A 72,089-nucleotide genomic window follows, 5' to 3' on the forward strand; every position below is an offset into this window, starting at 1 on the left:
CGTGTGATAAAATAAAAATTTCTTTCCAATAATTTGACACGTAAATGCAACCTTAAAATCTGATGATCTTTGATGGAATAATGCCCGTTAAGTTGGTGGACAACAAGTTGAGAATCTAGATTCACAACCAATGCACGAATATCGAGGTTAACAGCCTCGGTCAATAATTCAATGACAACGCTATATTTAGCGACATTGTTTGTGGTGCAACCCAGACAAACACCTTGAAGGTCTACTAACTCACCGTGAGGATCGTAGATCACCCATGCCGCAGAGGAAAGGTTCCGGGTACTACGGCAGGCACCATCAGCGAAACCAATGTAAGGTGTACTAGACATCTACACAAGAAGTAAAAAGACACAATAAGTGGCAATTATGCCTACACACCAAGCCATACATGCAAACACACACTGAAAACACATGTATGTACATAGAAGATGCATAAAATTCATGCATAATATTTCTTAAGATAAAGCCCATTCCAGGGCTTATCTAGAGGACTCCCTTCATAATCAATCAGCTCATAGGTCCCTTTTTGCAAAACATGTTTCACAATGTAAGGCCCATGCCACATAGTCTAGAATTTCCCTGACCCTAGCTTATCATTTGCTTGATCATAGAGCAGGATTAGGTCTCCTTCAACGAAAGAACGAGGGTTGACAGCTTGGTCGAAGTGAGTTTTCACTCTCTTCTTTTGTGCTTCAATGACTAAAGAGGCTAGTCGACATGTCTCGTCTAACCGCTCTAGGTAAACAAGATGTTCTTCTATCGGAGTAGTGTTTGGGAGAAATTTGATGGCTAATTTAAGAGAATGGATCTCACATTCAATCGTAAGAGTAGCCTCCAGACCATAAACCAATTGAAACGGGGTGAATCCGGTGGCATCTTTCACTGAAGTTCGATAGGCCCATAAGGCAGAAAACAACATCAAATGTCAGTTAGACTTGTGCATGCTGATGGAGCGTTGAAGCATCATGACCAAAATTTTGTTGACAACTTCTACTTGACCATTATCCTGAGGATAATACGACGTTGAACTATCATGATGCAAGCCTAGCTGGGTTGTTAACTCAGTCATCATATCATTACGGAATGAGAACCGTGATCAGTGATAATAGCCTGAGGGACTCCGAATCGAGAAATTACATGATTGAATAAAAATTTTTGTCGCTATCTTACCGTCATTAGATAATGTATGCATCGCCTTGGCCCATTTCGTGAAATAATCGACAACAATGATGATATACCCATACCCCCCAGCCGAGTGAAGGTTACAGGTCATATAATCAATGCCCCATTTAGCAAAAGGGTCGACAATAATGATAGGGTTTAAAGGAGAGGGAGGCGCAGACATCTTCCATTGGTAGATTTGGCACGCATGACAAGAGCAGATGATGAGAATGAAATCCTTAAAAATAGATGGCCAAAAATAACTAGTGCGGAGGATCTTTTTGGCAGTAGCATACCCGGACATATGACCACCATAGGCGCCAGAGTGGCAGTCATTCTAAACTCATTCGACTTCCTCGAAAATCAGACAACGGTGGAGAACAGAGTCAACACCGAGATGGTATAGCATGTCCCCGATAATGCGATAACACTGAGAATGATGGTGAATATGTCGCCAAGCATCCTTGGACAAATCGGGACAAAAGGAGGACGTCTAAAGGTAGACAATAATATCCCCATACCAGGGATCGAGGGTGCTAATCAAGAACAGAGACTCGTCCAGAATATGGTCCTCTAATCGAGAGGGTGCGGTAGCAGATGGTAGGAAGCAGAGAAATTCGGCAAAAACGAGGGATTTTTTAGACTTGGCCATAGTAAACTCCAACTCAAACTCTTGAAGGATGACAATCCATTTCGAGTATTTGCCCCCCAACAACTGATGTGACAAGATGTATGTCATCGGGTTGCAGTTAGAAATCACCGTCGTTGTACGCAATAGTATATAATGGCAGAAACGTTGGACGGCATGAACGACTGCCAATGCAAACTTCTCAACATAGGCATATCAAGTTTCCGTGTCAAGTAGATTGTGACTGAGATAATAGACAACATGCTCGGTACCATCATCATCGTCTTGAACCAAAACCATGCCGATGGTGCTATCGGCGGTGGCCAGATAAAGAGTATAGTCGCGGTGATAATCAGGCAAACGTAACAACGGAGCGAAAACAAGGAGTGCCTTGAGTTTCTCGAATGACTCTTATGCAACGGCATCCCAGAGAAAGGCGGTATCCCACTTTAATAACCGCATATAGCCTTTGGCAACTTCAGCATAGTTTGGAATAAAATGGTGTAAAAAATTTGCTTTACCCTGCAAACTCTGCAATTGTTGCAAAGAAGCAGGAGGAGGAAGATTCAAAATGGCTTCAACCTTGAGGGGATCCAGGTGGATGCCCTCTTTGGAGACGACAAACCCAAGAAGTCTGCTGGATTCAACGCAGAAGACACATTTATGCGGATTAAGATGGATACGGTAGTGTCGACAGTGAAGAAAAAATTCGCGAAGGTGATTTGGATGGTCATGGCGCTTTGCTGAATGGGCCGGAAGGTCATCCAGATAAGGCTGCATAATGTGAGGAATATCATGAAACACTTAAGACATTGCACGTTGGAAGGTAGCACCAGCATTTTTAAGATGGAAAGGGAGCTTCTTATAGGCAAAGGTACCCCATGGGCAGATGAAGGCGATTTTGTGTTGATCCGCAGGTGATATATTGATCTGGTTATAACCAAAAATGCCATCCATAAATGAATAAATTTCACTTCCGGCACAATCATCAATGACCTGGTCAATGGAAGGTGTAGGGTAGTTATCTTTGGGACAGGCACGATTAATGTCACGATAATCAACACAAACCCTAATAGTGCCCTACTTCTTGGTCATAGGGACAATATTAAAAACCCAATCAGTGAGTGGGAAAGGGCAAATAAACCAAGCTTTAAGAAGTTTTTCAACTTCTGCTTTAATAGCTGCAGCCTTTCAGGGGTGCACGGGGCGTAAACGTTGTCGACCAGGTTTAGCACCTAGATATGTAGGTATTTCATGCACCATGATACTAGGATCAATGCCGGGCATCTCTTCATACGACCAAGCAAAAACGTCACAAAATTCTCTAAAATATCAGTATAAAGTTGAATCTCCTCGGGAGTACAGGTTACTTCGATGTGAATATTCTCGACAACTCCTGGTTTAACAGAGATGTCGATAGGTATGGTTTGCGTAATTTTCCCCGTATTTCCTTTAAAGAAAACTTGATGGATTTGAATAGGCGTCTGAAAGGGTTAGGAGGGGACACAGGAAGCAAACTGCTCAAGACAAGTAATCATAGCTCCATGGCTAGGGAGAAACAAGGAACGATGGCGATGATCAAACTAAGGAGGTTCCTCAAAAGACATAGTCTCAATAATTGCTTCATCAGAAGGAAAGATTTCCTGTAAGGGATCTGAAGAAGCACTATCTCCAAGCCAAGGGGATTGTATATACGTGTCGAGAGATCCGCTCAAAGGAGCAGGTTCAGAAGATGAAGCCGATGCAGAAACAATTTCGACATAGTTGAGCTGAGCAGGACTCAACGGCATGACGTCGCCCCAAGATTCTACCTGATCAATGGTAGGAAGGAACCAAGGATCAGAATGGACAGAGATCATATTGATGGGAGTGATGTTGGGAGATGGGAGTGAAAAAACACCCATGAGGGCAGGATCTTTAAAAATTCCAGCACCCACACTCTCATACAGAACATAGGTATGCTCCACAAAAAGCATGTTGCCATCGGAAGAGGAAGAAGCGAAGAAGGAGAACTGGTCTACTGTGAAAAATTTCCCTTGATGGGGAAAACGAAGGACACGAAATAGAGATGAAGCCACGGTTCGCATGGCATATGTCCAACTTCATCCTAAGAGGAGGTTGTAAGTTAAATTCACATCAACAACCTCAACCTCAACTTCAACTGTCTTCCTTTCCAAGGTAATAGGCAGACATGGGAGGATACCATAAGGACAGGAATCTCTCACATCGAAGGCTTCCAAGGTATTGGGAGACTGACTCGGGGTTGGAGAACCAATAGCCTTCCAACAAGCAACAGACATGATGCAAGTGGAAGCACCTTCATCAATAATAGTGTGGTGAATATTCTTAGAATTGATGATGACTTGAGTGAGGAAGGCAATATGGTGAGGCAGTTTCGATACATGATTATCTAGGTCAAAAGTGATCAAATCCAAGTCGTTCAGGTCAATGCCACCAATGGTTGATAGTAGAGACTTCCTCTGGGAGGGACAACTCTGGAGGACTTCTAATGCGAACATAGCTGAAGGAGCTTGGGCTAAGTCCTCAATGATGCTATAGTGCTATGCAGCACGAGCATTAGGGTCGTAGGAAGATTTTCAGAGCACTCCTTTGGGAGGAGGTCAAATCACTGACTCAGTACTAGGTCACTCGATATGGAGCGGACCAGTACTAGACGAAGGAATTCTGGAGGGGACCTTAGTTTCCTTCCCATTGGGTGAAGGATATTCTTTTGACTGCATACTAATATGGATGGGAATCATCCCAACCATGAAGACTTTAGAGACGAAGGTGGAAGAGGATTGAGTCTGATCAGCCATCATTTGAGTCTGTTCCGAGGGAAAAGGCTCTTTGAGCACAGCAAGAGTCCCAGGGGTGCCTTTTAGCAAACGACTAACCTTAGACCGCCTAGGGAAGTCTTTAGTATAGTGATCCTCATCGCAAATGAGACAAGGATACTTAGGCTTGCATTTGGCACCTTCTTCGGATGGAGGCTTAGCGGGATCCTGCTTTGGTTGATCGGCTTTATTATTTCCCTCTCCCTTCTTCTTATCTTTCGAAGTTTTGTCTGCCGCGGTGGACTGCATAGCGTTAACTTTGGAAGTTTTACCAGGATTGGGTGAAGCTTGAGATGCATTTTCATTTGGAGCAGTAGAATTTTGCTTCACAGGGTTTACAGAAGATTTTCTGGAGGACGTGTTAACAGAACCGATGACACCATCAACAGATGTTGTTGATGGAGCTTTGGAAGTTCCGGGTCATGGAGCATCACGCAAATAATCATATAGCATATCGGACTGGGAGTAAACCAAGTCAAGATATTGAGCACACATGATAGCTTTCTCTTCAGTTACACATGCCCCCATAGCAATGTCCCGAGCTATCAGACTGACGAACGAGGTTGTAAACTAGTTAGTTAGAAGCTAATCGGGGATCCAGAACTTAATTAAACAACGACGCCTCCTCCATTCATGGATATGATCAGAGATATGTGTGGCCGTGTCCTGTTTCAAGGATGTCAGGAGGTGTGTGCCCATTTCATATCGAATCGGCAACTGAAAATGAGTTAAAAATGCCATAGCAAGCGAGTTAAAGTCCTGAAAAGTTCCGCGAGCTAGCTCAATATACCATTTTGCGGCAGAGCCAGTGAGAGTCTGTTGGAATAGATGGAGCCAGATGGAATCGTCAAGCCATGAATTAGATGAACACCATAGGTGATAGGTCATGACATGAGCTTGGGGATCTTCTCCAGACTTACTGTCGAATTTGGGACAATCACCGGGAATCTTAGTTGGAACCGGTGGCCAATATGGATTATGAAGAATGGGATCATTTGTCAATTTGGACACATCGGACAGTTCCAACATCGCCAAGAAAGGTAATTGAGGATTGAAGGAAATTTGAGGTCACGGGTAAGAAACAGCGTTAGAGTTCCATCAAGTTCCCGATTGCCCCCATTAATTTTTCCCGGACGGATTTGGCCCATAAGGGTTTTGTCCGTAAGGGTTTGTCCATAGGGATTATAATTGTAATCGAATGGTTGACCATGGTTTTGAACACTAGCAATCCACTGATTACCAACCTGACCAACAAGAGCAACGTTTGGATACTGAAAATTCTAATAAGGGTTAACCTGTGGCTGTTGATAATTTTGGTACGGGGCAATTTGAGGTTGCCCTTGGGGCTGCTGGAAACCATATGGCAGTTGGGCTCCAAACTGTGCCTGGGGTCCAAGTTGCATTTGATAAGTAGGTTGGGTTTGGAAGCCAACTTGAGTTTGAAGACCAGATTGGGTCTGGAGGCCAGACTGGGTCTGAAAACCAGGTGGAGCTTGAGAAGCAACAAGCATTTGAGTGCCTGGTTGAGCGAGTCTAGACGTATGTCCTTGCCAAAACTGAGGCTGACCCATCTGGGTAGAAGTTTGGCCTGGTTGAGACTAAGGTTGACCCATTTTCCCAGAAGGTTGAGCTTGCTGGGTAATGGGTTGACCTTGCAGAACTGAAGGTTGACCTGACTGACGCGATGGTTGAGCAGGCTGAACAATTGGTTGGCCTTGCTAGATTTTAGGCTGACCAAATTGTCCAGAAGGTTGACCAGGTTGGACAGTTGGTTGGCCTTGCTAGACTTGAGGCTGACCTATTTGTCCAGGGGGGTGACCTTTCTGGGTACCATGTTGGCCTTGTTGGAATGTAAGGTTGTCCTGGGTTACCAGAAGGTTCCTCGAAGTAAGTAAAAGAGGAACCAATGAAGGCCGAAGGTTATCCCTATAAGGGTTGTCCTTGTGGGCCAACAGGTTGCCGTGGGTAAGGTTGCCTGTAATACGGCTGTCCGTGAGACGACTGCCCTTAAGACGGCTGAGCTTGATAGGGTGGACCTTGAAAATTTTAATGTTGTGCTTGCCACCATGATAACTAGTCAGGCCTCAAGCAATAGATAACGGAACCGAAACCTCAACCGCAGGTTAAGATGGGATGGGTCCAGGGTGATAAATATGGGCTCCTCGAGAATCATAATAATGAAACAGATTCTGTGGATCTGGATTCTGAAGAGCTTGCAAGTACTGGTCATATGCCCCCCCTACCGGAATGGAACCAGAAGAAGGTGGGGCACTATGGGTGGGATTAACAACTCCAGATGCCGATGCCGACAGACCACCATCAGTAGGACCAACTGAAGGTCCGGCAATAGTGGTCACGACTAAAGATGTAGTGACGGAACTAACAACAGGAGCCGAAGAAGCCACACAAATAGTCAGAATAGTTGGGACAGATGTGATAGTCACATTGTGAATTTGGGGTGTAAAAGGTTCTGAGGTCGGAGTGACGGTACGAGACCACATGGAACTCGTAAGGGGAGATCTAGAACTCATGATATCAGCCAAAGCATGGTAGCGTAAAGGAAATGTGATACCAAGAGGGGTGACACGGAAGGGTGAAGTTTCCATAGGTATAGGGATTTTACCACTTGCCATAAATGTCTCTTCACCAGAGATGGGGTTTGCTTCATCCATGTTGGAGGAAGACATCGAGACCAAAACACTAGAAGGAGTAACGGGAAAGTCTTCTACAGAAGGCTCCCAGATGGGGTTCCAATGGATATCGTAAAACTCGTCTTCCAAAGCGGAAGAGTTAAGCGGTTGGATACTCATAATAACAGGAAGAGTATCACTAACAACTGGTACCTCAGAAGTGACAGAAGATGGAGAGCCCTGGTCACTTGGGACGGGAGATGTGATCGGTGATTCCGCTAGGATGATTTAACTCAAAAGCCCTAGGGAAAAAATAAACGAGTAAGGAAAACAATCCTATGCAAGTTGAAAAGCAATCAAGATTTAATAAGGTAAATGTGAACATGGCCAAATAAATTTTATGAGACAAGAACAGAACTTGACCTTTTCATTTTTAAAGAGTTGAGAAAAGGACAAAAGATGAGTCTAGTCACCTTCGAATATTTAATGAGCTTGAAAGGACAAGTGCTCAGATGGACCTTTTCTTTTAAGGAGATGAAAAGGAACGAAAGTGACTACTCTGGAGAGCTAGGAAAAAGGTTTACCAAACAACCCATAAAATTGCATATACACCTTGGTGATAAAATGAAAAAAAAAATGACCAAGGACTTTCCGTTCAATAATCAATCTTCTTGAATTTTGTGTTCGGTGCATTATAGTTTGTAAGGCAGCAGACACAGCTTCCTATGGATGTAGGATGATAACCTAGTGGGGTCTCCCAATATATACTCGACGGTACTGGGAGCATAAGTCGTACTAGCAGCTATTGAGTCACAGAAGGAGGAATCACCCAACCTTAAGCGAAAGCAATAGTGACTATGTTTAATGACGCTGGAGCACGTCTCTAGCCTAGACCTCTAAATAATGTGCGTTAAGTTCCAATGCTTTGTTAAGTTCATTCAGTTCATTTTAGAGTTGATCTTGAATTAGGTTTCAATTTCTAGGCCTTACCGTATGTATATCAAAAACATTAGGATGCAACTAGAATGAGTAAAGCATCTTTCATTTCGATGAACACCTACTTACAAAAAGGTAGAGAGTTCATTCACAAGCCAAGACAAAACCAAGACAAGAAAATGTAAGCGCTAAGAAACACAATGCATTAACACACCAATCCTACAGTGCATCGATACTACTAATGATAGATTTAAAGTTTGCTTTCCAATTTCTCAAACATGAAAATTTGAAATGAAAATGTACTTTCACTTTCGTATACTATATGAATGAAATCTTTTGATTTCGATTGTTTTGAATTTAAAGAGACAAATAAGCAAGTGTGAACTGATTGATCCCAACAATTGTAATCTATGCTTGGTAGTGAAATATCGAATCAATATCAAAAATTGGTTCAATAACTGACTAAAAATCAACCAGCAAGAAACAAGCAATGAAAAAGCCTCAAGCAAATGAATAAGATGGTTGTGGATGAACCCTGGATAGACAAGAAACCCAGACAAATGATTCAAAAAATTGAAAGAGCTAGGTCACAAGGTCTAAAAACACAAGATTCACTCAATGAAACCAAAGAGACAGTACCTTTAACTAAAAGCAATTAAAACAAGCTGATGGGCAACAGGAAAACAACAAGGGATAAATACGACTGGTGAATCCAAGAGGTGAAGTTGTAAAAACAAATTACACATGAATTGTCGTAGGTATAAAACTAGCAACTAGTGACGATCAGCCAATAGTCACAGCAACAGAGCGACGTTGTCGCAGGAGTACACCTATCTTTTGCGACGTGCTGATTCCAGGAATCGTCACGACTGTACGACAGGATTCAACGACGCATAGGTTTACAAAACGAAGACAGGGCAATGTCATCGCGACTATTAAGATTTTTTCAGCGACGAGCTCGAAAACAAGTGAAAACTCCCAAACAAACACTAGACTATCCTTCTAGACAGTAAGGGGAATTCCCAGATTGACCCAGGCGACCCAAAAATTGATGGTTTAACCCCAAAATTCAAGAGACACTAAATCAAAACCAAACAAAAGCAAATAAGAGAAAAAACATACAAAGGACTCCCCAGTGGAGTCACCAACTTGTGAAGTAGGAAAGTGTTCCCTCTGCAGATAGAGGCAACCCCTCTAGCCCTAGAGGGGGTCTAGTCATAGCAAAAACAAAACAACAATTGCTTCCCTTAAATAGTCATCGTTGGAGGCCTACCTCTAACCAGTGGTTGATAAAGTTTCATTGTGCTACTCCAGCTTCCGTTTCTTTCTCCTCAATGAGCAATCAACCTGAAACACCACAAGAAAACAACAGAGCACGTAAGCGAGAAAAACAATGATCTATTTACTTATAAAGTCAAGAAATCATAAGCTATCAAGTAAATTGTACAAAAGATATAGGAAATCATCATTGATTGTATTAAAATGAATCAATAGCAAAGCTTACAACCAAGTCTTGACATCACAAGCCTTCTCGGAGGGTCCAGCCAGTATGTTTCTTCAAGCATTCACTCTCAAGAATGGGTCTCCAAAATAGAAAATATCTCTCTCTCACTCACAAGATTTAATACAAAGTTAAGGCACTCCACAACCTCTTACCAAACTATTAGCAATCCCACACTTGTCACACTCACACCAAAGCTATCTACTAAACTCAAAGGAACTAGCAGCATTGTCCAACTAAAAGAACTAGCAGATGATAGCAATGGTGAGTGATTTTATAGGAGAAGGAGTCTCCATGAAATGAGGGAGAGGGAGCTTATCCTCAAGGGAGGTTGCAAAAAAGACGGAACCACCATCCCAGAGGATGAAGGGCGACCCAAACTGACCCAACAACCAGTTGTAGAGACATCCAGAAGGTCGACTATTTGAACAAATTCACCCAATCTGAATCGTCACTATTCATGAACTAAGTCTCAGCGACAGCATCGCAAGGAGGTAATGCATGTAGGCCAATCGTCGCGACAAATAGCTGGGAGCCTCGTGCCAGGCCCTAAAATTTGACCGTTGCGGGAAACAGGTGTACACCTGCGATAGTGTCATGATGAGACTGTTTATGACCAGGGATCGTCGCGTATATTAATGGCTTACTCGTGACGAGGCAAAAACTTAGGGAATAAGGGTCAACTTGCAGCATTAGAGAGCATTTGCTTAATCTTCTTACATGAGTGGGAAGACATGAACATGTTTATTTGATACATGACATAACAGAGGGACTGAGATGAGGACAATGACAAATTACTATGTAACACCTCCCTACCAGACTCATACCTCCTCCTGAACAAATTTCCTAGATTACTGCAGAAATTCATCCGATGCCTTATGAAGCTAAGGGCCAGAGGATAAACATACCAACTTACAGGACTAGCTCTGCTTCCGTCCATAGGCTGCAATGTCATTCTTTGGCCACCTTTTCTCTCTCTGGTTCTCGTCTCCTTCCTCTGCATGCATTTTTCTATGGCTTGTTTTCCCTTATGATTTATTCCCCTCCCCTTTATGTCTTTTCCATTTGCTGCCACCTGTCTGTCATCATTCCCTGCACTAATCCCTACACCATCACCTTGGAATGGTGATCCTTTGATCCAGATTTAAACAGGAATGCAACAAATTATAGAGATAACCATAAACATAGAGATGTAGTGGAAATAATACTTCATTTCATTAATGTAAAATACTGAAATATTCTTACAAACAACAATGGAAATAAACCAGCTAGGGCGACGGTAGCTTATCTTTGAGAAGAGATGTGGCGGCTACATGCCTCTGAACTGTGTTACAATGAGGCTCGAAGGCCTATTTATTGTTGAGAAACAATGGAAAACCCTAAACATCCAAAAACATAACCTTAGAAGATGAAACACCAAACTGTGGGCCCCATTCGGGTAAATTGGTACATCAGCTTCCCGGGGTTGTAAATTTGGCATACGGTTTCCGTTTGACGCACACAATATCTTGTTAGAAAGATCTATCCAAAAGCTACAACTTTGGAAAGATCAACATCAATCCATGGACCCATGTTCCTCCTAGTTTTCCCAAAAGACGTCGTTTAGGGCCTCAAAATGGCTCCAGAAGTTCAGGACCCGGAAAGCTACTAAAAATAGTAACTATGCTACAATTAAGGAAACTGAAAAGCTGAAAGAAAAAATGGTGGGGGTCCAAGTGGACTTGGCAGGTGGCCACCAATATCCACCTGGATCACCCTCTATCCTAACTTCCACCTCCTCGCATTAGCCCTCACTTACTCCCGGCCGCTCTTGCCGTATGATTGCGTCCCTCGCCCTGCCAATTGTTAGCGTCCTTCTACCCGCCCTCTTGCCATCTGTGCTGTCCTCCTTATCCATCTCCACCCTTCTTCTCTCAGGGGCTATTCCTTCTCTGCCTTGCCCATCCACTTGCCTTCGCCCCTGTCCTCTCACTCCATTTTCCTCTCCTATTCTTTTGTGCACTTGGATGCTTTCTCCCCCTTCCTGGTCCCATCTCCCTGATCCCTCTTCCTCCCTTGTGTTACACCCTGATCAGGGGATCCCCTCCCCTTCCTTATCTTGTTCCAGGATTTTTACTAAGTTTTCCATCTCCTCCATCTGATGTAGCTCTTCCTCGTTTATGTCTACAGTTCTTCCTACATGGCCACTTCCCCAATTTGCCAGGTTGTCAGCTGCTCCATTGCCTTTACTTCATACATGTGTGGGGAGGATGTAGTCTATCTGTCTAATTAGTTTACTAATCTCCTCGAACCAATTCTCTGTAAGAATATTCTCTCTGATGTTTTGGATTATCTGGTTCCATTTTTCTGTTTTTGCTCTACCTTCATCCTTGAAGATCAGTTTGTTTTGTTCTTTCCATATATTCCATAGGAAAAATCCTAGCGAGCGTCTCTAGGCCCTGTTCAGGATCGTGTTCTGGTATGGTTTTTTCCTCTAGTTTTCTATTGGTGTTTGCATGTTGTTTGGATTCCTGGCACTAATTTCAAAAAGTTGTTGGTGTTGTTTCCACAGGTTATCGTTGAAATTGTAAGCATTGGTAAGGTGCTCCATTGTCTCTTCATGTTCTCGGTAGAGGACACATATCGATGGGCCTTACATTCCCTTTTCTTTGCAGTTGGTCCCATGTTAATGCTTGCCCATGGCTCAAGATCCAGACGAAGAAGGATATCTTCGGCCATGTTTTTACTTTCCATATGCTTTCCCATTTTTTTACTTTTGGGTGTCTGTTGTGTTATGCTTTTAATTGGTAGCCTTCTCCTATTGTAAACATTCCTTTGATTCTATGGCCCCGTCTTAGGATGTCTGATCCTTCTTTTATCATTATTTTCCTTGTTGCCATTTCCTTATCATAAAGCTCCCATTGGGGTATTTCTAGTGCTTCTGGCAAATCCTGTTGTTGTTTCCACTTTCTCCAGTATCCTTCTGGTTCCAAGCACAAGTAGTTTTGTACTGTGTTGCTCCCGTGGAGGTTGGTGAATTGGTGGATTTCTACTAGCTGCGGCTGGTTGTTGAGTTTTCCCCTCTATTGCCACACTTCTTCCCAGAAGATGGCTTTGTCCCCTCCTATGACTTCCCAAAAGCTATGTTTGCTGATCAGATCCCTATCGGCACTGGGTAGATTCCAAATTGCCAATCCTTTCTTATCATTTTAGCTTCTCAGCTTTCCTTCGAGGGACCTGGGCATATCATATTTTCTGTCCCATAGTTTTTTCCAAAGATCTACCCCTCCCTGTATCCATCTCCACCATAACTTTGTTCCCATTAGCTGATTCAGGATGTAGGGGTCTTAGAGTCCAAGGCCTCCTTCTTTTAGGGATCTACTGAGCCAGCTCCAAGAGAGGAGCGCCCATTTGTTTTCCATGTTGGGTCCTTTCCATAAGAATTTTTTTAACCTGTCTACCATTTTCTGGCAGACTATTTTAGGGGTCGCTTGGCTGGTTAGTTGGTATATTGGGATGGACTGTAGCACTGATTTTATCAGTATTATGTGACTTGGGATGTTCAACGTTCTGAATGTCCAATTTTGCGTTTTTCGTTAGATCTTTCCCAGCAAGGTTTTCCAATTGGCCACTCTATTTTTCTAGTCATTTAGCTGGATACCTAGATATTTTGTGGGGAAATTCCCTATTCTGAATCCCATGGATCTTGCTAGGGAAGCTTGGAAGGGTACTGGGGTGTTGAAGAAGTATATATCTGACTTGTCTTTGTTTATCTCTATCCCAGATGCACTTGTGAAGTCTGTGAGAATTTCAGTTAGGCTTCCTTGAGTGTTGCATGTCTGTATAACATTGCGTCATCTACAAATTGTTGGTGGGTTAGTGGAAGGTCATTCCCCCAGAGTCTTAGGCCCGTATATTATTCATTGTAGACTTTTGATTTGATGTATCTTCCTAGACCTTCTGCTGCAAGGATAAACAAGAAGGGCGATAACGGTCACCTTGCCTGAGCCCTCTGGTAGCATTGAAAGCTTCTGTAGGGGATCCGTTAAGCAGAATTGACAAAACTGGAGTGGTTACCATTGACATTACCCAACTTATCCATCTTTCATCGAAGCTGAATTCCTTTAGCATTTTTTGGATATACTCCCAGTTTATTCTATCATAGGCTTTTGCCAAATCTAATTTTACCAGCATCCCTTTGGTTTTTGTTTTTTTAAAGGAGTGGATTGCTACTTGTGCCACCACTATGCCGTCTGTTATTTGTCTGCCTTTGACAAACCTTGTCTGCTCTTGGGATATCAAGCCAGGTAGTATGGGTTTCAGTCGGTTAACCATTATTATAGCTAAGATTTTATATATGACATTGCAAAGAGCTATTGGTCAGAACCCTTGTGGTTCTTCCAAGTGCTTTGTCTTTGGGATCAAGGCTAGGAATGTTGAGTTCAGGGCCGGGTACATTCTTTTGGTGCATCTAGATTTCTCTACTAATTTCACTAAGTCTTCACTCATGGAGGTCCAAGTCGCTTGGAAGAAGTCTGCAGTGAATCCATGAGGCCCTGGTGCTTTGTTCTTTTCCATATTTTTAATTACCTCTTCCACCTCCACTCTAAATATTACTCTTAGTAGATCTAGGTTCTAATCTTTACTTACTAGATTAGGGATATGTTGACTAATTTTGTGAATGTTATCCTCCCTTCTAATATTTGGTTCTGTCAGAAGCCCTTTGAAATGATGAACTAGCAGATTCTCCATTCTTCCTTTTAAGTGAGCTGATTTCCTTGCTGGTCCATTAGGGAGAATATTCTGTTCTACTATCTATGTTGTACTATTGCTTTATGGAAGAACTTCATATTTCTTTCTCCTTCTTTTAACCATTCTATTCTTGATTTTTGTTTCCAAAGGATTTCTTCTGGTTCTTTTGGTTCAAATTATTTCTAGCTTAATAGGCCAATGATTTGACCCTAAACACGGAAGGATTGTTGCTTCATAGAATATATCTTTGCCAATGAAGTGTTCTGTTGCTAAGAATCTGTCTAGCCTAGAGGCTATCTGTCTACTTCCTCCCCTTCTATTGTTCCACGTATATTTTCCATTTATGGTTGGGATATCTACCAATTTTAGTTCTTCTTGAAGATCCCTGAACCTCTCCATCTCTGGCTCTTCTCTTTGCAGACCTCCTTTTTTCTCCTCTATTGATGTTGTCAAATTGAAGTCCCCTGCTATCAGCCAAAGTTTCTCCTCATGGAGTTTTCCTAGTTGTTGTATTTGAAGGAGGAAGTTTCCTTTTTCCACTGGAATATGAGGACCATATACTGCAGAGACTAGAAACCATTCTCTGTTTCTGATTAACCAGAATCGCCCCGTGAGGATTCTTTTCATGCCCACCTAGTAATCTAATGTAATCTCTATTGGGTTCCACGGTATTTGTATGCCTCCCACATTGCCTTTCGCGTCTATAGTCATGATTTTGTACTTTGGTTTTATTTTATTTAAGATTTCCTCCATTCTTCCTCCTATGATTTTTGTTTCTTGTATCAACATGAGTTGAGGTTTTTCTTTTCTTAGCCTATCTGCTAAGTGTCTCTATTTGCCTTTACTATTAAGGCCTCTTATATTCCAGGATGTGATTATCATTGGGTTACTTGGTTAATTTGGTGGAATACCGCCGATAGTGGTACTACCCTCCCTATATTTACTAGAATTTCTCCCATAATTTGTATAGATTCCTGTAGGTTTCTTTGGCCTCTTTTCTTTCCGCCTTTCATTTTTTTTAGGGTAGTCTTGGGCGCTGTCCCGTTGGAGCCCCAGTTGTCCTGCCATCTCGACCTTCCCCTGCACCTGTTTCTCTTGATACTATTGGAATGTTTCTCTGTATAGTCGTTTTTGGTCTTTTGGAATGAATCATTCATCTAGATGTCTCTATTCATTCAGTAGTTTCCTCATCACCTCTTCTTCCATGCTTAGTTCTTCTCCCCTACTTGTATCTATTTCCATTGTATTGTTATCCATCATCTTCCTGTCTTCCTTCTCCTTCTCTATTGGCTTGCTTTGGGTTTTCCTCTTAGTTTTTAGTTTACGTTGGCTCAAGCTGCTTTCCTTTCCTTTTTCCCCCTGATAGTCCATTGTTTGGGCCTCATTGTTTTCTTCTTCTTCTTCTTGTAGTACTTCAAAGCTGTTTGTTCGGCTGGGTTGTGCTTGCTTTTCTATTTCCCCCTCGCTAGTATTCTCTCTTGCTTACCTTCTTTTGCTTTTTACTTCTTGAAACTCGTCCTCGTCTTCTTGATTTTTCCTCTGTTGTTTATGCATGTGCTCTTCCTCTTCTATATTTAGTGGGCACTCCTTAAATAGGTGGCCATACTCATGACATCTTCTACATCTGAATGGAATATGTTCATAGTCTAGGGTTTGCTGCCAGACCTCTTCATGATATTCTAGTTCTACTGTGTCTGCGATGGGGTCAGCTATATTCATGTAGACACATATTCTAGCATATGAGGTGTATCTTCCTTTTTATTTCATTTCTGATATTTTGACAATTCTTCCTATTGTGTTTCCTATGCCTTCTAGAATCTTTGGGTCCCAAAAGTCCATTAGGAGGCCAAATAACCTAACCCACACAGGGGCTGCCATAAATGTTTCCTTTTCTGGGTCATAGCATTCTTCCCAGTATCTCATAAACAATCCAGCATTATAATGAAAGTAAGGACCATTTTCAAATAATTTTTATTTGTCTTGCAGCTTCAAGAATATTGAACAAGCCTCTTGCAACTAGCTTTAGCTTGATATGGCCTCGGGGTTTCCATTTTTGTTGAATCCACTTGGTGAGGTCCTTTTTCGTCGACCATAGTCCAATGAAATTTCATATAAGCGCATGGTCTTTCATATAACTTCTATCGCTCCAGTTTGTTCATTGGTATGATGAATCTTGGTTTCTCCATCGCACATGGTAAACATTTACCTCTACTGCCAGCCTGCCATCTCGCTCCAAGGACTGGTCTTGGCTTTCTTGTTTTTCCTGCTTGCTTTTGGTTACTGGTATTTTGGCATTACTTTGCTGTCGCATCTCGATAGGAGGGGATATCTCCCCCCCTCTCCTCCTTTGTCATTCTCCTTTGATTCCTAGTGTCTGGGTCTGCCACTTTTCAGCGGTTTGCAGTTTTTGGGGCAAAGTACCGCCTAGCTCATGGCCGCCTAACCATTAGCTTTGCAGAGCGTTTTCTCCCCCAAGTGCATTTTTATACCTTCGGTTTAAAGGAGTCTATTCCTATTAGTTAGGAGTTGTTTCCTAAATTGGTGTGTGGTTGAGATATTCTCTCAAGAAAGTGATTGTGTGTCCAAGATAGTTTCCCTATCATGAGACAACACTTCTTATATTTATTTGTAACATTATCTGATTAATATGAATATAGATTTCCTTATGGAAATTTAACATGGTATCAGAGCCCGTAAGGGCCTCGACCTCAGCCCCTCCTAGACTGAGGGAAATAAGAAAGAGTATATTTGTATTGTTTTAGTTTTTATTTGTCCATCAAATTATTAAAGTTGTTGAGAAATTGATTCGAGAGAAATCAAGTTGAGTAGGGTATGAGTGTGGCTTGGTACCTTGTTTGATGTATGCTATGGGGTGTCTAAAGGCTAAGCTAGGGATCAATTTTTCAAATTGGTGAAGCTGAGTAGTAAAGAGATGTGTGAGGTCGAGTTGTTGGAGGTTTCAGTGTTGGATCTGAGAGTTATAAAGTGGTTGAGTCTATCAACACTACTATGTGGCTTTAATATCTGTGGCTAACTATGTGGGATTGGTGTGTTGCTCAACCAACGTGGAACAAAGTGCCCATAGAATTGAAATCCTTATGTTGTGACAAGCGAGCATTGAGCATCAGGGAGTAGTCAGCATGGAGGTTGACCTACTATGAGCGTGGGGCAGAGGGAGTTTTGTTTCTCAGTGCCAATGTGCTCATTTGTTAGTCCAAAGGAATCGGGCAGGCATGTTATATCGGTGACAACGCATTTGAGCAGTGCTCATTGTACCTCGTGATTGAAGTGACAATGTGGTTACTTGTTTATTTTAAATTGGTGGCAGAGGCATTTCTATTGAGATTCATTTTAAATTGGTGGAGAGGTAATAACCCAAACGACTATGGTAGAATTTTTGACCACCTATAGGGTATCTACGTGTAGAACTCCATGCTCTAGCTGAGTAGAGGATTCATGGTGATACATTGGGGTTCTATTTTACCTGTTTAGGTTCAACGAAGCCTCCTTTCTTTCACGAGTCCAATACCACCGGTGTTTTTTTTCGGCTCGAGAAGAAAGCGAAAACGTGAGATTTGGGGCAATTTTTGTTCAATCTCAGCACTATTTGTGTGGACAATTCACGATCAAGCGATATTTTTTTTTCGAAGTAAAATTCATTTGTTGTGTGTTAATTTTCCCACTGAGCAACTTGATGTTTTTTTTCTATTGGTCTTGCATTTGTTGTTATTGCGGTTGAAATGAAGAATGTTGTACCTATTTCTACTGCTGAAATGGGAATCTTGCATCACATGCTAAGGAGAAAACAACCAAGTCGAGGGACAATGGTGTGTCGAAATTGATGGTGGATCGAGTTGTGCTGTATTGGCACCAAAGAAGCCTATGATCCGACTTCTTGTTGTTGAATAAAATTATTGTCTATCTGTTAAAACTGAGATGATGCTTTTTGCACAGATTGTGCTCTATTACTAGTTTGTAATTGAATGTGTTGTTTTCATTCATTTTGATGTGAGCCTATGGAGAGCTCGTGGTTGTTTTTTTGTGACCTGGGTTCTAGCAGAGAAGGGCTCGACTTTTGTGACCATGAGAAAAAGGTAGGGCGTTATTGACACAACCAGGTTAAGGCAAAGGTTAAATTAACTAAGTTGAGGCAGTGATTTACAAGGAGAAAATTCTAGTCCCGATTTAATGAGACATGGTCCCAGTAAAAGCACTCAGATGCTCCACATACCCAATTTTTGTTACTATATCATGCCAATAAAGTTCTTTGCTTATGTTTATTACCCATTGTTTCAATAAATCAAATTCACCATCAAAGGAAAGCATCAAAGAAAAGGTAATTTTCAACTCTTTGAGTTTGTACAAGATACATGTTGAGTCTTGTCAACTCAATATGAGTGTGATTTTGTTAGAATTGACTACTCTAACAATTATCTTGTAAAGAGAAACTTGAAGATTGAATGAATATGCCCATGGTGAATAATAAAGATAAAGATAGTTCATGAAAGAATTAACATATAATTGTTGGATAATTGAGGTTAAGGGATGATGGACAACAAAGAGAAAGTTTGTGTGAATTAGCGTGAGTTTGTGGAACAGACTCATGGTGTATTAAGTGTCACATACATTTATTCGTAAGCAAGTCTAAGATGTTTTGTAGTGGTCTTTGTAAATGTATGTACCTGGTAACTCCAAAAGTTGGAGTGTGTAATGTAATCCTGATAAGCATGCGTACCCCCATAAAGGTCATGGTAATCTTAAAACCACTTTATATTTGTAGTGTTGGTTTGTAACCACGTGCGAGAGTGAAGTGGACAGGGATTCCTGTAGGCATGGTTTTGGGTTAGCCGACAAAACCCTTGGTATGGTTGAGGGTAAACCGAGAAAACCCTGGGCTTGGTTACGTTGGTTATGTGGTGAGCCTTCATGGCTGAATTGAGTGCCTTGGTGGCAGAGTTGAGCCTTGGTGGATGAATTGAGCCTTGGTGGTTGGGAGCCCTTGTTGGCATGGTTGAGGGAAATCTAATAAAACCTAGAGCATGGTTATGGGTAATCCGATAAAATCGATGATGATGATGGAGGAGGATTTGTAGGTATAGGTACATGTATGCAGTTATAATGGTTGACAGAACCATGTATGTGAAGGGCATCTTAGTAGACTAGCGGTTACAATGGTTGGAACCCATGCATTTCGGTGGATGGTTGTCCCTTTATGTGGACGTCGACATATTCTTTTGTTTTGTTTGACCACAATTATACTTTGCATATTGATATCGAGACAAGTAGTCATTAAGGGGGTGTGTTGGAAAATGTAATTCCTACTTGTATCAGTTGCGATTCTTGCTATGTAAAGGAGTATGTTCCTATTAGTTAGGATTTGTTTCCTATATTGGTGTGTGGTTGAGATATTCTCTCAACCAAGTGATTGTGTGTCCGAAATAGTTTCCCTATCTTGAGACAACACTTCATATATTTATTTCTAAAAATATTTGATTAATGTGAATATAGATTTCCTTATGGAAATTTAACACATTCATGCATTTATTATCCATATTGCCCAATTTATAAAAAACAAGAAAGATTTCAGATATTGGTTAGTGACATCGCCTTGTTCCGAGTGGCTACCTCCTGGCCTTTGCTTATGGTTTTTCTTTGGTGATAAAAGTGTATGCAATTCCCCTATTGATTGTGAATGCATTCCTCTTGATGATCATTTCCACTATGATGAATCAGAGTGGAAATGGGTGAGTGGTGCACTCTCAATAGTCGAAAGGGATCACATAATGTTGAATCGTGTATTCCATCACATAACATACACCCATGTGAATCATCATCCATTCTCCGTAATTCCTCATTACCATGCCATGAACACCCATGTGACTCATCATCCGTTCTCCATAATTCCTCATTAGCATGCCATGAACACCCATGTGAATCATAATTCATTCTCCATAATTCCTCATTACCATGCCATGAACACCCATGTGACTCGTCATCTGTTCTCCATAATTCCTCATTACGATGCTATGGAAGCCACCAAGGATATTAAACTGATTTTGGGCAACTATTACTATTATGACAATATGCCTGTCTATAACATCTTATGGTGGGAGTTTAGAGAATGTGTGTATATGTAAATGCTAACTCCCCTAAAAATGTGGGATCCTGTGGTATCGAAGCAAGTTTACATATTTAGATGGACCATGACAATATGCCTGTCTATAACACTTTATTATGGGAGTTTAAAGAATATGTGTATGTAGAGGATAACTCCCATAGAAAAGGTGGGATCTTGTGGTATAGAAGAAAGATTACATATTCATATAGACTATGACAATATGCCTGTTTATAACACCTTATGGTGGGAGTTTAGAGAAGGTGTGTATGTTGAGGTTAACTCCCCTAGAAAAAGTAGGATCTTGTGTTTCTTGTGTTATAGAATTGTGTTTACATATTCATATGGATGATACTAATATGCCTATCTATAACACCTTATAATGGGTGATTAGAGAATGTGTGTATGTAGAGGCTAACTCCCTTGGAAAAAGTGAGATCATGTGCTATAGAATCAAGTTTAAATATTCCGATGGGGATTCCAATTCCATCATCGATATGGAGATCCCAGTTACATCATCAATGGGGTCACTAGGTGGTCCAATTTTTTTCCACCCAATCTATCCAATTGGTTGGACTGCATTGAGATGTTGAAATAGTCTTTTATGGATATCTCATTCAAGCAACTGTACAAAGAATTAAATTTTGTGGCTGATGGATTATTGAAGAGAGGTTTGTTGTTAGATTTTTGTTCTATACATTCCAGGCTCTGTTTTGAGTATCTGGTGGTGGAAGAGGGTGATATTTCCCTCTGTTGATCTACTTGCTATTCCAGTTACAATATTGATTTTATTTACATCTTCTGTCTGTTGGATTATGTTATTCTGGATGGGATGATTTTTGTATATGTACAACCTTTTTAGATCTTGTTTGTATCAATTTTTGATAGAAGGGTGGGCTGGTAGATCCTTCTTATCTCGAGACTTTATGTTTATTTTTTGGGTGGAGATGGTGGATTTAATTTTTAATATAGAGGGTAAATATAGATCATATATGTACTGGATTTTTGTTAATAAAATTCCAACTTTTTTTTCTTCTTCTGTAAAAAAAAAGAAGAAAAGAAAAGAAAAAGAAAAGAAAAGAAAATAAGTTTACCTATTCAGATAAACTACTTTTTTATAAACATAATCTTCAATATATAACCTAAACAGAACGAGAAAAAACTTATACTTGGTTTGAAAGATTAACACCATTCACGATCCCCCAAAATCTCAAAACTCGGTGTGGCCATAACACAAGTTTGTTGGTTTAACATGTTCAAACAATGACTTTAATATTAAATATATTTTAACAATTCACTTATCACCATTTATTCAAAACTGTGTGGGTTTTAACTATGCTCATCAACTACTCAAAATTCCATTCCTTTTTTTACAATTTTTATTGGTTTTATTAATAAAATTTAAGGTTTTAATACTAAAGTTCAATCGAATTTAAGGTTTTATTAATAAGATTTATTACAAGATTAATTTAGGTTTATAATGTGGATCTAAATTTACTAGGTTTACTAGATTGATCTAGGTTTACTAATTTAACCGTGGTTTACTAGATTTACTAGGTTTACCAAGTTGACCTAAGTTCAGTAGGATAACTTAAGTTGATTTTAGTTGACATATGGTTTCTAGGACCTAGGTTTATTGGGTTTACTAGATTTACTAGGTTTACCTGGGTTTACTAAGTTGATCTATGTTTAATAGAATACTAGGTCAACCATAGTCAACCATGGTCAACTAATCAACCATAGTCAACTAGGTCGACCTAAGTTTACATGGTTGACTAGGTTAGCATATGTTTACTAGGTTGACTTAAGTTTACTATGTCAACCATCGTCAACCATTTCCAATTCACCATGGTTGAGTATGGTAAACCTTGATTAACCATTTTCAACCATGATCAAACATAAACAACCATAATGAACCATTATTAATGATAATCCATCATAGTTAACTATACTTAGATGTGCACAACCATGGTAATCCATAGTCAAGTATATGTTGACCATAATAAACCCTCCTCAACCATAACTTTGAACGTATTTATCTATAGTCAACCATGGCCTGTTAATTCTCCTCATAGACACATGTTATCAACTAGCAACCACATTAATAAAGTGGTTGAGATCCATCATTTTTCACCTTCCATATGCTTATCAATAGCATTAAAAGGTGGAAAGTAATGCCTATCCACTTATTTCAACCACTTTATTAATGTGGTTATGCTAGTTACACAATAGATTCCTTTCTGACCATTGATTCCTTTATGTGTTTTATTGCATCATTTTTCATATGCTTATAGCATTAAAAACTATAAAACGTATTTCAACCACTTTATTAATGTTGTTGTGCTAGTTGCATAGTCGATTCCTTTCCTACAATTGATTACTTTACAAGTTTTATTGCATAAGTTTGAATGATATTCAATTGGAAAAATGAGTGGGCCATTACGAAATATATGAATTCTAGCTTCAATCTGATTTTTGTCTAATTTCTAATTTACCTTTTGAATACAAATTAGTTGAACTATGATTTTTAATATATACAGGAGGGGCATGCGGATATTGGATGTCACGATCTCTAGTATGTACAACAAAGCCTATGGTACCAATACAACTCCTTTGAATACTATGTTTTTCAATAATAGATGGAGTCTGCTACAAAATGAAATGTAACGAGGATCCTGAGTGGTATTAGTGAGGAACTATTAAGGTCATAGCCACCAACTTCTGCCCGCCAAACTATTCTCTCCTCAACAAGAATGGCTGATGGTGCAAGCTACCCATCCAACATTTTGATATGGACAAGCTTTCTTATCTGAACATTGGTAAATACAAGAGTGGGATCGTTCCCATTCTTTGCAGAAGGTAAGGTAAATCTTTGACCCATCATTTGTATTTTCTAATTAATGAATTCAAAATCACTTTGCTTTATGGTTTTTAGTTCCATCCACATTTATTTTGCGTTGCATTATTTCCTTGTTTACTTTTCCCATATTTTATATGGATATATTATTTTATTTATTTTTGTAGTGAATGGTGATTATGTAGTAGAAAGTGAATGGTGGTTTCACAATGGATTTATTAAGATGATAGGTGTTTCTCTGTAGGGTTCGGGTGGGTAGGCACTGTTCACCCCAACCAATCGCAAGCCTTCTTTTTTGTCTGCCTTGCTGCAATCAACATATGGCACGTCATGACTCTCTCATTGTTTTCCAACTATGTCATGGGCACTAATGGAACAACCATCCCGACTTGCTACAACGCCTTCATGGCTGTCATCATAAACACAACAATGATCTTACTTTTCCAGTTCCTCAACACTAAGAATCCTTTGGGTTTGTCCATAAAACAAACACAGTTTCTCGCCCTTCTTGTGACATGTAACATTACTACTCCGTCTCTTGGAACCCACTCATCCTTATAAATTTCTTCAATTGAAATCCAACTGGCAACTAAATTATCTACACTGACAAAACCCCAAAAAATAATAGATCCATACATGTATTGCCTCATCCCATGGCCATCTGCATAAACAAAAATCTATACTTAAAAATCTTTCTAAATTTGTATGAAGCCTTGAAGCTACTTCTTTTGTAGGTGTAGGATTCGATTTTTGCTATGGATGAGGCCACACCTATTAAGGCTCCTCTCCCCTATGACTAATATGGTGAAGTGAATGTAGTTATTTACTACCAAGTTGATTCTTCCAAGCTCTTCTTGCCATGCAACCATTATGTCCATTCTACCAATGGTCTGTCCAAGAGGCATGTCCAATCCTAGCTCTGTGATAACTACAAGGATGATTTCGTTAAAATTCACTGTGTGACCGAGGATGTGGTTATTTTTTAAGAATGTGACTGGGACACCTATTGAGGATCCTCCACTAGCCACCACTAGCACCACTCCATCAAAGGTTTCATGGGCTGCTCCTCCGCTAAAATTTTGGCCGCGAAGTAGGGTTTTGATGTCAGTGATATATATTTCAATAATTTTGCTTTTCCACTCAGTCTCTCTAATCCCCAATGTGGGAATTCCCTCGTATGGGCAGCTTGATGATTCTCTTGATTGCGTCGTATCAGGTTGTATGAAATTCGATCTTGTGAATTTATGGCTCTATACACCCTCCTCAAATCTTCAAGGAATCATTTTCCCCACTCCAAACTTGGGGCCCGTCATATTCCTGGCCCTAGGCAAGGTACTGACCAGTCCCCTAAATGTTTTCTCAAACACCCAGATGCGATTTTAGTGTACACATTTCTATTTTATGTGAAACTAAGGTTTTTTATTTTTCAAATTCCCAAATGTGGTTTCAATGTACCCTCTTCAATTTTTTCATTCAACTGACTGCTCGAGTCTGTTTTGGTTACAACAACACAATCATCAACTGTGTGGTAAGAATAAGTAAGTAATATTTGAACAACTACTTGAGATGAGGAATGAGGAAGGAATCATAGAAAAACCTATGGATGATGAAGATGAAGCAAAGCCTATTTCTCGACAAGCCACTCCTAATCTAAATCAACCAATTCATCCATCCCTAGATGTAAATGATGCATGAAAACCGAATCCATCACCAGGCAAACAACATTATACATAAGCAATTCGACATATTCCTTCCTCATCATTACTGATGCTTCCACATAACATACCAATTTGTGGTATTGAGAAAGATATTATCTAGAATCATAGCTTTGGAAGCAAAGTATCCCATGTATGTTTCAAATCTTGGCTTAATCTTGTACAATTAGAAAATATTTCTATAGCTCATTTTGATTTTTGACTTTGGGGCTGGTGAATCTTAGGGAGTTGGCTCGAGCACAACTCCATGCTTCTTAGGCCCATGCATTCTTATCATGGTTTGATAGGTTTGCACTGGCCCTTGTGTGGTCCATATCAATACGCACGATAGTTCAATTTCTGACCAATGTATTATGTTACTATTAACGAACTTGGATTTTTTAGTGCTGGGGTGTTCAAACACATGTCTGGAAAAATTATGAGTTGATTTTAACTAAGCCCTAGGTTTTTTTGTAATATTGTAGTTAAATATATCCAGCCCTTGAGAGATCCATATCCGCATTGAAGATGGTGCAATTGTTGATTAACGTGTTCAGTTCCTATTAATGAGTTTGGATAATTAACCATTGGGGAATTTAAACTATTAGAATATGTTGTCATTGATGGCAAAGACAAAGAATATTATGGGAGATTGTTGCAAATGTTGTTAAACGAGGTGTTAATTGATGTCAAGTATCGATATGTTGTCACTGTCAAAGGTGTTGTTGGCATAAGGAGGATGTTGGACAAATACTGAAAAAGGTGTTGTCATTAGGTCATTAATTTCTTAGGTGTAAATGGTGTAGTATCTAGATCAAAGGTGATGGAAAAAGAAAAAGTGATTCCAAGAAGTATGAAGAACAACTCAAGCATGGCAAAGTTAAAGATGGTTAAGGTGCAGATACTTTGAAGCCATTTTTAGTAGAGAAAATAACCTCAAATGAAGTCATAAACCAGTAGTATATAGAAGTTCCAAAATGGCGTCTTGGATCAGAAATTATTCCCAATCAAAGTCAGGTACCCCAAAAGTCAAACTTGCAGAGTTAAAGTTTTAATAGGCCGAGTTAATATTTTTACTCAAGGGTTTTATAATTAAAGATATTCTCAATTTCTAGAAATGAAAACCTAACTAATTTTTTCCTCAAACAAAAAGTATTTTTTTCCTAAATAAAAAAATGAAATAATTCTTAATTAAATATTAAAGGCTCTTCTTGCTCCATATTCATGCTCCAATTTTTTTCTCAAATTATATGGTACAAATCTCCATATTCATGATCCAAAAATTTTCTCAAAAAATATTGTACAAATCTCCCACCTTGCAAACAAATCTCATCTCATTAGTTTATCCACCCTACCATATCTCAAGGATTCTTATATTCTCCTATAAACCTTAAGATGTAAATATTATATGAAAAAGTGGACAAATAGATTTTTTTTTATGGAATTTGATACTTCCTATGACCAAAAAATTATGTACTTCTCAAAGAGCGAAAATGTAGGATCCACAATTTGGACCTCTCTTCACATATTCTATATATAAATACTACATTATTTTAACTATCTAGCCATAATGTGTTCCTCATGACCACCCCTCATCTAGTAATCATGCACAATGACACATGTTGCTAGATATAATTCATATGTTTCAATATTCACCCACCCACCTTATACTTACTCTTTCCTTAATGTTTTACTCACCCACTTTCCAACTACTTTCCCCTCCAATATTTAAAATCACATATAGGGATGCACATTATATTATGTCTTTTTAATTAAATATACTCTCTTTAAGTAGAAAATGAATGTTTTGATTAATTTAAATGTTTTTAATATATTGCTACTTTTGTAATTATAAAACTAAACTAGTTTTACTCATAAATATTTTTTTTATTTAAATGAATGTATTTTCATCTATATGAATAGTATTATCACTTAACTAAATTTTCCCGCAAGCATGCACATGCGTGCACACACACACATTATATGAACATGATGTATACATTTATGTTAGATTGGGGAATTGAACCAATAACAAGGGTGACTACACGGTCGCTACAACACTTGTACACACATATATCTACATGGAAAAAGTACTAATATTTTGTGAGTTAGGCCATGATCACTCCATCCTATTTTATGATTTTAGAGAGACTTATAGTCCCCTAAAAAATAATGATATTCTTCCCTTGTTGTGTGATCCTTAGTTCATATCATAACCTCACAATGTCATGTGACCTCGCAGGTTAGGATATGCTTGCCACTTTGCATATCCACATAAATGGAGATTCTAATGAGTAGGAATTATCTCCACTTCGTTTGCATACATGTAATGCCTTGTTCGTATAGTTTTTAACCATATGTAGCTAAGCTTGCAATATTATCTCTAATTACGCCGTAAGGTGTTTCCCTCTGAAATGAACTTCCGTAAAATCTACTTGTCATCCCTGTGTGACGTTAGATTATGTGTTAGACGATTGGAGGATTGTTAATCGTTCAATAAAGGGAAGGTAGTTGAGTGGTTGCAACTATTCATGATATTTGAAACAGTTGCAAACCCTCGCCTGAATGCTACTAGATTAGAGCCTGAAAGATTTGCATGGGGTACCCTTTTCCTCTTCTCTACTCTTGATTTCCGTGCTGCCTTGACAGACCTCTAAAACGGGCTCCATCGAATCTCTGGGGAAAATTTCATCCATGGCTTTCCTGAATGTAGAAATGAGATCCGGATCAAATAAGGTCAGAGATGAATCATCGACGATTGCTGCGTCCAAATGGTTTTCGTGATTGAATCTACAGGAGTCGAGGGCGAATCCGCCCTAGAGGAAGAAAAGCCATTGAGAAATCCATTGTCGTTGTCGAAATTTTTCTTCAGATTCGTGTTGGGTGTTGTTGAAGACGCCTGCAAATTTTCATCTGCAATTTTTATGCTAGGGGTAACCTTGTGCCTTTTACTGGACCCATTCCACAGTTTGGAGCTCTTTTGCATCAGAAAAATGATGCTTTTGCTGGTAATCTATGTCTTTGTGGTCACCCACTGACAAATTTATTTTCAATTCCTTCAACACTCTCAGATCCTCCAAAAATCAGCTCACCTTCAGCAATTGCAGCCATGCTTGTTATTAACAAGGGAAAAGGTCTAAGCAAAGGCACCATAGCTGCCATTGTAGTTGGTGATTTTGCAGGGATAAGCCTCCTTTGCGCAGTTTTTATGTACCGTTACTAGGGAACAAGAAGAAAGAAGGAGTCAGAGGATGGGCCTAATACCAGGAATATTCAGTTAGATGACAACAGAGACTGTTCTTCCAGTTCGGGTAGAGTTGGATGGCTCTGCCTTAAAAAAGTTGATGAGAGCTCAGTTGGAAGTGTCTCAGACAATGGAGATCAATAGCAAGGAACTTTTGTGACATTAAATGGAGATCATGACATGGAATTAGATAAGCTACTCAGAGCCTCTGCATATATATTGGGTGCCAGTGGTTATACTATATTGTATAAGGCAGTTCTGGAAGATGGGATGACTTTTGCAGTAAGGCGACTTGGTGATGGTGGTTTGGAAAGGTACAAGGATTTTGAAGCAAAAACTAAAGCAATCACTAGGGTTAAACATCCCAACATTGTTCGCCTCCGAGCTTTCTATTGGGGTATAGAGGAAAAACTGCTGGTTTATGAATACATTCCACATGGAAGCTTGGCAAATGCCTCTTATAGTGGGTTCTCTTGTTCTCTTTTTTTCATTTCATGTATATCTACAGGAAATCTCGTTCAATTCATTTCTGCATGGTTGTTTTTTATTTTTTTACAAAGATAGCCCTTCAATCGCTTGCATATTATGAGTTTCTTATGGATTCCACAATCTCCCCTGTTTAGCTACTGTACCTTCAGCTAATACATAGTCATTAGAAAATTATGTACCTTCAGCTCCTGTATCTATTTTTTCACCATCTTTATGACTGCAATAAGATTAGATAAACAATGAATAGCTATAATTTTCAATTTTAGTCATCCTGTCTTGGGCCAAACTTTTGAACATTATGGCACCTCTTTCATTACAAGCATCAGGGGAATTGACATTATTACAAAGATTTTGGTTGATGTTGTATGTATCACGTTCCATCCCCGTATATTGGTTGATGTAACAAAGGTGGATCTGAGTACCACTGTGTTGGGATTCAAGATATCAATGCCTATTATGATTGCTCCAACTGCCATGCAAAAGATGGCTCATCCCGAAGGTATGCATTAGATTATTGTATTACAGTTAACTTCCTATTTTTATGCATATATTTTCCGAAAGTGAATCCATCATCTTTTAAAGGAGAGTATGCTACTGCAAGAGCCGCGTCAGCTGCTGGAACTATAATGGTTTGGGCATCGGCCTTCTCTTTGTGGGATCGATCTTCTGAATGTTTTAATTTCCTTCTAGCTATTAAGGATTTAAGAAATTATAATGATTTTGTATTTTGAAATAGTTTTTTGTGTTGATAAAAATTGAGGCTTGGACATATTTGTTGTAGACGCTTTCTTCATGGGCTACATCAAGTGTTGAAGAGGTTGCTTCAACTGGACCAAGCATTCGCTTTTTTTCAACTTTATGTAAGTTTATCATTTCCACCCATATGATTGTCTTCCCATGTTTTCTGAGATGTAATTGAGTTCATATCCATCCAATTGTATTATAGGCTCCTAAACCAATGGTAAGATCAGTTATATTACATTGGATTTACTAAATGTTGATGTATGAGTGGTGTTAAAATTCAGATGTCATTGCTGGCAGGTTAACAAGAATAGGAATGTTGTTGCACAACTTGTTAGAAGAGCGGAGAGGGCTGGTTTTAAGGCAATTGCATTGACTGTGGACAGACCTCGACTTGGGCGGAGGGAGTCTGACATTAGAAATAGGTAGTGAAAATTCATTCTATTTTAGATTTGCTGACAGGACTAGGTAGACATGTGGGATAAATCTTATATTCAGAGTATACTCCTCTTTAACATTATGAGTTTGTACCCATGTTTTAACACTTTCTCAACTCTCAATAAAAATTAGAACATTGTGGAATTCTTTTAGGATTAGAAGTGACGCTAGGGTTAGAAAAATCATTTAGCACCTATAATGTATCAAACTTAAAATAAGCCAGAAGTCTCCATTTTATCTGGGATTCCTCTTTGTTCATCCCTTGTCTGACACTAAGGTATCTAATGTTTTGAAAAGTCTCATTATGATATCCACTCATACATGCTAGACAGTAAGGCACACCTCTGTGTTGAGATTCAATTCTGGATCCATAATTGTTTTTTACTTCTATTGATTTTTCTTTGTCAAAAATGTAGATTCGCATTGCCTCCATATCTTACCTTAAAGAATTTTGAAGGTTTGGATCTTGGGAAAATGGAGAAGGTATGTATTCCATTTTAAGGTATCTAATGTTCTGAAAAGTCTCATTGTGATATCCACTCATACATGCTAGACAGTAAGGCACACCTCTGTGTTGAGATTCAATTCTGGATCCATAATTGTTTTTGACTTCTATTGATTTTTATTTGTCAAAAATGTAGATTCGCATTGCCTCCATATATTACCTTAAAGAATTTCGAAGGTTTGGATCTTGGGAAAATGGAGAAGGTATGTATTCCATTTTAAGGTATCTAATGTTCTTAAAAGTCTCATTGTGATATCCACTCATACATGCTAGATAGTAAGGCACACCTCTGTGTTGAGATTCAATTCTGGATGCATAATTGTATTTGACTTCTATTGATTTTTCTTTGTCAAAAAAGTAGATTTGCATTGCCTCCATATCTTACCTTAAATAATTTTGAAGGTTTGGATCTTGGGAAAATGAAGTTATGTATTCCATTTTATGAGTTATTTAAATAGAAGGATGTTGTTTTTTGTTCTTCCTATATTCAAGGTCTAGACTTCTTCCTTAAGTTGGTTTTTTCTTGCAAACAGCGGATTCTGGACTGGCATCATATGTTGCAGGTCAAATTGACAGACCATTGAGTTGGAAGGTTTGTAATAGTACTGGTAGAAAGATATTTCAAATAATTCTTCAGTATTGTGTTTGAATAGAATGAAAATGGATAGAGAAGCACCTGGAGAAATCTTGGGGTTGAGTTCCTGCCTTTGCTTGTAACCTTCTGAATCTTAGAAAAATTATTTGTGATGAGTCATATTATGATCTACATCTTCAAGAAATACTTCGTATCCTTTTTCAAGAAATACTCTGTATCCTTTTTCCAAATTTTAAGCTGAAAATATATTGTCACACCAATGCATTTGATTACCCATTTAACACCAAAACAGAAGGCACGGGTCTAAAAATTGTTTAGTTTGAGTTTGTGAGCTAGATGTGAAATGGTTACAGACAATTACCAGTTTGCCAATAGTTGTGAAGGGGGTTTTGACTGCTGAGGACAGTAAGTGTTTTTGGGCTTTTCGGCATGTAACACATGGGGATCCCTGAGTGATTTTCATAGTGAGTAAAGTTGATAATAATAATTATGAATGTATTATACAACAAGGCTAGCCATCCAAGCAGGCATACAAGGTATAATTGTATCCAACCATGTAGCTTGACAACTTGACTATGTTCCAGCAACAATAAGCTCTTTGGAAGAGGTGTGCACCACAACATTGCATTAGTATATTTTTTCGTAGGAAATTTTGGATACCTGACCTAGTGATGATTTATGGATAGTGTATATGGCAGGTTGTAAAAGCGCCACAAGGTCGAGTTCCTGTGTTTCTGGATGGAGGAATTTGGCGTGGCACAAATGTTTTCAAGGCATTAGCTCTTGGAGCCTCTAGCATATTTGTAAGCATATTATTTAATTGACCTATTTTCCTTGTAGGATTTTGTGGTGACCATTCATTCTAAATATTATTGTTGATCTGTTGTAGCTAGATGGTGGTTGATTTCTATAACATGCAATATATTTCAGAACCTTAGAGCTTATGATGTTGTATTGGGGATTGTAGATTGGGAGGCCTGTAGTTTTTTCTTTGGCTGCAGAGGGAGAAACAGGGGTGAGAAATGTTCTAAAAATGTTGCAAGATGAGTTTGAACTAACGATGGCCTTAACAGGATGCTGTTCAGGGAAGGAGATAAATCGAAATTACATTCAAACTGAGGCCGACATGATTCGATCTATATCAAGGCTCTGAAACGCTCTGCTCTCACATGAGTGATTGTTGATCAACAAAGTGAATATGCAATTGCTTGTGCTTTCTAATTCGATATGTCCTTATGCAGTAGTTCCAGATATTAGCAATATTGTTAAAAGTAGTATATTTTCAGTCTAAGAGCTATGCTGCCAGTAGGATCTATATCTACTGAGAATTTATTCGAATTGTTCTGCAAAGCTCCGGTGCTTTTGCCTAGAGATCATGTTATTCTGATTAAAATAATTGAAACACTGAGGATTATTACCTCTGCCTCTATAGTTTCTTGTGCTTTAAAAGTTAGCTTATTCTTGCAATAACTTTACTGATGATTCGTGGACAAAAAAACACATTACCAACCTAATATTTTGGTAAAATGGTATTGTATGAGTTGGTGCATACAACAAATAATCTCCAGAAAGATGAAATCAGGACAATGGTATGTCAAATGGGAAGGTTACTAAGATCACCTATGACAAGTCCCATTCTTGCCTCATAGCAATATCAAGTTGTTTAACATTATCAGTTTTCCATTTTGTAATTTGGTTATTTATGTGTTGATTGTTGTAATTTTAATTAATGAGATCATAAATTTATATGTAATAGAGCAAATATATCTCCAGAAAGATGAAATTACGACACAGGTATGTCAAATGGGAAAGTTACTAAGATCACCTATGACAAGTCTCATTCTTGGTTGATAGCAATATCAAGTTGTTTATCATTGTCATTTTTCAATTTTGTAATTTGGTTATTTATGTGTTGATTGCTGTAATTTTAATTAATGAGATTATAAATCTATATGTAATAGAGGTTTTTTTTTTTAATTTAAATGTACAATGTGTTAAAATACGGAAGTTAATATACTTATTATTGTAAATATGAACATAGAAATCGGATATATACGTGTGATTGGATAATTTGAAAGAATGTTTCTAATGGTTAAGGCATTTAACTTGTAACTCATTTTTATTATCACTTTGAACATTGAGCATCACATTAGTGTACTTTTTTGTATGTTGTTCTATCATGAGATTCTAAGTATTTGGTTTGTACCAGTTGGTATCAAAGCAAAAGATCCTCAAATTGGCACTTTCAAAAGTGGCATCTTACCATTTCATTAGAACTTTACTTTCGAATAATTGAATTTCATGGAAGTGTAAGGTTAGAAAGATAACAACAAAGTATATATGGTCAAATGTTAGAATCTTGTTTGTGATAATTTGAGAGTTACATTATGTCATGTATGCAGACACACCTCCCATGGTCATAGGGGCACTCCAATTCAAAATTTCTTCTGCTCTCCAATCAGATTTCCTATATGGTTTTTCAATTGTACTCTCCCATAGTAGAACATATTTTGTATGCAAAACATAGGTGAAATTATATTGCATCACTGAAATCAGCAAGCAAACCTAATCAACATCCCACATACATGATATGCAAAGATTCCATAGTAGAGCCAATCATGTGTACAGAATTTAGATGTGAAATCAAATACTAGGATTAAAAGAGATAACTACAATACCTAATCAACATCCACATACATGATATGTGAAGATTCCATAATAGATCCAATCATGTGTATAGAATTTAGATGTGAAATCAAATACTAGGATTAAAAGAAATAACTGCAATTAAATATGCAAACAATGATATTTGCTACTCAAATTTAGTCTCAATAAACTAGAGTCATAGTCTAATGGCAACTAACGAATCTAGGAATGCATTTATATACGAAATTTAGCATGTATACATAGTGATCTTAAATCCATGAGGTGTAGACCATTGGTTTATATGAGATTTAGTCTCCATTAGATCTCAAGTTCAAATCTCATGGGGAGGGGTTGAGGATGGGAGCTACCTACGATGGAAATAAATTATCTTGAGAGACATCCATGGTTGACCAAGTCTCACACAATATCAAAGCCACTCCTAACCCAATTGGAAGGGAGGAAGAAAAAACTCTTAGATGACATTGAGGCAACTTGGAGACTTAAACACTAAGCCATTTGGCTAGAGGGAGATGATAAGAATATTAAATTCTTTCAAAATTACACCAAAGGGAGGAATATGAGAAATACTGTATGGAAGCTAAGGGGCCTAGAAGGGAATACAACCTCCTCCTTCGAGAATATTGCTACAATGGTGACCAACGGTTGAGGTCTCCTTTCAAAGAACCAAGAGAGCCTCTATAGTCGAGGTGGTCAAATTAGCCTTGTTCTTCCCAAGATTTCAGCTCCATAGGACAATGAGATGTTGATGGAACCCATAACTGATAAAGAGCTCAAGAAGGTTTTAAGTGGCTTCGAAAAAGATGAGCTTGGGGCCAGATGGCTAGACAAACAAATTATTTTGGTATTATTTTTTAACTCTTTGGTGATGATCTCTTAAGAGTCATTGCAGAATCTAGTTCTACTGGTCATATGCATGCCTCCTTGAACTCCATCTTCCTTTCTTTAATTCCCAAATCCGATGATCCCTCTTCTTTTGATGATTTTTGCCCTCTCTCTATGTAATTGCATTTACAAAATTATAGCCAAACCATAGCTCTTCACATCAAACCCATCCTATCCAAATCTATCTCTGAGGAACAGTTCACCTTTCTGGAAGGCAAACAAATTCACGAGGCTATTGGTGTTGCCTGGGAAGGCCTCCACGGTCTCAAACAATGGCGTCTAAAAGGAGACATTCTTAAAATTGATCTCTTCAAAGATTTCAATCATGTTAGTTGGCTATATGTTTGAGTTCCTCACCCACATTGGCTTCAAAATAGACTTATCAATTGGATTATGACTTGCATCTCCTTGGCATCCTTTGTAGTCCTCATAAATGGCTTTGATTCTCCTTTCTTTAGAGTTGAACGTGGATTAAGGCAAGGTGGCCCTCTATCTCCCCTCCTCTTTCTCAAAAGTGGGATGTTTATTCCTTTGGGCTTATTTTTCCGGATATTCTTACTTGGAAGCCACCTTCAGATAAGGATTTTGCAGCATGGGGTCAAAACTTTGTTGATGACAAGCATCGCCTTTTGCGCATCATAGATCCTACTCTTTGACCAGAGGTTGAAGGAAGGGAAGAAATCTCAGTGTCTGTGGGGACTGCATTGAATTGTGCTTCTGCTTCCCCTCAAAAGAGACCATCAATGAAGGAGGTATTGCATTTTCTAGAAAAAATTCCATCATCCACAACCGGTTAACCAATTCTTTCTTCCTATGTAGCATCCTTGCTTTGACATAAGTTGGACAGAGATGAGGACTTACACCCACATTCCATATTCAACAGCATAGAAAATTTTAGGGGCGAATGTTCGCCCTTTGGCGAAATTAAGGGGTTTTAAATTTTTAATGGGCGAATATTTTGTATCATAGTACATTTTTACAAATCACCTCAAATAGCCCACCTTATTTTAAGGGAGAGGGTAAAAAAGGTAAATTTAGCCCTTGAAATTAGGAGTTACAACCTTCCATTTGCCCATTTTCAAGAATAGGTTTTATTTAAGTGAATCCATTCGCCCATTTTCAAGAATAGGTTTTATTTAAGTGAATCCTATGGGCCAAAGGCCCAAATACCATATTTATAAAAGAGGTATGGTAAATTAATAAAAATATAAATAAATGAGAGGTATGGTAAATAAATAAAACGTCTTTTTATACTTACTCAAAAGGTATGGTAAATAAATAAAAATATAAATAAACTAGACGCATGGTAAATAAATAAAACCTCTTTTTATATTTAGTCCATAACCCTCATTCTATTTATGAAGACTCAAGAAAGAGGTTTTATTTAAGTGAATCCTATGGGCCAAATACCATATTTGTAAAATAGGTATGGTAAATTAATAAAAATATAAATAAACGAGAGGTATGGTAAACAAAGAAAACATTTTTTTTATATTTACTCCATAAGTCACCTTATATTTACGAACACTAAAAAAAAATCGTTATATTTAGGTGAAACCTATGGGAAAAATTCTATAGGACAAATACCATGGACTAGATTGTTATTAATACCATGAAAAAAAACATTATTAACCCTAATATTAGTATTAATAAAAATAAAAATGGCACATGGTATTGACCCATGGTATTCACCAAAATGGTACATGGTATTGACCCGTGGTATTCACCTGGAATGTAGCCTATTTAAATGGGGGAATTAAACCAGCATAGATCCATCTTTACTCTGGATCTACTAACCCGTATCAAATATCGTGATATGCAAACTAGCATAGAGTGAAAAAATATTTGATCCCATCAAGAGTAAAAATGGATGTTGTAATTTAATGTATGTTAAACATTTTAGCTTGGTTAAAATAATAAAATAAAAATTAATTTTTATAAATTACTAATAGTAATTTTTAAGCTTCAGGTTTATGATAACCCATGGTATTGACCCATGGTAATACCATGGTATTGATGTGAGCATAGACTATTTAAAGGGGAAATTCTATCATCTTAGATCCATCTTAATTCTGGGTCTACCAAGTGCTCAGAGGGATAAATAGATTTTATCCCCCTAAGAGTGGTAGATGTGGAGTTAAGATGGATATAGGTTGGTTTTTATGATAATGAAGATATTAAATAGAATTAGGAAATTATATTGTAAAAACATCTTAAGGTGAATAGTTAAAGCATAGACATTGGACAAGTATATTTGCATACTTTTGTTTTAAACTGAAACAAATCCAGGGCTAAAAGGAATGGATTGATTGCACTAGTCATCCTTCTATAACTTTCCAACATATGCTGGAGTAAACAGATTGTAATTTGGGTAATTTTTCTAATTGCAAATAGGAACATACTTGTGTATTGGCAAGGTGGTTACGAGGTCCCTAGAAGTGATGAATTTGAATTTTTCTTGGTTTTATATATAGTATTAGGTTTTTTCTCATGCTTTCTATGAATGGCACGGGTGAATTTTATCCTACACCCACTAGGTTATCGATATGTAATTTCGGTAATTTTGATTTCAAAAGATATTTTAAAGAAATGCAATGATTTCATTTGTGTATTCAATAAACACAAGATTTTATAATTGAGTAAAATATTTGCCATGCCTGGTGAGAGATTCGCCAAAAAATTATATATACATATCATATTATTGATAAAATCGCCTTCCATTTTTCCTATATACCATGGAGATTCGACCATTTATTATACATGTAAATTTAGGGGGGGTTCTTAAAATTTTCCCTGTTCAACAGCTCTACTTAGACATTGACATAACTCATATAGACACCTCTATGATTGGGACTCAGTAACAGACAAACTCCGCTGTCAACTCAGCTGCTTATGAAATGGCCAGATTAAAATTTTCAATATTTCTACAGTTGAGGATTGTAGCAAAGATCAGGGATCTTATGAGGCATCCGCGTTCTCACAATTTACTTGCAGCTCATTCTCAGTTTTAATGGCAAGGTGATATATGGTGTATTATTGTTGCAATGGCAGGGGATGGATTTTAATTGCTGGTTGGACCAAAAGAAATTGATGCAAATCAATATTAACTAGTTATTGATAATTTTTCCCACTGAGTTCCTTGAGGTCGAGTATAACGCTTTCCTTGCTTATCAAAGAGTATTTCTTATCAAAGAGTATTGATTCCTTTTCAATTTCAACATTAGTGATAACCAAATCCAGTTCTCTGTAATCATTACAAAAGGGAGTCCATTATCATGCAGGGTTTGAATTGTTATTCTCCTCTTGTTGCATGCTAATCTTGATCATCTTGTTCAACTTCTAAGGTTCTTAGTGGCCTATCCTTTTTAGATCCTTTCACATTGACATTGACTAACACTATATCTCTCCAATCTTGTAGGAAGGTCATCAAACTCTCCCTTTTATCTGCCATGGTTGGCCAGGATTAAAATTGCAAAGGGAGTAGCCAGAGGCCTGGCTTATTTACATGAAAGGAAGTTTGTTCATGGAAATATTAAGCCAAGCAACATCCTTTTGGGCTTTGACATGGAGCCATACATAGCAGATTTTGGGCTAGAAAAGCTACTGGACACTGCCAATGTCAAGTATAGTAGCTCTGCTATCCACCTAAGGAACCTTGAAGGTATATTTTCAGGGAGAAAATGCTCCACTGGCTCCCGTGATAGCCTGCAAACAACACCTGATTTGCTGGGCAGTCCAGGCACATCCAAGAACTTTGTATCTCCTTACCAGGCCCCAGAGGCATTGAAAACTCTCAAACCCAACCAAAAGTGGGATGTTTATTCCTTTGGGGTTATTTTTCTGGAGATTCTTACTGGGAAGCCACCTTTAGATAAGGATTTTACATCCTGGGGTCAAAACTTTGTTGATGACAAGCATCGCCTTTTGCGCATCATAGATCCTAGTATTCGACCAGAGGTTGAAGGAAGGGAAGAAATCTCAGTGTCTGTGGGGATTGCATTGAACTGCGCTTTTGCTTCCCCTCAAAAGAGACCATCAATGAAGGAGGTATTTCATTTTTTAGAAAAAATGCCATCATCCACAACTGGTTAACCAATTCTTTCTTCTTATGTAGCATCCTTGCTTTGACATAAGTTGGACAGAGATAAGGACTTACACCCACATTCCATATTCAAAAGCTCTACTTAGACATTGACATAACTCTTATAGACACCTCTATGATTGGGACTCAACAACAGACAAACTCTGCTGTCAACTCAGCTGCTTATGAAATGGCCAGAGTCTTCTTAAAAATTTCAATATTTCTATAGTTGAGGATTGTAGCAAAGCTCAAAGATCAAACTTAACTCCATGCTTATGAGGCATCTGTGTTCTCACAGTTTACTTGCAGCTCATTCTCAGTTTTAATGGGAAGGTGATATATGGTGTATTATTTTTGTAGTGGCAGGGGATGGATTTTAATTGCTGGTTGGACCAAAATAAATTGATGCAAATCAATATTGAAAATTAGATTTATTGGTTCAGCTATAGTTTGCATATACAAAGAAGAAACTACTATTTTTTTAGGTTAGAATATTTATATATATATGTTCATCTTAGCAACAAATGATAATTTATCAAAACCAGGAGAATGCTACATAGCTTCCTTCATAAGCCTTCTTAGAAAGACCATGAAATAAGACAAGTGACCCTGTGCTTGTATTTGTATCTTATTCTACATAATAACTTCTTACTTAGCTGGAGAACAATTGGTTGCAGTATTTATATCAGTTTCTATGGAATGTTTCTGTTGTTATATATTGAACAGGTCCATTATACCATATTACTGGATTCTGCAGATTCTATCCTTGTTTTCTCTTCTTTAGAATATATATCAACCCTTTTGTTTTGTTTCAAGGATATGTTGTTGTTTATTTAATTTCTCTTTTATCTTTAAGATGGATATTTATCTTTTTTATCACCACGTTCTCTGTGGTTCATTTAAATTGGATATTTGTCATTTTGTTCACTGGGTTCTCTGTATTTTGTTATAAATAGTTATCGATAACTTTGCCCACTGAGTTCCTTGAGGTCGAGTATAATTCTTTCCTTGCTTATCAAAGAGTATTGCTTATCAAAGACAATTGATTCCTGTTCAATTTCAACATTCTGGATAACCAAATCCAGTTCTCGGTAATCATTGCAAAAGGGAGTCCATTATCATGTAGGGTTTGAATTGTTACTCCTCTTGTTGCATGCTAATATTGATCATCTTGTTAAGCTTCTAAGGTTCTTAATGGCCTATCCTTTTCAAATCCTTTCACATTGACATTGACTAACACTATTTCTCTCCAATCTTGCAGGAAGGTCATCAAACTCTCCCTTTTATCTGCCATGGTTGGCCAGGATTAAAATTGCAAAGGGAGTAGCCAGAGGCCTGGCTTATTTACATGAAAGGAAGTTTGTTCACGGAAATATTAAGCTAAGAAACATCCTTTTTGGCTTTGACATGGAGCCATACATAGCAGATTTTGGGCTAGAAAAGCTACTGGACACTGCCAATGTCAAGTATAGTAGCTCTGCTATCGACCTAAGAAACCTTGAAGGTATATTTTCAGGGAGAAAATGCTCCACTGGCTTTCATGATAGCCTACAAACAACACCTGTTTGTTAGGCAGTCCAGGCACATCCAAGAACTTTGTATCTCCTTACTAGGCCCTAGAGGCATTGAAAACTCTCAAACCCAACCAAAAGTGGGATGTTTATTACTTTGGGGTTATTTTTCTGGAGATTCTTAATGAGAAGCCACCTTCAGATAAGGATTTTACAGCATGGGGTCAAAACTTTTTTGATGACAAGCATCGCCTTTTGCGCATCATAGATCCTACTCTTCAACCAGTGGTTGAAGGAAGGGAAGAAATCTCAGTGTCTCTGGGGATTGCATTGAATTGTGCTTCTGCTTCCCCTCAAAAGAGACCATCAATGAAGGAGGTATTGCATTTTCTAGAAAAAATGCCATCATCCACAACTGATTAACCAATTCTTTCTTCCTATGTAGCATCCTTGCTTTGACATAAGTTGGACAAAGATAAGGACTTACACCCCCATTCCATATTCAACAGCTCTACGTAGACATTGACATAACTCATATAGACACCTCTATGATTGGGACTCAACAACAAACAAACTCTGCTGTCAACTCAACTGCTTATGAAATGGCCAGAGTCTTCGTAAAAATTTCAATATTTCTATAGTTGAGGATTGTAGCAAAGCTCAGGGATCAAACTTAACTCCATGCTTATGAGGCATCCACGTTCTCATAGTTTACTTGTAGCTCATTCTCAGTTTTAATGGGAAGGTGATATATGGTGTATTATTGTTGCAGTGGTAGGGGATGGATTTTAATTGCTGGTTGGACCAAAAGAAATTGATGCAAATCAATATTAACTAGTTATTGGTGATTTTTCCCACTGAGTTCCCTGAGGTTGAGTATAATTCTTTCCTTGCTTATCAAAGAGTATTGATTCCTTTTCAATTTCAACATTCTAGATAACCAAATCCAGTTCTCTATAATCATTGCAAAAGGGAGTCCATTATCATGTAGGGTTTGAATTGTTATTCTCCTCTTGTTGCATGCTAATCTTGATCATCTTGTTCAGCTTCTAAGTTTCTTAGTGTCCTATCCTTTTCAGATCCTTTCACCTTGACATTGACTAACACTATATCTCTCCAATCTTGCAGGAAGGTCATCAAACTCTCCCTTTTATCTGCCATGGTTGGCCAGGATTAAAATTGCAAAGGGAGTAGCCAGAGGCCTGGCTTATTTACATGAAAGGAAGTTTGTTCATGGAAATTTTAAGCCAAGCAACATCCTTCTAGGCTTTGACATGGAGCCATACATAGCATATTTTGGGCCAGAAAAGCTACTGGATACTGCCAATGTCAAGTATAGTAGCTCTGCTATCCACCTAAGGAACCTTGAAGGTATATTTTCAGGGAGCAAACGCTCGGCTTCTACGATAGCCTACAAACAACGTTTTGATTTAAAAGAGAATTATCATGGTAAATTGGTATAAGAATATTAGTAGAAAAAATCATGTAGTTAAAAGCCTAAATATTGGCAAAGACTAATTCTTCATGTGGCATAATCAATTAGCCATGTGATCTTGCTACATGATGCAAAAAAAATGACCCATGGATCCTAATACTTTTTAGGGTTCTTTTTCAATTCTGTAGGCTTTTCTTCTTCTTCTTCCTCCTGAGATGGTAAAGATAATGACTCAAGAATGACTCTAAGGCTACTAGATAACAAAATTCTCAACATACCTTGCAATTTCCACACTAACCACTTACGAATTTTCAAACATCAATGTTTAGATAATAAATAATGGATGGTCATAAAAAAAACATAAACATTAACACCAAAAATAATAATAATCACATGAACCTACTGAGAAAGCGAAAACACATAAGATATCATCTTCACATTGGATACATTGGAGAAAGGAAATCTTGAGTACCACGATCAAATAAAGAAACACCACGCTACGGGAGAAGTGAGTGTTAATTTTTAAAATTTTGATATAAACATTGGTTTTCAAGGGAAATTGCAATTAACAATGTACAAATTACTGAATAAATAATTACGAATTAAACTTTTAAGTCACGTTTTAATGGGTTATATGCTTAAAATTCTAGGATTTCAATGCATATTTTTTACACCTCTATTATAGACTAAGACAAATGTAACAAATCAATGTACACTAGTGGATCAATATGATTGTTTTCACATAAGGCTTGATCATTAAAAGGAAATTAAGGTTTGTACCTTTTGGGACAATTGCTAGTATAGTCAACATCAGAGAAAATACAAATGACCTAGATCCATTAAAACCTTGAAAGTTTGTTCATGAACTCTCCGAATCTGGTATAAAATGTGTAATGTATTTGAAACTTCAATTTGCCATTAAATTAATGGGCCATGAATTCCCACAAAGGAGTTCAGAAAGGTGCAATTAAGTTGAGCTTTCATCTTGTCATTCAATTGATGGACACTGAATATTAAATATAAGATAAATATATAGGAGTAGCATGTGAGTGTCAGTTTTATAAAGAAGATCCTTTTTATTATTAATAAAAATATAGATAGTTAGCTTCATTTTAAAGGGTTATAAATATGAGTTATAAATACAAGGCTTAAAAGGTTGTAAATATTTAAAGTGTTGTAAATATGAGTTATTCATTGTTTTTACTCAAAACCCGATAAATAGCAATTTAACAACTTCTTTTTCATTGAGTGACTCAAATTCATGTTTCTTTAGGTTGAAGGTAAAGCCACTAAAGTGGAAAAAATTGTGATGCCAATAATTAGAGGGATTGTCATCATGGGGGTGATAAAAAATTTAATATTCCAAGAAGAGGAGGTAGTAGTAGATTATAAATAAATTAGCAATGCAACAAAATAAATGTTTGCAACAAATTTAGAGAGATCCACCTTGTTGAATAATGCACACACTACATGGATAATGGATTTCCGCACTTTATGCCTTACGGCGTTTTCTTTGCAACATCTAGTGCAAATGCTAGTTCCTAAATACAGATAAGAACATAGAGCATTATCTAAATAATCAAAACAACCCATAATCATATCTTCCATCATAGCATTTAAATTAAGGTATCCATTCCCCTCATATCAACTTGATTTTAAATATTTTAACTTATTCTTAAAATCTGTATACTTATCACCACTCCTTATCACACAGGTAAATCATCAATATAATTTTACATATCACGCTCATTAAATCATCAATATCATCTCAACATTAAATGCAATGTGATCGCTCATGTTATATACAGTGACCGTCATTGCAAAATCATAAATTTATATAAAAATGATAATTATTCCATCATATCCATATAAATTTTAGATCATCATAGTAAAACCACACATCTATATAAAAAATGATAATTATTCAATAACATCCACGTAAATCTTGTTCATGAATTATACCTAATTAACACAATGCGTCATTCATATAAAAACCCCATTCATATAAAATATAAAATGATGACCTAGAATAATAATAACTTTAAAAACAAAATTATGAAAAAAAAATTTGAAATTTATATACTTATTAAATGTATAAATAATTATAATCAAATTATATAATAAATAACCATTTCCCTTATAAAGAATAATTAATATCAAATACTCATTAAAAAATAATAATGTACATTAAACACATATAATTAAAAAAAATAAACCTAACGCTCTCTGCATAATCCATAATTATGTTATGGATGACCTGCAAATTAAGCAAACATATTCATGGAGAAAACAAATTCAAGAATTACCCTCTATCGACAAATTAGATATATTGAACATAACGACGAGAAAAAAAAACGTAATAACTAATCAAATAAAAAGTATATAAACATTAATTAAACGCATTTATATATTACAAAGTCAATAATATCATGTAATTTGATATACAAATGTTGCTTTGGCGGTGATTGTTAGGGAAAGAGTTGCGAGCGATGGTATCTATGAACATACATTTCCAAAAACCGTAATCCACGAAACCCATTTAGCTAATCTAACCACTAATAGACTGAGTTTCAGAGTTGTTAGCTGGAGGTTTCGCTATTCAACGGTCTGTTGTATCCACCAATTCTACCGTCATAATCTTTGGTTTTTAGATTTCCTCGTTCAATTTTCTTCCATTAATTGTCATATTTGTCCTTGACTCTATGTATCAGACAGCAATACCAAAATTATTGTTTTTAACTATAAATACCGGGGACTGGGAGATTTACTTCAAACAGAGCAACAACTGCAGTAGAGCACTTTGTGTATAAGGGAACAATGGAGAGAATTGGGATCGAGGAACTAAGTGCATGTTTCATGGCAATTATGATGGTGACGACGTTATACGTTGGCGCAAGCGCAGCAGAAACAGAGATAAAGCCTGTATCCTTTATTTTTGGAGACTCTTTGTCAGATGTTGGAAACAACAATCACCTGCAGAGGAGTCTAGCGAAGTCCAATTATCCATGGTATGGAATTGACTTTGGTAACGGATTGCCCACAGGAAGATACACCAATGGCCGAACCATTTGTGATATAGTTGGTATTTCTTACTTCCCCTTTCACATTTCAACTGTTTCTTTTTCGGAATTGTTTCTTTTTCGAATAATTATTTGTATATTGGGCATTTTCTAGGTATTGATGGATTGGGTGTTGCTAATTTTGCAGCTGAGAAAACAGGTTTGCCAATCCCAGCGCCGATCCTGTCTCCATCCACAGATGAGAACGTCGTGTTGAAACGAGGTGCCAACTATGCTTCGGGTGGAGGCGGCATTCTTAACGAAACAGGATCTCTTTTTGTAATAACTATTCCATACCCACTTCTCTGGTTTTCTTTTTTGTTAATTTTCCTTTTTTCCCATGCTAACTGTATACCCATGTAGATTCAACGACTGTGGCTGTGGAAGCAAATAGAGATGTTTCAAGGCACCAAGATGATCATTGCCAATAAAATCGGGCAAGAAAAAGCGGAGAAATTCTTTAATGAATCCATGTATTTAATGTCCATTGGAAGCAACGACTACATCAACAATTATTTGCTCCCCGTCCAGGCTGATTCCTGGCAATTTGCTCCCGATGATTTCATAAATTATCTTATTTCCACATTACGCCAACAACTCACGGTGAGTTTTTCTCAACTATAAATTTCACTATCATAATCTAGTTTTCTAGTTTTTTCTTCAGCTTCATTGGTGGATTGAGGAGTATCTAATTTGTCAAATTCAACTGAGGGACCAATCAGGATAGCACACTTAGCTTAGCTTAGGGCACACCAGCTCTAATCTAACTAGAATTTTTAACTAGTCTCTTCCCTTAAACACACCCGGAAATTTGATTAAATCATCCTCAACCCGTAATGCTAATAAAACTTCATAGTAAAGGTATGGTTAATAATTAATCTTTTATATATAAAATGGCGCAGACACTACATCAATTAGGCGTACGCAAGTTGCTCTTCACAGGATTGGGACCTCTGGGTTGCATTCCACTGCAGCGGGTACTGACAACAGATGGTAGTTGCCAACAGAATCTCAACGAGTATGCCGTCAATTTTAATGCTGCCACTGGAAACCTCATCGCAGATCTAAATTCAAAACTGCCAGGAGCTCGCTTTATCTTTGCCGATGGTTACACTTTCTTCACCAAACTTATAGAAAATCCCCAAGCTTATGGTGAGGATTCAATACATTCAAAACTTTATCATCAAATTACAGTATTTCTCATAGGTTTATTTTGGATTGGTGATTTTGGTTTTTATTAACGATAATTTACGTCTGCAGGGTTCGAAAATGGTGATACACCTTGCTGCAGTTTTGGAAGATACCGGCCCACATTAAGTTGCGTGGCCGCTGCAAAGCTGTGTCCAGACAGAACCAAATATTTGTTTTGGGATGAATACCATCCTAGTGATGCTGCCAATTTAGTTATTGCACAGAATCTGATTTCTGCTATTAAAATGAATCATGGGAATTCTGCTCCATCGCCATTTCCATCGCCATCTCCTTCTCCATCGGCATTTTGAAAATAAATTTGTCAACATCTTCATTTTTTAGAGTACATGAATCTCCATCAGCATTTTGAAAATAAATTTGTCTACATCTTCATTTTTTTTAAGAGTACATGAATTTGTGTTTGTCTGCTACATAGAGATGCATGTTACAAAAAGTGGCACCAGCTACGTCCATGCCAGAGGAAAGGGTAACTCTGTTCTATCTTTGCAATTCTGCAGCAATGGTGAATGACATTCGGTCTTTTTGCTTCTAATCATAAATTTAATATATTATTATGTTGTGATATTTCCATGGAAGTAATGGTGGTTATATCATAAAATATCACAAAATACTGTTAGACTTAAACAAAGCGCAGCTGAAATAATAGTAACATACACAACACAAAACAACAAACTCATAAAACCATAACACAGAGATTTAACATGGTTCACCCAACCAATCTGGGCTACGTAAAGGAGATTACAACAAATCTAATAATTCACACATGCTCTCAGCTCTCCCCTATTTCCTCTACTTTCTCTTACAATCCTTTACGGATTACATTTCTATATAGCTGGAGCATAAAACTGAATCATAAATTCCCTCACAACAAATATAGGATGCAATAACTCCTTCTCAAAAAATACTGGAGCTAATATAGCGACTAATCCTATCGTTGTCACATACATGAGATTTCTGCCCAATTTAATAAAATCGAAAATCTCAACAATCTCCACCTTGACAACAATTAGCCTGATGCCTTGTTCATTTATTATTTTTATCTTTTCTACAAGCCAAGAGAAGCCAAACACCAACGCAGCTTCTCTAAAAAAACTGGTTTCGTGAACATGTCTGCATAGTTTTCCTTCGTATGCACCTTTTCAAGAGAAACACCCCTTTCAGTGATAACCTGTCTTACAAAATGGTACTTGATTGGTATATGCTTTGATTTACTATGATAGGCTGGATTCTTAGCCAAATGAGTTGCACTTTGACTGTCACAAAATAACTTGATGTTGTCCTGCAACCTACCAAACTCACCAATCAAACCTTTCAACCAAACTGCCTCTTTGCAAGCATGTGAAGCAGCTATGTATTCTGCTTCAGTAGTAGATAAAGCAACAATATTCTGTAGCTTTGACATTCAGCTAATAGCTCCACCTGCAAGAGTAAAGACATACCCTGAAGTTGACCTTCTCTTATCCAAATCACTTGCAAAATCGGAATCAAGATATCCACAAACAAATTCACTGCTTTTATTATAAGTGATACAATAATCACTTGTGCCTCTTAAATACCAAATCACCCATTTCACTGCTCACCAGTGTTCTTTACCTGGATTTGCCATATACCTGCTGACAACCACAACTGCATGTGAAATATTTGGTCGAGTACAAACCATCGCATACATCAAACATCCTACTACATTGGCATATGGAATTCGAGACATATAATCCTTTTCTTCATCTGTATTAGGACATAAACTGGAAGAAAGCTTAAAATGGGAAGCTAAAGGCGCTGACACAGGCTTCACATTGTTCATACCAAACCTTAAGAATATTTTCTCAATATACTTCTGTTGTGATAGCCATAGCTTACCATTGCTCCTGTCTCTGAAAATCTCCATGCCCAAAATCTGTCTTGCTGCTCCCATATCTTTCATATCAAATGTCCTTGCCATCTGAGCCTTTAACTTGTTGATCTCCACTATGCTTTTGTTTGCTAAAAGAATATTGTCAACATATAACACTAAGATAATGAACATGTCATCATTTAATTGCTTAAAATAAAAACAATGATCATATTCACTTCTTATATATTTCTGACTCAACATAAAAGAATCAAACTTCTTGTACCATTGTCGAGGCGACTGCTTCAGACCATACATTGATTTCTTGAGCTTGCAGACAAATTTCTTATTGCGATGTTGAACAAACCCTTTCGGTTGTTCCATATAAATTTCCTCATCTAAGTCTCCATGTAAAAATGCAGTCTTATCATCTAGTTGCTGCAATTCTCAATCAAGCAAAGCGACTAATGCTAACACAATTCTAATTGAAACTATTTTAACAATTGGTGAAAAAATCTCATGAAAGTCAATGCCTGCTTTCTGAGAAAAACCTTTTGCGACCAGCCTTGCTTTGTACCTATCCTCAGTATCTTTCACACCCCGTTTCAACTTGAAAACCAATTTACATCCCACAGTTTTCCTGTCTTTCGGAAGTTCAACCAGATCCCATGTGCCATTCTTGTGTAATGCCATCATCTCATTCTTCATAGCTTCTTTCCACTTGTCACTTTTCAAACCTTCTACAGCTTCCTGATAACATAAAGGTTCATCATCATTAGCAGTTAAAGCGACTGAAGTAACATAATCATCATACCTTCTAGGAGGACGTTTAATTCTCACGGACCTCCTTAAAGATGTTTCTGGTGCTTCCTCAATTGGCTGACTACCATATGTAGGAACTTCTTCATGATCAACATCAGAGACTTGTTCATGACCTACATCTAAACCGTGTTCATGATCTGATTCTGAAACCTGTTCATGACTAGTATCTGAACTATGGTCATCATGACTATCATTAGAAGTGCTTTCAAATTGAATGTGCTGAAAATCAGATACATCATCCTGTTTCAATCTATTATCTACATCTAACTGTACAAGAGAGGATTCATTAAAATTTACATCTCTGTTGATGATGATCTTGTGGGTAGTAGGATCCCACAATCTATATCGCTTTGTTCCATCACCATATCCAACAAAGATATACCTTTTTGACTTTGGATCTAATTTAGTTCGCTAATGTTTAGGCACTAGAGCATATGCATCACAACCAAACACTCTGAGTTTAGAATAATCACAAGGGTAACCTTTCCATACCTCTTGAGGAATCTTGCAACCTATCGCCGTGGATGGTGATCGATTTATCACATAAAAAATTGTAGCCAACGCTTCTGTCCACAATTCCTTCTGCAAACCGGCGTTACTCAACATACTCCTTGCTCTCTCTAAAAGAGTCCTATTCATGCATTCAACAACTCCGTTTTGCTGAGGAGTATAAATAGTGGTCTTATGTCTCTCGATCCCTGCATCCTTGCAATAGTTTTCAAACTCCTTGGAAGTAAACTCACCACCATTGTTAGTTCTTAAACATTTTATAGTTTTACCAGTGATGTTTTCTACCAATGCTCTAAACTATTTGAAAACTATAAAAACATAAGACTTCCTTTTCAACATGTAAACCCACACTTTCCCAGAGAAATCATCAATAAACGATACAAAATATGACGAGCCACCATATGAAGTTGTAGGGGCTGGACCCCAAACATCTGAATGGATATAATCAAGTATTCCTTTACTAGTATGTTTGCCTGTTTTAAACTTTTTCTTACTTTGTTTTCCAAACAAACAATGTTTACAGAAATCTAAATTTCCAGACTTTATATTAGGAAGTAACTTGCGATCAGCCAAAATCTTTAACCCTCTTTCGCTGATATGGCCCTACCTTTGATGCCATAAGCGAATGGAACTACTGTCATGTTCAAACACCGTAGACACATGATCTGACCCTGTTCTTCCTTCTAACTAAAATAGATTTCCTACCTTCTTAGCTTTCATTACTAGTAAAATACCTTTGTAAATTTTCATTACTCCACCTTGAATTACAGTTTTATATTCATTTGTGTCAAGTGCTCCTAGTGAAATGAGATTTTTCCTTAAATCTGGTACATGTCTTACATCAGTTAACATTTTGGTTGTCCAATCAAACATTTGCAGCTATATACTCCCTATTCCCACAATATTACATGTGACATCATTACCCATGTACACGACTCCATCATTAATTAATCTATATGTCTTAAAACAGTCTCTATGAATACACATGTGGTTTGATGCACCGGAATCTAATAGCCAATGTTGATCATGATTTGACAAATTAACTGATAGCACTTCATCACTCATACCTAAACCAGATGCCAAACCTATATTTGTCGTGTTTGCTTCTTGCTTCATTGTCAAAGAGTCTTCTTTGGATTCTTACTGTCTCTTCCAACAGTCCTTCTTCAAATGTCCAAATTTGCCACAAAACCAACACTTTACCTTACTCTTCTTCCCTTTCGATTTTGATCATGAGTCACTGTGCTTACCAGAGCGTCTTTCTCTCGAACGACCTCTAGCCATCATTGCTTCTGATTTAGAGGTGTCTGCATTTGACCTCTTCCTTGTCTCTTCGGACGACAAAGCTCCAACAACATCATCAAATTCAATGGTTTCTGATGGACTAAGACTTATAGAAGTAACAAAATGATCCCATGACTCGAGCAATGAGCACAATAAAGTTATAGCTTTATCTTTTGATTCAAATGTTACTTCTATACTTTCTAATTGCACCAGGAGAGTATTAAAGACATTTAAATGATCAACAATAACTGTATCTTCCTTCATGCGCAAACTGTACAATTGTCGCTTCAGAAGAATCCTATTAGTCAAGGATTTTGTCATGTACAACTTCTCCAACTTTGTCCACAAACCAGTAGAAGTTTTCTCTGACACGATGTTAAACAAAACATCATCCGCCAGACACAGTCGAATACCACTCAGAGCTCTTCCATCCATTTCATTCCATTCATCATCTGTCATGGGGTAAGGTTGTTTGGCTCTTCCCAACAACGCCTTCGCCACGCCTTGTTGCACAAGCAGATCATGCATCTTCACTTTCCAGATCTCGAAGTTATTTTTGCCATTAAACTTCTCGATCTCAAAACGAGAACTTTGAGTTTTTGCCATGTTATATCAAACAAACAATCTCCAATTCCGAATTACAAAACGCCTCTGTCATACTGGGTAATCACAATTTTAAAAGAAAAACCAAAAAATTGCAAATTTACCAGAGGGAAAATCCACCGGGCGCTCCTGGACAACGAAAAACCGCACCTAAAACACATCCACTGCTTGGTTCTCCACTGACAGTCGATCAACCGCGCCAGAGCAAAATTCGTATAAGTGCCGCTAAATTGGCGCGCTTAATCCCATCGATTCTGCGCGAATCTGAATGTTGGATCTTTGGCGCAAGTACCAGATTCGGATCCACGCCAATTGGTGTGTCTGTTCAAAAACAACACGCGCCAACTCGTTCACTGCTAAAATTGGTGCGATTGTCTCTGCTAAAACTGCGCCAATCACTGAAACTCCACCTTCAGTCAATCTCTCACGCGCACCAACTCCACAACTAGCGACTTGTAGATTATGGGCTCTCCACGCTCCGCTGCGCCGCTCTGATACCACTTGTTAGACTTAAACAAAGCGCAGTTGAAATAATAGTAACATACATAGCACAAAAAACAAACTCATAAAACCATAACACAGAGATTTAACGTGGTTCACCCAACCAATCTGGGCTACGTCCACCAGAACAGAGGCATCGACAATCATATTATTCAAAGGAGATTACAACAAATCTAATGATTTACACATGCTCTCAGCTCTCCCCTATTTCCTCTACTTTCTCTTACAATCCTTTACGGATTACATTTCTATATAGCTGGAGCATAAAACTGAATCATAAATTCCCTCACAACAAATATAGGATGCATTCACTCCTCCTCAAAAAATACTGGAGCTAATATAGCAACTAATCCTATTGTTGTCACATACATGAGATTTCTTCCCAATTTAATAAAACTGAAAATCTCAACAAATACAAAATATTCGAGGTTTCTACATCTCTGTGTAATATAGGCGGATCAAGGGCATGAAGGAAAGCTAAGGTCTCGGCAGTTTGAGTAGCAATCTTGAAGCGGGTATTCCATGGCAATCCCTTGGGGTTTTTGCGATCGCCATGAAGATGATCGGCCAGGGTGCCATTTGGGATAAATTCGTATACGAGCAGCAGCTCTGGACTGTCTAGAGGATTGTAGCCATAAAGATGATTTTTTGCCATCGCCATGAAGATGATCGGCCAGGGTGCCATTTGGGATAAATTCGTATACGAGCAGCAGCTCTGAACTGTCTAGAGGATTGCAGCCATAAAGACGAACTATCTGTGGATGGTTCAAGGTCAAAAATATCTTCACCTCATGGATGAACAACTCGAATCTCCCATAGTTATCCTCATAAAGTCTCTTTACGGCCACAAGTGTTTCGCCCAATGTAAATTTTTTAAAAAACCTGCACAAATGAATCTAGCTAGTAAATGTTGAACGCACACAGCTTTGCAAAGCAAAAACACTAAAAGAAAATCGAAAGAACAAAAAGAATGATTCATTTAGAAAATAGGTTACAATGCTCATAATATAGCATTACTTGGTGAAGATCCCAAGGTAATTCACCATAGTGGTAATCAATGAGAGGACTCAACACCTACAACAAGTTCTGGAGAGAACTAGCCAGCTACGGAGTGAAAGGACGAGCAAATTAGGGAGTAAATCATGCAGAAAGGATCTTGCATGTAATCCCATGCTCTAACTAAGTGTCCGCATGTGCCAGTAATGAATGTCATAGGTGTGTAGTACCTCCAACACCCCCCCTGAACACCACTAGGGGAAAAATAGAAAATGGGCCTTGGCAACTAAGGCCAAAGGTCACCCAAAATACAATGCAACTTGTACTAAATTTGAAGAAATAGGGAAAGCCTCGTGGGAAACCCCCCCTCCCCCCCCTCAAAATACAATGTAATCAAAAGAAAAGAGGAAGAAAAGACAATTGCTAAGCAACTATGTCCTTCACTCCAAGATGATCGCGCAGAGAGCAAAATTTCTGCTCAGTGAATGTCTTGGTGAAGATGTCTGCAATCTGTTCTGTTGAAGGACAGAACTGCAAATAAATGACCCGATCATGTACTAAGTCTCTGATGTAGTGCATATGGATCTTTATGTGCTTCGTCCGCTGCCGCCGTACTTGATCCCTGCAAAATTTGAGAGTGCTCTGGTTGTCACACCAGATGACAGTGGGCTGGTGGAACTGGATGCCCAACTTAGTGAGGAAGTGTTATAGCCACAGAGCCTGAATGGTGATGTTGACTACTCCTCTGTACTCGGCCTCAGTTGAAGAGAGAGTAATAGCAGCCTGCTTCTTGCTCGACCAACAGATAGGGCCAGCCCCTAAACTGAGTGAATATCCAAAGGTGGACTTGCGATCAATGTTGTCGCCCGCCCAATAAGAATCTGTGAAGCCAAGGAGATTCAATGCAGTGCCTATTGCATAGATAATCCCGAAGGTGATGGTGCCCTGCACATATCGGAGGATGCGCTTGGCAGCATTCCAGTGTAGCTCATGTGGCTCCTGTGTGTATTTGGAAACTGCCCCTACTACATATGAGAGATCTGGTCTGGATTGGGTGAGGTATAGTAAGATCCCCACTAGCTGTCGATAGAGAGTACTATCAACTAATGGAGCGTCACCTACATCCTCAAGGCGGACCCTAGACAGAAAAGGAGTCGGTGCTGGCTTGTAGTCAGTCATGTGAAATATCTCGAGGAGATCCCATGCATACTTAGCTTGAGAGAGTTTGATGCTTGTGGCATCCTGGCTGATCTCAAGACCAAGAAAGAAGTGTAATGGACCCATGTCCATCATCAAGAACCTATCATGCAAGGCCCTCTTGACTATAGCAATGGTTGAAGCCAAGTTACCGGTGACTAGGAGATCATCCACATACAAAACTAAGATAAGAAGAGAATCATGTGTCCTGAGCATGTAAACATTCAGATCAGACTTACATCTTTCAAAGTTTTGTGATAAGAGAAAAGAATCCATCTTCACATACCAAGCTCTGAGGGTCTGCTTAAGGCTGTAGAGAGACTTCTTCAGACTGCAGACCAAATATGATTCCTGAATGAAACCATGTGGCTACTCCATGTAGATTTTCTTAGATAGGTCTCTGTGAAGAAAGGCATTCTTCACATCCATCTGATGTACTTCCCACCCTTGGGCAGCCGCAATGGCAAGTGCAAGGCATATGGAATCCATCTTTGCTACTAGAGCAAAGGTCTCATCATAATCAATGCCATGCACTTGCTAGAAGCCTTTGGCTGCTAGCCTAGATTTCTATTTGGTGATTTGCCCATTTGCAACACTCTTGGTCCTGTAGACCCATTTTCATCGGACAAGTTTCCTTCCTGAGGGAAGGGTGACTAGGTCTCACGTCTGGTTCTTGAGGAGGCAGTTATACTCCTCCTCCATGGCAGACTCCCAAGAGGGATGCCCAGCAGCCTGTTGTGGTAAAAACACAACCCCCCCCATTATTGATGTGTTCACTTCAAATAATGGGGACCCTTTCTATAAAATTTTGGCTAAACACCTTTTTTGATTTTTATTTTAGTTGATTGCCCTACGCTTTTGTTAATTTTTAGTTTTCTTTGGATTCTTGTTTTGATTGTTTTCTTAGAATCGATTTTTTACAAGCTTCCCATTGACGCTTGTTTCGCCTCATTTGGTCAACTGGTTTGAAAATGGCACTCCTTTGAAATCTCATCATTTATCTAGCCTGGGTTAAAAATGCATAAAATGTACAATATTGCATTTTGTAAATAAATTAGTTCAATAACGCATTCATTTTAAATATTAACCCATAGCAAGTTTTTACTAACATTTTTCCATTTTTAGTTATGCAGCCAAACCATTAATTATCAGGATTTTAAGAAATTCACTCCAATTTCCAAATCAAATCCTAATCCCAAAAATCCAAACATTCAAGTGGCTGTAGTTTATTTTTCATTTATTTTTCAAGTGGCTGTAGTTTAGTTAATTTCATAACTAAGTTTCATTAAAATAAAATCAAAACAAAACATTAATTTTATATATTAAATCTCAAAATAATTAAATTAATTATTATATAAAATATAATTAATTTAATTAAATTAAAATTTAATATATAAAATTAATATATATAAAATAAAATTAATCGCATCAGGAGTTTGAATCGCATCGGAGGTTTTATTCGGAACACATTTTAAGAACCCCCGATACATACCCCAACCCGATTGCCGATTCCCCGATCATCAAAGCATTCAATGCATCGCATCGGGAGTTTTCATATGTACAAGTTTATTAAACCCCGATACACTCATGCCGCCGATTGCGAATACAACATGTCGCCGATCACCGAATGACTTAAGTCATTTAAGCAAAGGTTCTTATATCGCATCGGGATTTTGGCTTGACACATTTTAATAAGCCCCCGACACCACTCCTCCTCCGATGCGATAAGTCAATCTTTGACTTCAAACTCCATTCATTGTTTTAAAATGGTTCATACATTAACGTATAGTGTGATAGGTTTAATTTAATATATGGTGTGATATGTTTAATTTAATAAGTTTAAATATATTAACGTATGGTAAGGTAGGTATATTAGTTTAAAGATATTATATAATATATTAAATTAATTTTTTTAATATTTTAAATTAGTTAATATATATTAATTAATTAATGAATTTTAATTTAATCAGATTAAATAATTTATGATATTTAATTAATTTGATTAATTTAGATTTAAATATTATTTAGAATTAGTTTTTAATTAGATTAAATTTGTTTATAAATAGTTAATTAGATATTTGTTAGTTAGATTAATGATTAACAATTAAATTAGAAACTAATTTAAGATTAGATTTTTAATTCAAATTCTAATTTTTAGCCCAACAACAGAATTTCCAGATTCATGCCAAATTTGACTCATCAACTTTGGAAGCACATAAAATGAGTTTTACTTGGCCAAATGAGGCCCAGGACGGCGCATTGGAAAGAGAAAATCAAGGAGAACATTTTGGAGAAGGTTTCAATAACAGATTTAATCATTTATTGGGTCAAAAATCAGGCAGAAAATCAAGCTCCGAATTTTGAAAACAAAATCAATTTTCTGAGTTATTCTCTTCATTTTCATTTGTCCAAAACCTCTTCTAATTGCAGATCCATTGGTTAATCATATCTTTGGCCAATTAAACCATCCCAGGCATCAAGAGAAAGTTTATATTTTATTTTCAGTTATTTATTTAAATAGAATTTGATTGGATTTGATTTAAATGGCAGCAATGCCATGATTGATTTTATTGTTGCATTTTAATTTATTTTGATTTCTTTTTGCAGGAAAACAGTGGAAAGAATATGGAGAAAAGGATCTCAATCAATGAGAATGCTCCAGCAATCGGATTTAGCAGATTTCTCTTCACCAAACTTTCCTCTCCAAAATTCCTGCACAAATATTATAAATAACAGATTGTAGAATGGAATAGGGGCGGCTCTCCTCTGCAATGCTAGACTTCTAAAAAGCAATACTGTAATAGGAATTTAAAGTTGTAGGAGAGAGGAGAGAAAATCTCAGATCTGGGGATTATTGAGGATTTTTCCTTTGTATCTTGAATTATGTATGAGGGGCAGAGTTTTCACTATTGTGGCTTTAGCTTTGAAGACAGAAGTTCAAGCAATTGTAAAGGACTGTTGGAGACCAAGATCACAGAAATGGATGCAATAAATTGGTATTTTTAATACTACTGTTTTAAATATCAGTTTCATTTTTATGGTAACAGGAATGTGTCATTTTATTCATGTTTGTGCATTATTGTCAATATGGGTAGTTTGTCTCAATGTTGTTATCATGTATCTCTGTTCTTATGGATTAATTTCTGATTTCTGAGTAACTATTTACTCAGAAATCTGCCTTAATAAAACTGATTTATTAAGTGGTAATATGTTGTGAACTATTTCCACATATTATTGTTTAGTTATTGGATTTGCTGATTTGATAATCAATATCATTTATGTGAACTACTTCCTGAGTGTTCTTGGTTTATTATTTCAGTTAAAAGGTCTCAATAGGATGTGTTTTGATATCCATAATATCAGTTAATTGAACTAATTCATTAACTTGATATTCATTATAAACAAGACATATCTAAATCCCAATACTTTAATTATCTTGCTCTTAGTTGGGTTAGATCTATATCTGCCTAATTAAGATAGGATTTAGATTAATTTCTTTTGCTTGCATCATAGAATAAGCTTGCATTTAGAGTAAATTCTACATTCTTTTAAGTCCTCTCCTCAAAGAGGCAAAACTTTAGTTGTGGCTTGGCTGAACCCAAATCAGCTTAAGGGTCATTCTTTTGCCTGATCAGCAAGAAGAAGTGATCTGATATCTCTGTCTATTGGTATGTAAAGATACATAATAAACCAATAGCGATAGGGAGAAGGTAACTGGACCTAGATAAACAGTCGGAGCCACCACACCAAGCGGAAAAGGAGCTGCTTTTAAGGTCCGGACCGGGTGGTTATCCCCCAATGTTGTTATTGCAGCGATTTTCGAGGCATCAACACAGCCTCAGCATAAGACTGCGGATCAGAAGACTAAACCAAATGACAATGCCAGGATGGCATTGGCTCAATGGCAATGAAGGCAAGAGGAGGATCAATAAACTCTAATCTAGTCCTCCATAGATCAGAATTATCCCCCACAATACCATTTCTAGCCGCTAGGTGGTCTTGTGCATATATCTCACTTAAGCTCCATGTTCTCTGATTTATGACAGGGGAAGTTGATTCACTGCTGGAAGCCTGATCAGGGATTGGATGTGGATCATCCTATGCATGCACTGTATTTATATCTGAAGACTCTGTCTCTGCATCTGCATGCTCTACCTTAACATCTGCATGCTCTATATCTGCATCTGAGTGTACTGAGTCATCATCTCGGACATGAGGTAGATAAAAGGTGTCTACATGCGGCAATTGAGGTGCACGAGAGAGACTTTCCTCAAATTTGACACTTCGCTCAATGATGAGCTTGTTCGTAGAGGAAATCAGGAGTCAGTATCCCTTCACACCATCAGGTTATCCAAAAAATATGCACTCAATGCTTTGTGGATCAAGAGCTTTCCTCTTTTTAGAAGGGATCCTGGCCCATGCTCGGGAGTTGAAAACACGGAAGTGGGTGACCTCTGATTTAGTGCCGCTCCAAGCCTCAAAGGGGGTCTGATACTTGACATACCTAGGAGGAGATATGTTCTGGATGTAGTTAGCACAATTAAGTGCTTCAGCCCATAACTTATGAGGTAGTGACTTAGCATGCAACATGCAGGAAGCCATCTCTTTGAGAGATCGGTTCTTTCTCTCAGCAAATCCGTTCTACTGCGGAGTGTATGGAAGTGGGTGTTGTAACTGTATGCTAGACTCAAGGAAAAGGTTTTGAAGTGCTCTGTTAACATATTCCCCCCCATTTTCTATATGGAGGGCTTTGATCATTCTCTTTGACTATGTCTCAACTAGTGCTTTGAAATCTTCGAAGTGCGCAAAAACTTCAGATTTGGCCCTGAGAAGATACACCCAAGTATACCGTGAGAAATCGTCAATAAATGTAAGCACATACCTTGCTTTGTTGATGGAAGGACGAGGAAAAGGCCCCATGAGATCACTATGGATTAGATCTGGAGGAGAGGATGCTCTGTGAATCTTGCTGGTGTCAAACTTTTCTCTGGGACGTTTGCCAAGGACACACCCTTCAAAAACTCCTTTGGAGAAACTGATATTTGGTAAGCCTTCCACCATCTCATGCTTTCTTATCTACTGCATATACCTGTAATTTATGTGACCAAACCTCTCGTGCCAAAGCCTACTACTATCATCAGCATGTGTAAGCAATAATGAGGATTCAGATTCAATAAATTCAGAAAATGTATACAGTCTGACTCCATTGTTTACCTCATTGGTTGCAATTTTGGAGCTACTATGTAGGTCATATATGTTCATTGCATCTAGAGTGAATTCCACTCTCTTTCCAGTGTCGGAATGAGTGATATGATAAACTGAAAGCAGGTTTACTAAAAGTTTTAGAACATGAAGCAGATCTTCAAAGCTTTCGTGTAAAAGTTCCACTCTACCTTTTCCAGTGACCTCAAAAGGTGAGTCATCTCCCATGAGGATGGGAGGTCCTTTGCAACAGCCATATGATGTGATGCACCAGAATCTATAATCCATGCATCAAGGGAAGAATTAATTGCAACCAAAGCATGAAAATTGTTACCTTTCCCATGTGGCGGATCCTCAGTTTTCTTCTTGGTGCCCTGAGGGATGTGGTCCCTAAGGTTTTGCTTCTGAAGGATTTCTGCCATTTGGTCAATTTGTTTCTTCATGGAGGAGGATTCTGGATGGAATCCTCAGTGATAGTAGGTGCATTTGTCTCCTTTCTTCCCTTTCTCATTTCTCGAGCCAGAGGAGTCATTGAAGGGCTTGGTGTACCCTTCCTTCTTTGGATGGGAATGCGCTTTTACCTTGTCTTTTTGCTGCTGATTTTTTTGATTTGAATTAGATCTATGAGTTTTATTGTGGATGACACCATGCACAACAAATGCATGTGCTTTTGGAGGTTTGATTTTCCCCATGCCAATGACTTTATCTTGCTCAAAAGTAAGGGACTCCATGAACTCTTTGAGAGCAGGCATAGTGTAGGATTTACCTATTGGGAGCCTTACTGAATGAAATGTAGACACAAAGACAGAGTATTCTGGTCTGAGATTTGACATAATAGAGAGAACTTGGCGACTCTCCTCCTTGGATTTGTTAATTCCACAATCCTTGAGTTGCAATAATAGATCATTATATTTGGTGAAAAAGTCTTGAATTTTGTCATAGTTCCGTGGATCCAATGAGAGTAGCTCCACTTTGAGCAGATGTCCTTTCATCTCATCCTGTTTCCTGTAGAGTTCTTCAACCTTCTTCCAAATCTCATTGGGAATATTGCAGGTAGATAAATAAAACTACAACTCTGGGGAGATGCACATGCATATGGATCCATGGGCCTCATCCATGCAGTTGAGGTAATTGGATTTATCTATGGCTGAAGTGGGTTCCACTTCTACAGCCATGGTAATCCTGTACAACCCTTTCTGATGAACGTATCGAACCATTTGGTCCTTCCATTCGTCATAGTTGTACGGTGTTAGGATCGGTTCTTTGGGAAACTCCATTTTTCTGTCGATCTTTGATTTCCAAGCTGTAATACCTGCAAAATAAAGTACTGGTGCACCTTTTATCTAGCAAACTATGGGCTCTGATACCATGTAAATGTGTTAGAAAACCTGCACAGATGAATCTAGCTAGTAAAGGTTGAACACACAACTTTGCAGAGAAAAAACACTAAAAGAAAATCGAAAGAACAAAAAGAATGATTCATTTAGAAAATAGGTTACAATGCTCATGATATAGCATTACTGGGTGAAGATCCCAAGGTAATGCACCATAGTGGTGATCAATGAGAGGACTCAACACCTACAACAAGTTCTAGAGAGAACTAGCCAGTTGCGGAGTGAAAGGAGGAGCAAATTAGGGAGTAAATCATGCAGAAGAACTAGCCAGTTGCGGAGTGAAAGGAGGAGCAAATCATGGAGTAAATCATGCAGAAGAACTAGCCAGTTGCGGAGTTAAAGAAGGAGAAAATCAGGGAGTAAATCATGTAGAAAGGATCTTGCATGTAGTCCCATGCTCTAACTAAGTGTCTACATGTGCCAGTAATGAAGGTCCTAGGTGTGTAGTACCTCCAACACCCAAAAGTTTACTGAGATAGACAAACCCGAACCCTCCAACGCCAAGCTTGTTCTTCTTGTGGAAGCAATTTGTAGTCTGACAAAGTTCTCCATAAGAGAATATTGGTAAATTGCCCATTTATAGCTCACTAAAATCTTTAGGAAGAACGTTGTCGGGAGGAGGTTTTCTATTCTTCAAATAATATACCAACAACATTCTCGCCGTATATGACAAACTGAAAGTAGGTTTACTGAAAGTTTTTGAACATGAAGCAGATCTTCAAAGCTTTCGTGTAAAAGTTCCACTCTACCTTTTCTGGTGACCTCAAAAGGTGAGTCATCTCCCATGAGGATGGGAGGTCCTTTGCAACAGCCATATGATGTGATGCACCAGAATCTATAATCCATGCATCAAGGGAAGAATTAATTGCAACTAAAGCATGAAAATTGTTACCTTTCCCATGTGGTGGATCCTCAGTTTTCTTCTTGGTGCCCTGAGGGATGTGGTCCCCAAGGTTGTGCTTCTGAAGGATTTCTGCCATTTGGTCAATTTGTTTCTTCATGCAGGAGGATTCTGGATGGAATCCTCGGTGATAGTAGGTGCATTTGTCTCCTTTCTTCCCTTTCTCATTTCTGGAGCCAGAGGAGTCATTGAAGGGCTTGGTGTACCCTTCCTTCTTTGGATGGGAATGCGCTTTTCCCTTGTCTTTTTGCTGCTGATTTTTTTGATTTGAATTAGATCTATGAGTTTTATTGTGGATGACACCATGCACAACAAATGCATGTGCTTTTGGAGGTTTGATTTTCCCCATGCCAATGACTTTATCTTGCTCAAAAGTAAGGGACTCCATGAACTCTTTGAGAGCAGGCATAGTGTAGGATTTACCTATTGGGAGCCTTACTGAATGAAATGTAGACACAAAGACGGAGTATTCTGGTCTGAGATTTGACATAATAGAGAGAACTTGGCGACTCTCCTCCTTGGATTTGTTAATTCCACAATCCTTGAGTTGCAATAATAGATCATTATATTTGGTGAAAAAGTCTTGAATTCTGTCATAGTTCCGTGGATCCAATGAGAGTAGCTCCACTTTGAGCAGATGTCCTTTCATCTCATCCTGTTTCCTGTAGAGTTCTTCAACCTTCTTCCAAATCTCATTGGGAATATTGCAGGTAGATAAATAAAACTGCAACTCTGGGGAGATGCACATGCATATGGATCCATGGGCCTCATCCATGCAGTTGAGGTAATTGGATTTATCTATGGCTGAAGTGGGTTCCACTTCTACATCCATGGTAATCCTGTACAACCCTTTCTGATGAACGTATCGAACCATTTGGTCCTTCCATTCGTCATAGTTGTACGGTGTTAGGATCGGTTCTTTGGGAAACTCCATTTTTCTGTCGATCTTTGATTTCCAAGCTATAATACCTGCAAAATAAAGTACTGGTGCACATTTTATCTAGCAAACTATGGGCTCTGATACCATGTAAATGTGTTAGAAAACCTGCACAGATGAATCTAGCTAGTAAAGGTTGAACACACAACTTTGCAGAGAAAAAACACTTAAAGAAAATCGAAAGAACAAAAAGAATGATTCATTTAGAAAATAGGTTAAAATGCTCATGATATAGCATTACTGGGTGAAGTTCCCAAGGTAATGCACCATAGTGGTGATCAATGAGAGGACTCTACACCTACAACAAGTTCGAGAGAGAACTAGCCAGTTGCGGAGTGAAAGGAGGAGCAAATTAGGGAGCAAATCATGCACAAGAACTAGCCAGTTGGGGAGTGAAAGGAGGAGCAAATCATGGAGTAAATCATGCAGAAGAACTAGCCAGTTGCGGAGTTAAAGAAGGAGAAAATTAGGGAGTAAATCATGTAGAAAGGATCTTGCATGTAGTCCCATGCTCTAACTAAGTGTCTACATGTGCCAGTAATGAAGGTCCTAGGTGTGTAGTACCTCCAACACCCAAAAGTTTACTGAGATAGACAAACCCGAACCCTCCAACGCCAAGCTTGTTCTTCTTGTGGAAGCAATTTGTAGTCTGACAAAGTTCTCCATAAGAGAATATTGGTAAATTGCCCATTTATAGCTCACTAAAATCTTTAGGAAGAACGTTGTCGAGAGGAGGTTTTCTATTCTTCAAATAATATACCAACAACATTCTCGCCGTATATGACAAACTGAAAGCAGGTTTACTGAAAGTTTTCGAACATGAAGCAGATCTTCAAAGCTTTCGTGTAAAAGTTCCACTCTACCTTTTCTGGTGACCTCAAAAGGTGAGTCATCTCCCATGAGGATGGGAGGTCCTTTGCAACAGCCATATGATGTGATGCACCAGAATCTATAATCCATGCATCAAGGGAAGAATTAATTGCAACTAAAGCATGAAAATTGTTACCTTTCCCATGTGGTGGATCCTCAGTTTTCTTCTTGGTGCCCTGAGGGATGTGGTCCCCAAGGTTGTGCTTCTGAAGGATTTCTGCCATTTGGTCAATTTGTTTCTTCATGGAGGAGGATTCTGGATGGAATCCTCGGTGATAGTAGGTGCATTTGTCTCCTTTCTTCCCTTTCTCATTTCTCGAGCCAGAGGAGTCATTGAAGGGCTTGGTGTACCCTTCCTTCTTTGGATGAGAATGCGCTTTTCCCTTGTCTTTTTGCTGCTGATTTTTTTGATTTGAACTAGATCTGTGAGTTTTATTTTGGATGGCACCATGCACAACAAGTGCATGTGCTTTTGGAGGTTTGATTTTCCCCATGCCAATGAATTTATCTTGCTCAAAAGTAAGGGACTCCATGAACTCTTTGAGAGCAGGCATAGTGTAGGATTTACCTATTGGGAGCCTTACTGAATGAAATGTAGACACAAAGACGGAGTATTCTGGTCTGAGCTTTGACATAATAGAGAGAACTTGGCGACTCTCCTCCTTGGATTTGTTAATTCCACAATCCTTGAGTTGCAATAATAGATCATTATATTTGGTGAAAAAGTCTTGAATTCTGTCATAGTTCTGTGGATCCAATGAGAGTAGCTCCACTTCGAGCAGATGTCCTTTCATCTCATCCTATTTCCTGTAGAGTTCTTCAACCTTCTTCCAAATCTCATTAGGAGTATTGCAGGTAGATAAATAAAAATGCAACTCTGGGGAGATGCACATGCATATGGATCCATGGGCCTCATCCATGCAGTTGAGGTAATTGGATTTATCTATGGCTGAAGTGGGTTCCACTTCTACAGCCATGGTAATCCTGTATAACCCTTTCTAACGAAGGTATCGAACCATTTGGTCCTTCCATTCGTCATAGTTGTACGGTGTTAGGATCGGTTCTTTGGGAAACTCCATTTTTCTGTCGATCTTTGATTTCCAAGATGTAATACCTGCAAAATAAAGTACTGGTGCACCTTTTATCTAGCAACCTATGGGCTCTGATACCATGTAAATGTGTTGGAAAACCTGCACGGATGAATCTAGCTAGTAAAGGTTGAACACACAACTTTGCAGAGACAAAACACTAAAAGAAAATTGAAAGAACAAAAAGAATGATTCATTTAGAAAATAGGTTAAAATGCTCATGATATAGCATTACTGGGTGAAGTTCCCAAGGTAATGCACCATAGTGGTGATCAATGAGAGGACTCTACACCTACGACAAGTTCCAGAGAGAACTAGCCAGTTGCGGAGTGAAAGGAGGAGAAAATTAGGGAGTAAATCATGCAAAGAACTAGCCAGTTGGGGAGTGAAAGGAGGAGAAAATCATGGAGTAAATCATGTAGAAGAACTAGCCAGTTGCGGAGTTAAAGAAGGAGAAAATTAGGGAGTAAATCGTGTAGAAAGGATCTTGCATGTAGTCCCATGCTCTAACTAAGTGTCCGCATGTGCCCGTAATGAAGGTCCTTGGTGTGTAGTACCTCCAACACCCAAAAGTTTACTGAGATAGACCGACCCGAACCCTCCAACGCCAAGCTTGTTCTTCTTGTGGAAGCAATTTGTAGTCTGACAAAGTTCTCCATAAGAGAATATTGGTAAATTGCCCATTTATAGCTCACTGAAATCTTTAGGAAGAACATTGTCGGGAGGAGGTTTTCTATTCTTCAAATAATATACCAACAACATTCTCGCCATAAGCACAGCTCCTCCAATGAATCAACCTACGGTGGTATGTAGAGATTGATCTATCAATGCAATTATCGGCAAATCCCTTATAAGATAATAACATAAATCAACTCACAGCAGCCACAAAGGGGAGAAATAGAAAAGGAAGAAATAATAGATTTACATATTATTATAATGGCTTTCTTTCGATGACCTGTAAAGCAACCATAACGTGCATTTCTTGCATTTCCCTATATGACACCAAAGCATAACCATGTTTATTTTGTTTGTTTGCTTTTTTGGGTGTTGTTATCTCTTCACATATCATAGTGTAGTCTCTTAGTTCATGCGAATTACCATCTCTGATGAATATCCTGTTGAAGAATCTAGGGCAAATGTAGTTAATGAGATTCTTCTTAGCATGATAACTATTTGTGAGGTATTTTTTTTTATTCTAATAGCATATTCTTTAATATTAGGGTGTGTCTTCTTTAGTTCATCAAATAACTACCAAAACAAAGAGACAAGAATTGAAGATATTAGCTTTCTTCCAGGGCCAAAACCTCTCCCTCTTGGAGAGGAAAACCCAAACAAAATTATTCTTATAGAGATTCCAATTGACAAATACCAAGACCATGACCCTTGACTTGTTATGCCACTCCAAGACCAAGTCACCAATCCTCCTCTTTGTGACAACTGAGATCATCATCATTGCTGCACCATTGAGGCCATCACTATTGCACCACTGAGATATTTATTCTTTTTGCACCATGACTGATTCTTCCTCGAGAGCTTCATCACTGCTACACCATGACCACTCCTTCATCAAGATCTTCATTCATAGGTATATCTATATATATATATATATATATATATATATATATATATATAGATATGACACTTGTATCGAGGTCTTCATCATGATCTTGATTCCATGTCTTGATTAATGCACTTAAATCTTCACTATGACAATGTCTTCATTAGGATTATGACCGAGACCACGGTTTCATTATGCTGAGATATTGATGGCGTTTAGTATGTTAAGAATGCATTACTCGTGAGATCACAATTGTGTCGAGATAGTGAGTGTATCTTCTACATCCAATAAGTCGAGACAGTGATTGGCACTGTGGTCTTTATCATCCCATCTATACCAAGACAATGACTATATTCTTGCATCGAGATCATCATCATAGTTAGGCTGAGATTGTCACCATCGAGAAGGATGAGACTATAATTTGCTCACTGAAATTATCCATGAGATAGTGTCCTGCTGTAATGCCGATTAGATCCATGTACCCATTCGAGAGAATCCGAGTTACTTATCTAAAATGTTTGCACTCTTGTACTTGTTCGAGATTACAGAGGATTTGAGATTTTATCCTATTCTTTTGCAAAGATCAGTAGGGTATGTATAATAGTTATGTCTCCATAATAAGCTGACATGATAGTGAATCATTGTGTAACTTTATTTGAGCCGACATGACTGCTCTTTATATTGTTTTGCTGACCGACTTATTCAAGAGGATTGTGCTTATCTTGGATGGTTGATCTAGACACTAGGTTGAATCATATACATTACATATATGTTCAGGAAGAGCTCTTTAACATTTTCCTTGACTCTTTGACTTTCCTATAGCATTTCAACATGTGCTAGAACTATGTAATGAACAAGAAAATCATTTTATATTTTACAAAAACAATATTTCTTTTCTTTTACAAGTACAAAGATCAAAATTACATTTATGAATACCAAACCTAGTTACATTTTATTCAACATATCCTCCTTCTTCCTTTCCCATCGACACTTTTTTCTCCATCAACCCCCGCGCGGCGATTGCGTGTTGACGACACCATGCAAATCATGAGAAAAGACAAAGGGGGTATGGGTTTGTCCTCCATTTAGGAATCCCATACTCCACCTTCATGCTTACCATGTAGACCATTAAAATCCAGCGGGACGGTTGGTGGCCATTAATGAACAACCTTGTCTTAACCAATTTCTGAATCAACTCCTCCCCAAAACTTTTGAATCTGTGTCCACTCCTCTCATCAAGTCATTATGCTTGCATTTACACAATATTTACATGAATTACAATGCATAAAGATAATTATAAGAGGGATTAAAAAAAAGGGTTGTCACAAAAACACTTTGTAAAAAGTAAAGATTCTTTGAGGTTCATTTCAAAAGATTGAAATGGAGGTGATAATTTTTTAACATAAAGTGATATTTTTTTTAGTGCCAATAGCTTCAATACATAATAAAAGATTTGCAAAAACATTGTAAAGAAAAGGGGAGTTTTTTTTTTTTTTGGCAATAATCAAAAGATGGAATTTCCTCATCTAAAATGGAATATCATATCAATGTAATTCTACGAGATAAATAAGAAGGTGTAATATACTTTGCGTTAGTGTTATTTTGATGTTTGCAATACTACAATTCTAAAAGTCAAGACATTTTAATCACTCGCTTAGTGTGCATGATTGATAGTACCTAACACTCGAAGGTGACATAAAAATGAAGCAAACCTAAGATAAAAGAATTAATGCAAGTGAGCGAGTACAAGTGAGTGTGATAAATATGTGTAAGTAGGAAAGTGTTTCCAATATGCCTCTCAAGGATAAAATATTTGCAAGAGTATAACCATGAACTTCAAAATCAAATTAAAGCAATTGAGTGGGACTTATAATAGAAATAAAACATCATTGATCACACTGTTGATATACTACAGTTGGAAAATGATATTTGAAGTGATCAAGGTATGAAGGAACAATTGATTGATTGATGCACTTTAAATAAAGTTAAGAGAAAAGTAAGATTAACTTTATGATACGTTAGATGCAACATTTACAAATCAGAGAGATTCAATTTGTGATAAAGAGGACCTCATACAGAAAGCTAATGCAATTTGTGATATAGATGAACTCATCGAAAATATTGATGCAAGTTGTTACAAAGAGGAGTTATTAGAGAATATTGATATAACAAATGATACAAAGGATCTTATCTAAAATTTCTATTGCAACATGTGAAATAGATGAAATCTTGTAGATGGTTTATGCTAATTGTGATACAAAATACCTAATGGAGTTACAAAAAATGAATGAAAATGAATTACAATCACACAATGATTGCACTATTAATAGAAGAAGAAAATGTGAAGATGCAGAAGAACAACATCAAGAGCTTTCCAAATGTTTCTTACACCATGGAAAGAGATACCATTCAACATAAATTGACATGGTTTGGGGTATGACAAAGGAAACAACTTGCATACTATGGATTACTCCAAGTTGGTTAAGTTTGTAAGCAAAAGATTTATTGAAGATGTCCAAAATCTTGAAAATAAATACCAACATTGTTAAAGAGTTGGTCACATTGAGAATTAGTGTTTTGATCTCCATTCTTGCCTTCATTGTTGGAAGACAAATCACTAATCAAATAAATGTCAAAAGAAGAATCTTATTAAGAATATCGATAATTATGAATGAATAAATTGTTGAAGATGGAATCCATAGGTGAAACAACTACATCAGTCTTACCACCTAGTCAATACATAGGCAAAGACACAAAAAAAGAAGCAAAGGAAAAATAACATGCTATTGAACAATTATTCCAAATGATTTTGGACATGATTTAGACCCAATTCTATGTGTCCTGTAAATTGAAGGATGGTACTCTCCATGCCTCAAAGGGTGGAGAAAAATGAAAAAATAAACTCTCCAACACCTTTAAAATGGGGAGTAACTTGATGAAATAATGAAGGTTAGTGGACAACAAAAAACCACTGGATTATTCAAAGTACATTGGTTATTGGTCATCTAAAATCCATCACATTGTTCAAAGTAGATTGGTTAGTGGTCATCCAATACCCACCACATTATTCAAAGTAGATTGGTTCATGGTCATCTAAAAATAACTACATTATTCAAAACGGATTGACAACTTAGACCAAACACTCTATGGTGTTCATGCGCTACTTTTGTTCTACATAACATGCTAGCTTCTTCACCATACCTTGACATCATTGACTCCATCTACGTTCTCTCATCCATGTATCTACATAACCTCTCTCTCACTTTATCTCTAGCCCTTGTTGATCTATACCTTGACTTGGCCTTCTAACATCATTTGCACTTGCTAGAATCACACTTCGAGTCCAAACCTGATGTTCCCCTTCTGCCACTTCATTGCAACGAGCATCTCAATCTCGTTTTTGTCTACATCAACTTTAATCCTTTCCTCTGCATCTGCTTGCTAAAACAATGATCCCAAATCATCTCAGGTTGGGTCACCCATGCATTGCTTTTGGCTTTGTAGCATGACCAAAAAATACATTTCTTTCTCCACCATGTAGCAGTTTCTCATTTTTGACCCTTCATTTTTCTTTGATGTGAGCGATTATTAAAAAAATAAAGAGAAATAAATACATGCCAAACACATCTTAAAAATAACACAAAACACCATAATTTAGCAAAACAACACCCTTATTAGAAAAATAACTCTGAATAATAAATCTACAATTCCTAACCTAAAAACATCTTACAACGATTTGTCATACCTTTAAATAAGTTACATAACATAAATATACTATGAACTAACCATAAATTACAAAAACTAAGTTAATTTTATAATAAAATAAAATTCACTCAAACTACCTACCAAAACATCTCTAACTTTCAATAAACTTATCTTAGTTTTTATTTATTTATTTTTATTTTTTATAAAATAAATAAAATTTTCCGCATCGAACTCACTTCTATCAAATTTCCATCCATATGTATATCAGAGTTTCCTAACCATGTCCTAAATAAAAAGTTTTTTTAAATATCTAATCTAAAAATGAACTACATTAAATGGTCATCCAATTAACTACATTAAATGATAGACGAAACAACTAATAATATAATTAAAATGAAAGACACTCTCATAAACCATAAACCATATGAATGACAAAAATTATTAAAAATAAAAATAAAAAACATCAGAGTTGCTACCAAAAGAGAGTTGAAGGTATCGCCAATCCTTCAATGCACACGTCTCCTATTTTTAGCAAGTGCAACCATCCCCGCGTCTGCAACAATCCCTTCCATGTTTATAATGGCCTGCGAGAAACTACGAAACCCCACATACCCAAAATAAAACATACTTCCATGTTTATAATTTACTTATAAGAAACTACGAAACCCTACATATCAAAAAACAGAGGCAGAAACTCTGAGAGCCCAACAGTCCTCAACAACATTACATATTATCTGTGATCACCACACATCTGATGTAGAACTGCTAATGGTGAATTTCAGTTTTTGGGAGTGAATAACTCGCTTTCGAACAGTCCGGTGTATCTACCCACTCTACCACTCAACAATGGATGATTTTAGTATTTAATGGTTCATCACTTCTCATATTTTCCCCTTATGTGCCGAGCTACAATACCAAAATTATTAGCTTATATTATAAAAACTGGGGCCGCGGGATCCCGTTTGGGCAGAGCATTAGGTGTCTCCGAGAACAATTTGAGCAGAGCACTTTGTGTATTAAAAAACAATGGATAGGTTTGGGCCTGAGACACCCATTGCAGGTTTCATGGCGATCTTGATGGTGGTGGCGTTATACATTGGGGCAGGTGCAGCAGAAAGAGAGATAAAGCTGGTATCCTTTATTTTCGGGGATTATGTTGTAAATAACAATCACCAGCAGAGGAGTCTGGCGAAGGCCAATTATCCATGGTATGGCATTGACTATGCCAACGGAACGGCTACTGGCAGATACACCAATGGCCGTACCATTGGTGACATAGTTGGTATTTCTTATTTCCCTCTTCCAGAATTCAACTTATTTTCCTGGAATATAAAGATAATTTGTATATTGGTCATTTTTGCTGAATTTATTTCCATGGCAGATTTTTGGAGAATATTTTGAAATTTATTATCTCCAATTAATTGCTGGACATTTTTATATGAAATAGATTTTGAGAATATTTTAAAATCTGATTATAATAATTGCGAAATCTGCTATCAATATAAATTCAGCAAATTTCATTCCTTCACAGTTAAATTTCAAAATATTCCCAAATCTACAAACATAAAAATACTGGTTATTTTTGTGATATTCATGAATTGGGGTGTTGCTAATTTTGCAGCTGAGAAAACAGGTTTGCCAATCCTGTTGGAATTTTCTGATAAATCCCATAACAAACAGACAAAAATCGCACTCTGTTTTTACACAGAAAAACAGAAAAATTCGCTTGCTGGAAACTGTGTTTCAGCAACACAGTTTTTTTTCAGTTGCTGAAACAGGTGTTTCAGCAACGGTGTTTCAGCAACAGGAAATTTTGTCAGTTGCTGAAACAGGTGTTTCAGCAACGGTGTTTCAGCAACGTAATTTTGACGTCAGGTAATTTTTTGAGTTACGAGCTGTTTCAGCAACGCTGATCGTCGTGTTTCAGCAACGATGACAGTATAACAGCAACAGGAAAAATTTAACTTGTATTTATCAAAATAAACTAACTGTTACAGATTTGTCTTCCTCATACAGAGGGAATTTCAAAAACTTCTATTGCTGAACATCTACTTCAGAAATTCACTAAGGAACGATTCTGTTCCACACAGATGAACATAAAAAAAACAAATTACATTCAAATTTCTGCACTGCTGTGCATTTCACTCTTCTGAAATTATTCTTCTTCCTCTTCACCCTGCTGCGTGCTTTCCTCTGCTCTGTGTGATTCTTCAGCTGCTGCTGCTGCTTCTTCTAACGCTGCTGCTCTCTCTTACTTTTCAGTCCCTGCACTGCTGTGCAAAAGGGCTTCTTTCATGTGAGCTCATGCTGCTGCACATTCTTTCTTCAAAACACATAAATTACATTCCAGCGCTGCTGCGCTATATTGCTAAACTCTTAACACTGCTGTGTGCTGCGTTTCCATATTCACTAATAGAAAACTATACTCACGCTGCTGCGTGCTCTCCTCTGCTCTCTATCTTTCTCTCTAACCTTAAAAACAGAACTGCTGTGCGGTATTTATATGCTGAAAAATATCTGATTAAAACAATAAACTATTACAAAATATCTTCTAATGTTTATCTCAGAATTTATTGCAGCAAGGCGGTGATGCCTTTATCAAAATCAAGTCGGCTGTCTGCAGGGGAAATCAGCTGAAACTTTAATGCATATTTATGTGCAAAAATATCAAAGGCGACTTGGCTGCACCGAACACCTTTAACATTTACTGCAAATCAGATTCCTGTGCAGCTGTT

General features: G+C 37.8%; 1 protein-coding gene and 3 pseudogenes across 1 annotated transcript; all 4 read left to right on the plus strand.

Annotated features, from left to right (window-relative positions):
* Positions 1-13,927: 13,927 nt before the first annotated feature.
* LOC149239106 (putative LRR receptor-like serine/threonine-protein kinase At4g37250) lies at positions 13,928-41,715 on the plus strand (annotated as a pseudogene).
* LOC149239107 (glycolate oxidase 1-like) lies at positions 29,200-32,415 on the plus strand (annotated as a pseudogene).
* A 2,719-nt stretch (positions 41,716-44,434) lies between the features above and the next one.
* LOC149239108 (GDSL esterase/lipase At1g74460-like) lies at positions 44,435-46,522 on the plus strand. The gene is made up of 5 exons (XM_089367068.1): positions 44,435-44,769; positions 44,895-45,025; positions 45,110-45,349; positions 45,649-45,898; positions 46,007-46,522. The coding sequence occupies exons 1-5, from the start codon at positions 44,505-44,507 to the stop codon at positions 46,246-46,248; spliced, it is 1,128 nt and encodes a 375-aa protein (XP_089223194.1). The 5' UTR covers positions 44,435-44,504; the 3' UTR covers positions 46,249-46,522.
* A 23,858-nt stretch (positions 46,523-70,380) lies between these two features.
* LOC149239109 (GDSL esterase/lipase At1g74460-like) overlaps positions 70,381-72,089 on the plus strand; it is a 12,737-nt pseudogene continuing 11,028 nt past the window's right edge.

Source organism: Pinus tabuliformis, chromosome 8 (assembly GCF_031772625.1).
Source record: "Pinus tabuliformis cultivar Carrire ecotype Pingquan chromosome 8, CPIR1, whole genome shotgun sequence".
Lineage (NCBI taxonomy): Eukaryota > Viridiplantae > Streptophyta > Pinopsida > Pinales > Pinaceae > Pinus > Pinus tabuliformis.

Excerpts from the sequence above, each read along its gene's own strand:
- LOC149239108 (XM_089367068.1), top strand. The coding sequence starts at position 44,505 with ATGGAGAGAATTGGGATCGAGGAACTAAGTGCATGTTTCATGGCAATT. Across the intron at positions 45,350-45,648 it reads CATTACGCCAACAACTCACG|ACACTACATCAATTAGGCGT; the intron begins GTGAGTTTTTCT and ends AAAATGGCGCAG. Across the intron at positions 45,899-46,006 it reads AGAAAATCCCCAAGCTTATG|GGTTCGAAAATGGTGATACA; the intron begins GTGAGGATTCAA and ends TTACGTCTGCAG.